Source organism: Nansenia antarctica (assembly GCF_963989245.1).
Source record: "Nansenia antarctica genome assembly, chromosome: 7".
NCBI lineage: Eukaryota > Metazoa > Chordata > Actinopteri > Argentiniformes > Microstomatidae > Nansenia > Nansenia antarctica.
Window position 1 is genome coordinate 22,002,255 of NC_137677.1, and position 72,089 is coordinate 22,074,343.

General features: G+C 43.9%; 1 protein-coding gene across 1 annotated transcript; it reads right to left on the reverse strand.

Annotated features, from left to right (window-relative positions):
• Positions 1-40,754: 40,754 nt before the first annotated feature.
• LOC308162485 (tripartite motif-containing protein 29-like) lies at positions 40,755-43,732 on the reverse strand (the record flags this gene model as incomplete). The annotated part of the gene is made up of 4 exons (XM_080536635.1): positions 40,755-40,868; positions 41,375-41,596; positions 41,724-41,819; positions 43,157-43,732. The coding sequence occupies 4 exons, from the start codon at positions 43,730-43,732 to the stop codon at positions 40,755-40,757; spliced, it is 1,008 nt and encodes a 335-aa protein (XP_080392761.1).
• Between the last annotated feature and the right edge of the window lie 28,357 nt (positions 43,733-72,089).

The window sequence follows — 72,089 nt, forward strand, 5'->3', positions numbered from 1 at the left end:
GATGTCCTGTTCAAATCCGCTCTGAGAGACGACAGTGAAACCTCGTTCCCACAGTACGTTGAGGAGCTGAAGTCAGATCTTCGTGAAGCTATGGTGTTGGCAGAAAGACACACCAGTGACGAACAAAGGCGTCAGGCCAAGATCTACAACCGGAGAGTCAAGGGAGTGGATATCGAACCCGGTGACAGAGTTCTCCTGGCGAACAAGGGAGAGAGAGGACGCAGGAAGCTGGCTGACCGATGGGGAGATGTGGTCTATGCAGTGATCAGCAAGAACCCCCTGACTCACACCTATGAGGTGCGGAATCCGGTCTCAGGCCAGTCAAAAGTTGTCCACCGTAACCTGTTACTCTGTGTGAATTTCCTGCCAGTCCTGGCCGAGGATGATGATAGTGCCTCAGTGATCTCTGATAGTGCTTCTGAAGATAATGGAGCCCTGGATATCTCATCTGAGCAACTCACACAGCTTGACTGTGCTTCTGAAGAGAATGGAGCCGTGGATATCTCTGAGCAACTCACGGGGCTTGACTGTGCAGTGGGACACACCTCCCGTACTCGGCACTGGGTGTCCCAGATTCCGGTACACGAGGAGAGTCTTCGTGCAGTGGATAGTAAACCCCCCACCCCTCCCCATGAGAACAGACCCGATCAGGACCAGGATGGGGGCGTAGTGGCCGAAGAGGTTTCTGGGAGGACAGTTCTGGAGTCGATCAGCGGGTCCACCTGTCCGCGGATGGAGGGAAGCTCTGAGCATACTGCATCCATGGTTGGTCCACATAGCCACGCTCATGCTGATACCAGTGCTTTGCTAGCAGAATCTAGCCATGTTCACGATGCTGACACAGTGGTATCCAGAGTAGGCCGCGTCATCAAACCGGTGAACAGGCTGATTCGAACCATGAGCAATCAGAGGGTGTTGAACGTGCAGACGCAGAAACTTAAGATGTGGGCTAGCTCCTTATTTGGCATAGACACACTGGGATAGGCTTTCTTGCCTTTGAGATGTTGTTTTGTTTGTGTTTTCATACCTCTTAGCAGTGCCATTGTAGTTGGCTGGTCTTGAGTTTGAATTGAATGCGAGAGGTGTATAAAGGCACCTTTTACGTCGTCTGTGAAGGGTTTGTGATATGCACAGCACTGCCCTCAGGAGTTCTTTATTGAACAGTCTTGTGGCTTGACAGGGCACATTGTTGTATATGTGTGTTATTCATTCAAAGTGTTGCTTATGGGGTATGGTGGGATTCTTTGACACTTTCATGGTGCTAGTTAGTCCCTCGTGTTTTGGATGTCTTTAGTTTTTATGTTACTCCCCCGTTAGTCTCGATTTCGTTGAATTCAGGCGGGGAGAGTGTAACAGGGTTATAAATTATATTTAAGTTATAGGTTGAAGTTCATCAAAATCGTTTGCTTTTTATCATTTGGTTAAGTGTTTTGAATTGATTTACCCATGGCTGCATACCTGTTGGTTTCCTGGTGTGTAGCGCCCCTAGTGGCGCATTTGATGTTATTACATATATATATGACGAAGGCAGCAAAGATCACCCCTTTCGTCTGTGAGCAGTTGAGATGGTAGGTTGTGCTCCGGTCCCCGTTTTATTTTTCCTTTGATAAAGAGTTGCCACTAATATAAACCGAATGTATTATTTGAGATTAATGTTTACCATTGGTTTTTATGCCATTACTTTTGAGTTATGTTTTGTTTATTTGTATTTTATGGATGGATAAAGTTGTGAGCTAACTAGCTAACAGCTAGCTAACAGCCATCTTAGCGTGAGCTAAGATGGCGGCAATGTAGCGTGTTCTGAATGTATTGTTTTGCTGACATGCAGGGGCGAGAGCTGTTTTGTGCTGGAGCCTACCATTAAATAACCACCATTTTGTTTGCACATTCAGGTATGTTGTATGTATGTTGTATCCATGGGTATGGTTTAGTCTTGTGTGTTATAATGATATGAATGGTATGATAACTAATAATTATTTGATGTTATGACAAAGATCACCCCTTTCGTCTGTGAGCGGTTGAGATGGGGCGAGAGCTGTTTTGTGCTGGAGCCTACCATTAAATAAACACCATTTTGTTTGCACATTCAGATAAATAAACAGCTTGAAAGTGAACCTGTGTGCCTGCCTGGTCTGTCCGGATTGTGAGGGGTTACATGTACATAAGGTTCAGATATAGGAACAGTTAGGATATTTATAGCATAGAGTACAGCACAGTGTTTTATTGTATAGTATAGTAGATAGTGTAGTGTACATAGCCTTTATTTATGTAAACCAGCTCTTTTCCCTTTTTTATTTTACCCTTGGCCCTCTTGTCTTTAGTCTTTTTCCAAGCACCAGGGGAGCCCCCCCTACTAAATTTCGTTGTATGGTACCTGTACTGTATTAATGACAATAAAGACCATTCATTCATTCATTCATTGCCATCCGCTTGTTAAGTCTGACGTCAAAAGTGACGTTTAGCCATTTCCGAGTCCAAACCAGAAATTCCCCGCACCAGAGTACCTGTGAACTACAGCGGTAGAATGACAGTTTAATCATTTTTTAGACTCGGATCTATTCATACAACAAGGGACACAGCACTTTCCCGTTGTCTCCATATTGTCAGGGTATTTGAGCCTCGGAAAAGCGCTATGTAAATATAATTTATTATTATTATTATTATTTCGGCATTTCGAAGACAGCGCCTCAGCCAACGTTGGACCCGGAAACACGTCACGACTTAACAAGCGGTATTCCCGCGAGACCAGGAAACGGGATGTGAAACGGCGGGACGTGAAACAAAGATGGTGGATCAGGAAGCGCACACAGTGCAGAGACTGAAGACAACACGAGTCATTTATTAAGTTTATAACTGTGCTAGAGGGCAAACATTACAATATGTTCACTTATTACACAAAGACTGGGAAAGCGACACTAGCTTGAACAACAACGGAGGCGCCGACCTGACGGTAGGTGTTGGAGTGATTGATGAATGAAGCAGAGAGCTGCTAGATACAATGGTCAGTACAGAGCTGCGTTAGTGATACAAGATCATTATTACATACTTATTCATTACAATCAAATACAATCATGTTAATAGATGTGGCTTTGTTTGGCTAGTTAACCAGCCAACTCTGTAACATGACCCTAGTGAATTACTCATGACATGACGTAGGCCTACTAGTTCCCTCTCGTCCGCATTTCAGACAGCAAATGTTACCAGCCCTTTATAAACAAGCACAAACACTTTCCACGACTTATCCATGGCACTTTGTTAAGAAAGGAAGAGGCACTTTTTGTTCAGTAAAAGATTGCATGTCATGTTCGAAAGGCACGATGTAAATAAAGCTTTACTTACTTACCTACTTACTTTTACACTGCTGTACTGAAAAGGTACCGAACCGTGACTTCAAAACCACAAACTGAAATGTGTCTAACGTTACACCCCTATATATTTTAAATGTAACAATACAAACTTGATCTATTCAAATCTGTAATCTCTTAGCTTTTCATTCGCTATTTTCATTTCGTCTGCACTCTTATCCTGTGGCCTGTAAATGGTATTTGAAAATCATGGCATGATCAGCCTATTTGCTGTGTTGTCATGTCAACACAGAAAAAGCTAAACCGTTGGTTTTCCCTTGAAAAAGAGGGGGCCACATTAAAGAGCTGTAATTCCTAGACCCTTCCTCCAAACTGGATAGGAATACCCTCAAATTAAAGAGGGTATTTAGTCTGCACTTTAAGGCCATATTCATTCTATAACTGTAACTTGAATATGTTTTGGTAAACAGCTAAAATAATAACAATTCTGTCAGTGTCCAAAATGCATATATGGACATAGCTTGGCTACTGTTTTCCACTTCTGGTAAAAAAAAAAAAAAACTAAAATATGTTTTGATTAAATTTCTTCACTCTTGTTTTAATATTTTGATCATCTTTATTCGTAGGATTCCCTGCACTGTGAACTCCCCATCTGGGCAATGATGGATGCTTCTGCTTGTTCTGGTCATGACGACATGCGCCAGTGCTACGTCCAGTGTGGGAAGAAACTAAACACGGAGGATATTGTGAAAATACAGCAGCGAATTAGAAAAGGAGGACAACACCATTGTGGTACAACTGATCAGTAAGTCATACACATGCTGTGAATCCTGTCCACAAGTAGCCTATTGTGTTCACAGGGTTCGACACTAACGCTTGTCTGGAGCAAGTAAAACATTTGCCGGGTTTGTTTGCGCGAGCCCGATGACGCTGCTAGATCCTGGATATTTTTAACTGTGTGCAGGAAGAACAACAGACGGCATAATAATAATATCTTCAATCCACGATCATCTGGTCTGGTCTGGCGCCTGCGCCGTCTGTTGTTCTTCCTGCACACAGGTAAAAATATCCAGGATCCAGCAGCGTTGTCGGGCTTGCACAAACAAATCCGGTGAATTTTTTATTTGCTCCGGGCAAGCATTACTGTCGAACCCTGGTTCAATAATTCACCATAGGGTGCCAGGTGTACAGTATGCTAATGGTGGTCATTGAATTGATATGATGAATTATATTGCCAGGTGCATAACTATAATCTTAGCCAGGTCATTGTATTAGCTCAGTACATTTCAGCAGCAGCTAAACAGTTGGTAATTAAAGGGCAGAACTATAAGCACATCTAATAGATGAATGTCATGTATGATAACGCAGCAAGCTTGCTTGAAAGGGAGCTGCCAGTCAAGCATGCAAAGTCCACGCCCACACAGCCCTCTGTCTGACCAGGAAGTTGAGCCTAACTAGAAGATTATTGTCATTTTTTCTTTGACACAAAATACAATTGGAACCGTTTGATGTCTATTTTCCAGACCCTTTAATTACAATGAAATGCAATCAGTAATCCATAGATTATTGCATTTGCAGGACATGTCCTGTCAGTCTAGATGGGCTTTCAGTGAACTGGTTGGCTGTCATTTATAATTGACTCTGCACTGTTTGTGCCTCCATTGTTTCTAGCTGCAGGTCCTCTTCAGCTCATGTAACCATGTATGAACCAGAGTCCACAGAGTCCCCCGGATCTGGCTGTGGTTCTCCAGCCCTGAAAATCACATGGTGGGGTCCAGAGATGGTGGCAGTGAAGATGAAGGAAGAAGATGTAGAGGAGAATGGTGTGATGGTGAAAGAAGAAGTGGAGGAGAAGAGAGTGATGGTGAAAGAAGAAGATGGAGGTGCAGCTGTAATGCAGAAGGGTGTGATGGTGAAAGAAGAAGATGGAGGAGAAGAAATGAGGGAGGAGGGAGGGATGGTGAAAGAAGAGGTCGAAGTAGAAGTGGAGATTGAAGACACGGATGGTAAGTCTTTGTTGTATAGTGGTGAGGGTCATTGCACTGCTGTAAAATCAATGCTGCCAGTGGCAAGGCAAGTTTATTTGTACGGCACATTTCATACAACAGGGGAAATTCAAAGTGCTTTACATACATTATTTAAAAATACAGCAAGAGGAGCATAGCAAGAAAATAAAAACGACTGAATAAAAGCAAATATAAGAGGTAAATAGATAAAACAATTTAATAAGACAATAGTTAATGGATAAAAGACATTGATAGAAGTGTTTAATCATAACTGCTGCAAAACATGAAGGTTTTTAGCTTAGATTTAAATATGTTTAGGGTTTGCGCCTGTTTGATTTCTTCAGGGAGTTTGTTCCAGGAGCATGCAGCAGCTGACCTTAGGGGCCTTAGGGAATACAGGGTGGGAGGAGATCTGATATGAATATAGGGAGGAGATCTTATATGAATATAGGGAGGGAGGAGATCTGATATGAATACAGGGTGGGAGGAGATCTGATATGAATATAGGGTGGGAGGAGATCTGATATGAATATAGGGAGGGAGGAGATCTGATATGAATATAGGGAGGGAGGAGATCTGGGGCCTCATTTATAAAGCGTTGCGTACCTACGCTTTGCGTACCTACGCACCTTTGCAAAGCAAGAACATTTCCGTCACCAACATTCGGATTTATAAAACGGTGCGCACGCCAGTGGAATTTGCAAGATCCACGCCTGCTTCCAATCAACTCTGTTGCACACGTGAACGAGCGTCTTGTCCCACCCTTTTTGACTCCCATAGTTGCCTATAATAATAATAACTTTTTATTTCTATAGCACTTTTCCTGCAAACGTTGCATATAAAATGGTCAGTCAAACGCCCGACAGAACACTGATACTTTTCACCCAATCAGTCAATTTCCGCGCAACGAACGTTCTCGCCAGACCATATGTAACATGTTCCAGACTGCATCGACAACGGAATCAGTTTAAACGTGATTCGTCCTACTGTTTACCTTATTATTTATGATAATGTCATAACATCCAAGTATTGGTATAATATGTATAATAATTACAGATCCAATTATATATGATTCCCGATTAAACATTTGAGAGGTTGTTTTGCAAAAACAGATACCTCGCTTTGTAGTTATTATACTAAATCATTTATCTTTTAGATTAGATTAGATTCAACCTTATTGTCATTGAGAAGTACTAAGACAAGGAAACGCAGATGCATTCCCAGACCGAGGGCGATTGATGGTTATTTTGTCTTTCTGTCATTTTCAAATAATCGCACAACAGTTGTCTCCTTCTCAACAAGCTGCTTGCTGATGGTCTTGTAGCCCATTCCAGCCTTGTGCAGGTCTACAATATTGTCCCTGACGTCCTTTCCAACTTTTTGGTCTTGCCCATGATGGAGAGGTTAGAATCTGATTGATTGATTCTGTGACTTGCGTACGTACATGCATATGTAAATTTCCCCCCAAATTTGGGATTTATAAAAAAGGAACTTGGCGTGAAACTGTGCGCACCTCTAAGCACACTGGGACCCATGCGTACGCATAGAAACTGGAGAAATGAGTAACTGCGACTCCGCTGGCAGAAGGATGAAAGAGGAGAAACGCTTTGAAATGGATACCATTTCCACCGACATAAGAAATATTGCCTCTCACGTATTATGAAGGAGTGCACACAAAGGATACGTGCTCACTGCACATATCTTATTCGTCCTTGTCCTGTACGCATCACACTATATACATATATCTTTACTGTACATATCATATTTAAAGAATTGGTGGACTTCAAAATGGCACAAGTAATGTATAAAGTAAAAAATAAGATGCTTCCAGACTGTATCCAGAGACTATTTCAAGTTAGACAGAGTAATTATGAACTCAGAGGAATATGTATGTTTATGAAAACAAAGATTAGAACAAATGCAAAACAAAGATGTATAACAGTTAATGGAGTTAATTTATGGAATACTTTTGAAAAGGAAATGAAAATGTGTAGTACATTAAAAGGATTTAAAAAATTATTTACAAATAAGATGATTAACAAGTATAAAACAGAGGTTTAAATATAGTTTTTGTTTGGTATTTTTTGAACTTTTTGTTGACATGCGTAAGTGACATTTTGTTTATAAAAGTTTCAATGTTTTGATTATGCATTCATGGGGGGACATGCATACATGTAACAAGGGTAGGCGCAATAAGCCACGGCTTCAGCCTACACCTTTTTGGTCCTGGTGTTATGAATTGTGACTATGTACATTTTTCTTATATCTGTATTGTGAATTGTATAGGGGACCAAAATAAACATTCTCAATCAATCAAATCAATATTGATATTCATGCAAATATATTTACTTTTTACATAAATATTCATTGCACGTAGCGCGAGGTTGACCACCATCCGCATTGACTTCACAGTAATGTACGTCTTCATAAGGGTAACGTTCCCGATAAGTCCAATGATTGCAATATCCATACAGTGAAGAACATGAACAGGCCCACTGTAGACAATTGACTATCATCCCCAAGTAGGCCTTACACCCCATCCCTATGTATACGGACTACGAAAACTTTAAGCGCACAGATTACTGAACTATCTATTATTACTAGTTGCATCACTAGTGTATCCTGTCTTAGCTGTAATATTGTCACCTTTATCTTGTATTATGCCTATTGCCTTATGTCTTGTGCTGCCATGTCAGGAACCGAAGCCTACGAATTTTACTCTCTTAATGTAACGTAACAATAAACTTGAAACATGCTTGGCTTTTCTACAATGCAGGTTAGATGACGAACTGCATTTCCTTGTGACAACCTTGGTACTTGACTCAATGACAATAAGTTGAATCTAATCTAAAAGAAAAAACATGATTTAACATAATAAATACAAAGGGAGATATGTTGTACAGTTTAATCGGGAATCATATTTAATTGAATCTGTAATTATTAAACAATACTTGAATGTTATGAAATGTATTATCATAAATAATAAGGTGAACACGTTGTCGATACAGTCTGGAACATAGATATTATACGAGAGTTTCATGTGTTCGTTAAGCGGAACTACTGCGCAGAAATTGAGTGGGTGAATTCTTTTTCGCCTTCTGACGGGCATTTCACTGACCAATAATAGGCAAAGCATGGGTGTTAAAAAGGGTGGGGCGAGACGCTTGTTCCTGTGCGCAACATTTAATTAGGGTTGATTGGGATAAAGGGAAGCAGGTGTGGGAAGAGTGGCCCGCAAATTCCACTTGCGTGCGTGTGCGTGCGGTGCGCCTTTTATAAATCAGAATCCAAATGTTCTTGCTCTGCGTACGACGAAACTCTCTTCTCTCGTCTACTGTATATAATATCTATGTTCCAGACTGCTTCAACAACGGAGTCAGTTTAAACGTGATTCGTCCTACTGTTCACCTTACTATTCATGATAATACATGTCATAACATCCAAGTATTGTTTAATAATTACAGATTAAGTAAGACAAGTAAGACAAGATACACTGCTGGTGCAATTAGTAATAATAGATAGCTCAGTAATAAAGTGTCTGTGCGCTTAAAATATTCGTAGTCCGTATAGATGGGGTGTGCTTGTGGATGATAGTCAATTGTCTAGTGGGCTTGTTCATGTTCTTCAATGTATGGATATTGCGATCATTGGACTTATCTGGACGTTACCCACTGAGCACTCGGGAACAGTGAATCAGGAACTGTGCTCGACTTGTCCAGCCTCGCGCTATGTGCAATGAATATGAATATAAAAAGTTAATATATTTGCATGAATATCTATATACGAACAAAGATATATGTAGGTTACATTGTGATGGGTACAGGACAAGGGAGAATAAGATATGTGCAGTGTGCACGTATATTCTTTGTGTGCACTCACATAATATGTGAGGTAATATTTCGATTTATGTTGGTGGAAATTGTATCCATTTCAAAGCGTTTCTCCTGTTTCATCCTTCTGCCAGCGGAGTCGCAGTTGACATTTCTCGAGTTTCTATGCGTACGCATGGATCACAGTGTGCGTAGCCTAGAGGTGCGCACAGTTTTTATAAATCCCAAAATTGCGGGAAAATTTGCTTACTCACCCTAGTGAGTAAAGCTTTATAAATGAGGCTATAAGAGGTAAATAGATAAAACAATTTAATAAGACAATAGTTAATGGATAAAAGACATTGATAGAAGTGTTTAATCATAACTGCTGCAAAACATGAAGGTTTTTAGCTTAGATTTAAATATGTTTAGGGTTTGCGCCTGTTTGATTTCTTCAGGGAGTTTGTTCCAGGAGCATGCAGCAGCTGACCTTAGGGGCCTTAGGGAATACAGGGTGGGAGGACATCTGATATGAATATAGGGAGGGAGGAGATCTGATATGAATATAGGGTGGGAGGACATCTGATATGTATTTTGGTCCCAGACCATTTTCTGTGAGAGACTGGTAGCCAGTGTAGGGATCTCAGGATTGGTGTAATGTGTTCAAACGTATTAATTTTTGTTAGGACCCTAGCAGTTGTGTTTTGGATGAGCTGCAGCTTACGAACAGCCCCTTTAGATAGGCCTGTTAGTAGACCATTACAATAATCAAGTCTACTCGAAACAAATGCATGGATGAGTTTTTTTTCAAGGTCTTATTTGGACATGAAACCTCTCATTCTTGTTATGTTTTTCAGGTGATAGTAGGCTGATTTAGTTATCGAGTTCATGTGGCTGTTGAAGTTTAGAGTCTAGAATTACACTAAGATTTCTGACCTGTTTTTTAGTTTAGAGAGAGAATCAAGTTTTGCACTGACTTTCAATCTTTTGTCAGGTTTACCGAATACAATTATCTCTGATTTGTCCGTTTAATGAAGAATGGACAGACTCTTACATGTTCATTCTTCCCACGGGCAGTTCAGTTCAAACCCTGTATGTCTGATATGTTTGGAGACCATGGCGATTATTAAAAGCGGCAATGTAAAGCGTTACGAGACTAAACCCATCTTTTGAGCAGAAACATACACACTCAAATCTGAACCGAGGACAGAGAAAATACACGATACAGAGTCCAATATGATCGATCCACCAGATTTCAAACACATTCATTCACTGCCCAACAACGTGCTAATGAATGTTCCCTTAAAGTTGCTTGCGTTTTGTGTCAACATAAAACACATTTACTGACGGTCAAGGAGTGCATGAGTGGTAGCTGAAACCTTCCTTGAGGGGAAACAAAAATAAGAGTTTTGTGAAAAGATCAAGCAGATACCGATGTACCTATATATATATATAATTTTTTTTACATTTTTAAATGTAACCTTTATTTATACAGGTAAAAAACACATTGAGCCCCAAGGGCTCATTTTCAAGTGTGACCTGTTTACAGGCATACAACATCCACCACAACCAAATACAATACAAAACCTGGCCTACATTGTCTAAAACTAAACTAAAACTACATAGTCTAAAACTAAACTAAAACTACATAGTCTAAAACTAGTCTAAAACAGTCTAAGATAATCTAAACTTTCCGTCAATATAGTCTAAAACTAAACTAAAACTACATAGTCTAAAACAGTCTAAGATAATCTAAACTTTCCGTCAATATAGTCTAAAACTAAACTAAAACTACATAGTCTAAAACTAAAACTAGTCTTAAACAGTCTAAGATAATCTAAAACTAAAGTAAAACTACAAAACCTAAAACTAGACAGCTAAAGAGCTAGGGACAGGGAGGGGTCGGTAATGGGCAAAAGGGAGGGTCAACTTAATTGCAGTGTGGGCACTGCGACACCATACTGGGGCGCAGTATTCACTAGTTGAATAAACGAGGGCTAGGGCTGCCGTGCGCAAGGTCCTTGGGTCCTTGGGATTTGTAAATGAAAATATACCAGTGAAGGGTTCGGCGGATAGAGAGAGATGACCAGTTAACCAGAGAGTATAGCACACAGTGATGCATAAGGGGTTTACAGCCTTTATCTGTACACCTATGTACCTACAGATACCTACGTCAGCATCATCAGCCACAAGGGAAACCGAAATATTAACCCAGGACATGCTAGCAAAACAGAAGAAAAAGTGAAACTGAAGCTACACTTTATATTTCGTTTTTTAATTTATTTTTCAAAAATTAAGCACTTTATTTTAAGATGCACATTTTTCAAAAGCTCTGTTATGTATCTTTACATTTAAATGCAGCCCTTATTTTACATGAGAAAATAACATGTATTAGTACTTATAATCTCTCCACTTCAAAGTGAAAATCTATAATATTGTTGAAATATTATTGAATTGTACTTTAATATGTATATGTACTATATGTATATATGTTACGGTACATGTGGGAATACGGTACATGTGGGAAAACTAGGGTTAGGGTTAGGTGCTACGTCGACTTGGTACATGCTGGCATGTCTAACCCTACCCCTAATCCTAACCCTAACCCTAATCCTAACCGTAGCACCCTAGCACCTAACCCTAGTTTTCCCACATGTACCGTATTCCCACATGTACCGTAACATATATAAACCCCTAAAAAAAAGTTCTGAAACGTTATTTTGGTTGATTAATCCTCCCCTTTAATAATACCAATTGGTATTGTATTTTATATCGTTGGAAAGCCTGATTAGTCACCTCTACAACGAGGTACAACTTGTAGGGATCATGCATTCATGGAATGAACAACACAGCTAAACATGTGGGTAGCGGCCCAAAAATATTTGCCAAAATCCCCTATATTCTTCTGTTGGTATTCACTCTCGTTTTGGGTTGCTTGGTGGATTGGATGATTGCACTCTCCCACAGTAATAAGGAAAAAACAACACATATTGGCCATTTTTACACTTTATTCATTTTACACTGTCAGGGACCTCAGTAGTGTGTGGAAGATCCATATACAGTACAGTAGGGCTGGGTATCGCCACTGATTTCCCAAAACGATTCGATTCCGATTCACAGCTCCCGATTCGATTCGATTCCAATTCGATTTAGTTACAATATCAATTTTCCTTGAATATGAAGAGATTCTCAGAACTAATGCTATAAATGGTTCAAGGAACCCTATAACATGTAGCATTGTTAAACATATCAATGTTTACATTAAGAATTGACTCCAAAGCAGTTACATGAATGTACTTCTTATTGGAACATAAATGAACATCATTGACCAACATTTTGCTAAATCAGACACTACAAAAAGTGCTTTTTAACGTGCTTTACTGCAGCCAGTGTAAATAAAGGGGCTACAAACATAGCCTATCGGTAAACAAGACATCACATATCCCTCAGGACTGTCTCAAATAGCTTATTTGCATAATATATATATATATATATACAAAATAAAAATGTGCAAAACTCAAACGAAAATAGTGCAATAGATGAGGGTATTTTGGGGAACAAAAAAACACATTGTAAACCATAATGTCCATGAAACTGCCCTTCATTACTGCTTTCTCACTTTTTGGAGATTGGAAGATTTTATTCAGGAATAAACATAATTGGAAAATCAATGATTATTAAAATACTGTAGTATACAGTAACAATAAGTTAGTGGAAACACCACAAATCTACGGAACCACTTATTGAGGCATCACCCTGACGTGAAACATGGAAAAGAGGATCCGAAACAAGCCTCGCTGATAAAGTGGCAAGTGATTGTCAGGTACGAGTCCATTGCTCTGGATGTCCAGCTGTCACACGTTATGGCAACTCTCTCTACTGGCTGGAGTGAAGTTGCGATGTCACGTTTCACCTGCGCGGACATGTCTGGGACTATCACTTCACTCAACTGTTTGCGTGTCGGTAACACGTAGCGTGGTTCTAGTACACTGACGACGCTGTAGTAATTTGTTGGGCACGCAGAGAATTTGATTGTAATTTGCAACCAAACGTCTTTATCAGCGAGGCTTGTTTCGGATCCGCTTTTCCATGTTTCACGTCAGGGTGATGCCTCAATAAGTGGTTCCGTAGATTTGTGGTGTTTCCACTAAATGTAACCTCCACTGCGCACAGCTTGCATATGGCTTTGCTTTTGTCCTGCTCATCTCTATCGTCATAATCTTTACATCCAAAATGCACCCAGACATCAGCCTTTAAGCCTGGTCGTTGCGTGAGATATGATAAATTCTTGTAGCGCGAGATCTGGCCACGAGATCTCGTTGCGGGTTGAAGCTGCAAGCAGAATAAAATAAAATAAAAAACATGAAAAATCGATCTCGGGATTTATGAATCGATAATCGCTCATTCAATGAAGATCGATTCAGAATCGGGAAATCGATTTTTTGAACCCAGCCCTAATATACAGTCACAACAGCTTGGCACCTCCTCCTCATGCTGGTCACCAGCCTGGTCACACACTGCTGTGGGACGGCATCCCATTCCTCAACCAGGATTTGCCGCAAGTCAGCCAACATGGTTGCGTTGGTCACTCTGGCACGTACAGCACACCCAAGCTGATCCCACAAGTGTTCGATTGGGTTGAGGTCTGGACTCACGGCAGGCCATTCCACCCTCTCCACTCCCAAATTCTGGAGGTGCTCTGTGATGATCCTGGCTCTGTGGGGGCGAGCGTTGTCATCCTGGAGTATGGAGTTAGGTCCCAGAATCTGGAGATATGGGATCGCCACTGGCCCCAGAATATAATTCCTGTCAATTAGGTGCCATACACCTGCCAGCACTTGAAGCTCAAAACGAGAGTGAATACCAACAGAAGAATATTGCAGGGGATTTTGGCAAATCTTTTTGGCCCGCTACCCACACGTTTAGCTGTGTTACTCATTCCACGAATGCATGATCCTTACAAGTTGTACCTCGTTGTAAAGGTGACTAATAAGGCTTTCCAACTATATAAAATACAATACCCATTGGTATTATTAAAGGGGAGGAAGAATCGACTGAAATAACGTTTCCAAACTTTTTTTGAGGAGTTTATATATATATATATATATGGCACTGAATCATAACGCAATCTAGACATTATAATGTTCCAGACCTTTGCTTGAGGACATTTTCTCTAACTGGACCTTGTTGAATTTTTGCTGAATACCCCTGCTATAGTCGTTCGGTGACAGGGCTATGTATGTCATCTGCATATTTGTGGTAGGCAATTTTGTTCTTTTTTATGATGTGTCCCAATGGAAGCATCTAGAGATTGAATAGGAGGGGGGATTGACCCTTGGGGAACCCCACATGTCATTTTAATTTGGTCGGACACAAAGTTGCCAATAGAGACATAACAGCTTCTGTCCTGTAGGTAAGATCTAAACCAGTCTAGTAGTACTAAAACAGATTTTTCTGGAGTCAGTGTTCACACGAATGTCATTAAGGACCTTCATTTGGGGTTGAGTGGTTTGTGGAGTTGGGGGCAGGGAGTGAGGGTGGGGGGAGAGAACGGGGGGCTGCACCGTCGCTTTAGTGGCTCAACAAGTTGGCTAACGATCTGTCTTGCCCTGGCGACTGAAGATCGCAGTTCAGCCAGCTGTGATGAGTTTGGAGGGCCCTTTACTGTAGGCTGTGATGAGTTTGGAGGGCCCTTTACTGTAGGCTGTCGAGGCTGACGAGACCCGGTTGAAATGCCTCCTAGGATTACGGTGCTAGTTGTCCGTCTTCCATTCCGTTTCAAAGCCTTCTAAATCATCCGAATCAGTTGTAACATTGTCATAATAACAATAGTAATAACTTTTATTTGTATAGCGCTTTTCCTGCAAACGTTGTAGCTCATCATCAATATCACTCCCTTCAGAACTAACTTCAGAAACTTCTCCGCTGTTGCCAAGATATCGTGAAACAAATTATAATCTGCACGTGTGTAGATACTCCCACGTGTATATGTTCATGCATTCCATTGGCCAAGAGACCAGAAGAATGTGGAAAAAATACACATACTACAAAATGACGTATCCGCTTTCCCGGCTTGAAAGGTAGAACAACGCAACAGCGCCCCCGGTTTAAATGGGTTAACCATTGTGTTACTCCCCCAATCCACTTGGTCATACAATTTGACCTTTTGACCCTTGTATTATGTTGGGACAAAGTCACACGTATATGACGTACAGGCATGTTTATATAATTTTATTTTATTACACCTTTTCTTTAACAATATATTTGAGAAACCAGAGAGACACCATCATGTTTTGCAGTATAAACTATAGTAATATATCTATTTAAAATAATATTCTTCTTTTTGACAACTTTGCTCAATGTTTTGCACAGAATGTGTTTGTAACCCTGTATTTGTTCATATTCTTACAGATGAGCAGAGCTCCAACCCAGGTTCAGACAGCGAGCCCAGCTCCACCACATCAGGAAACCATCAACAACACAGACACTCAGGAGAGAAAACACACCACTGCTCCCAGTGTGGCAAGAGTTTCAAGCAGGCAGGACACCTGAAGACACATCAGAGAATACACACTGGAGAGAAACCTTACCAGTGCTCCCAGTGTGAGAAATGTTTTACTCAAGCAGTACACCTAAAGACACACCAGAGAATACACACAGGAGAGAAACCATACCAGTGCACACAGTGTGGCAAGAGTTTTAATCATGCATGGTCCCTGATTGTACACCAGAGAATACACTCAGGAGAGAAACCATACCAGTGCACACAGTGTGGCAAGAATTTCACTCAGGCAGGATCCCTAGTTGAACACCAGAGAATACACACAGGAGAGAAACCATACCAGTGCTCCCAGTGTGGCAAGAATTTCACTCAGGCAGGATCCCTAGTTGAACACCAGAGAATACACACAGGAGAGAAACCATACCAGTGCTCCCAGTGTGAGAAATGTTTTACTCAAGCAGGACACCTAATTATGCACCAGAGAATACACACAGGAGAGAAACCATACCAGTGCTCCCAGTGTGGGAAGTGTTTCACTCGGGCAGATACCCTAAGGACGCATCAGAGAATACACTCAGTATTTCTTCAGGGAGTTTGTTCCAGGAGCATGCAGCAGCGTGACTGAAAGCTGCTGCACCGTGTTTTAAATATTTTTTTAATTTAAAAATAAATTAAAAGGCTGTAGCCAAAAATACAGATAAAAAGGGAGACAACTCTTGTAAACTGAAATCTAAAACATAATGAGATAAAACAAAAACAATTATTTCTTACTGTAACTTGTTTAGTGAAGGCAACCACTTCTTCAAAGGCCAGTGTAGGGGCTGATTGATTGGTTGATTGATTGGTGATGAGAGTCTGCTGGGCTCCAAAAAAGGCTGCTTGGATGGGTGTGGCAGTGGGGGTGGGATTGTGATGGCGAGTGGGGGTTGTGTGTGTGTGTGTGTGTGTGTGTGTGTGTGTGTGTGTGTGTGTGTGTGTGTGCGCGTGTATGAAGCAGAACCATGCCAGAATTTCCTTCCACCATCACAACTATACTTAGATTGGCATCCCTCTAAACCAATCAATGCATCCAATCTGGCCTTCAACCAATGGGCTTCACCAGCAAGGCCAATATAAAAAGACTGGGACATCCCCTAGCAAGCCTTTTGCTGAAAGCATGTGTTGTTTTTTTTAGCTCTAGCAATAGTTGTATTTGGGGTCTTTTTTGTGCCTAGTGAATCTAGTAAGTGCTTTTAGTTCTGTAGTTTACTTTTTAGCCATATTCTTCATTGTACCACACTTTGTAGTCTTCTAAGCCTTTGAGCACATTTCTTCTCAGACCTCTTTATCCTCTAACACCCTACATTAGAAAAGAAAAAACGTTTCTTCCTTTCTCTAGCACTGTGACTGCCAATGGCACGTGTTCATATCAAAGGTTTTACTTACAAAGACTGTTGTATAGTTGGTTCACTTACTTAGACAAATGTACTTATTACAAACAGGGAAGACCCATTATGCTCAGTTTGGGCAGAAGTTTTAGTTTGGTCAGCTGTTTAGCCATTTGGCTGCTTTTACTGTTCTTTCACTTTGTATTAGGAACACATAAGAAAACTTCAAACCCAATAAAGTCTGTAAATCAAGGTGCTGCAGTTAATTTCTGTCTTTTGGGATTTGTGAGAAATGTATACAAAAGGCCTCATATGTTTTATTTAAAATATTATTATTCCCTCAGGTAGGCCTACATCTTATGTTAGTCTCAAATGGGCCTTATTTTGTTTGTAAATGTTTACTTGCTGTTGCACTACTACTACGACTGTTTTATATCTTAAAGTTATTTTGTTTGTAAATGTTCACTTGCTGTTGCACTACTACTACGACTGTTTTATATCTTAAAGTTATTTTGTTTGTAATTGTTTACTTGCTGTTGCACTACTACTACGACTGTTTTATATCTTAAAATTATTTTGTTTGTAAATTTTCACTTGCTGTTGCACTACTACTACGACTGTTTTATATCTTAAATGGATATTGCACTGATTGGCATCTGTGAGAGCCACATTTCAGGTTTTATAAGGGGTTGATTTTCTTGTCACCATACCAGGTAGACAATAAAAAAAAGTTCTATAGCATTCACTCTCTGTTGGTATTTTTTCCTGTTTTACAAAGGTTTTGAGCAGTGCCAGACTAAGTGTTAGCAATAATTTTACATCGAGGTGAGTATGCGGCTCAAAAAACATGTTTTTTTGTTTTGTTTTTTCAAACGCCGTGGTATCGGATCGGTACTCGGTATCGGCAAGTACTGCACGGTCAGGTATCGGTATCGGGATCAAAAAATGGTATCGGAACTAATTTAGATGTTCACAAATCATCTTTATTATGACATAGCCTATGTCACGCATGAACATATAAATCATGAAAAATCAAAACACATTAGGACACATATTCTGACCCCTCCCTCAAAATGCTCCCTGTTCCAACTAAAGACATGAAAGGCAGGCTGCCATATTCTGACCCCCTCCCTCAAAATGCTCCCTGTTCCAACTAAAGACATGAAAGGCAGGCTGCCATATTCTGACCCCTCCCTCAAAATGCTCCCTGTTCCAACTAAAGACATGAAAGACAGGCTGCCATATTCTGACCCCCTCCCTCAAAATGCTCCCTGTTCCAACTACAAACATGTGCTTTCTAGCAGTGGTGTAGGTGACTGAAGTGGGTAGTCTATAATATTATTATAAAAGCAAACATTCTGAAATTGTTCGGTTTTTACATCAGTGGTGGATAAGAAGTGCAGTGAGCAAAACATGTAGGTTAACCACAATACATGTGAGGGGGGATACATAATATAATACATAAACGTATTACTTGTAAACTATTATGTAGTGATGGCGAGATGAAGCCGACGCTTCGGAGCGTGTGTCGAGTAACAGAGGCAGATTTTTGTGAAGCGCGTACCGAGGCGTGTGTTGATGACGTATATGGTAAGAGTGACGCTTCGTCTTCCGGCCGTACCACGTGACCGATTCGGGAAGTGGCTCGGATTTGGCGCGAGACTCGAAACATAAAAGGGACAGATGAACGCAATGGATTCCCCCTCACAGTTTGTTGACTTGCAACTTTATAGTTTGTTTGTTTGCAATCTTTTGGAGCTTCTTTTTTTTGCGATGGAACCAGCGAGAAAGAGGAGATATTCCCCTGTCTGGGAACATTTTGATCTGATCTCTCCTAATAAGGTATGCACTATGAATGAATGAATGAATGGACTTTATTGTCATTGCTACAGTACAGGTACCAAACAACGAAATTTAGGAGGGGTGGCACATAGTAATAGGAGGGGTATGCACATAGTAATAAATAATAACTAGTGTACTATACTGTAAATAAATGTGACAACAATGTGTATCGTCCCTTGTTCTAATGTCTTTCTTCTAATTTCTGCTATTGTAAAAGGTGAAGTGTCTGGTGTGTTCAAAAGAACTTGGATACAGCAATAACACTTCATCTATGCTGAGGCATTATAGAGCCCTGCATGAGAACAAGGAGACCAACCAAGGTGGACCAAGCTCAGGTAAGCCTTTTTAGGATGCAATGATAAGACAGCATACAAACATACAATTACATGGTACGTTTTTATTAGACAACATTAATTTATATTTTAAATATGACTAATGAATGACATCTGCAATTGAATACTGGTTTTTTTTTCATCAGCACTGAAGACTGATGTGGATGAGGCCTTGGTCAATATGGTGATTGAGGATTGCCAGCCCTTCACCATTGTGGAGGACAAAGGGTTCAGAAAGCTTGTTAAAGCTTTCAACCCTACCTATGTTCTCCCCACAAGGCAGGTGTGTATGTGAGCACATGAAGCATTTTTCCCCATTTCCCCATTTCCCCATATATGCCATTCCAAGAGTGTTCCCTTCTTTCCTTTAGGCTTTGAAAGCTATGGTGGAGGCCAGATATCAGGAGTCCAAGGAGAAAGCCAAAGCCATTGTGTTGAAGGCATCTGCAGTTAGCTTGACAACAGACATGTGGACCTCCATCAACACTGATGCATATCTGGCTGTGACCTGCCATTTTATAGATGAAAGCACCTCTTTGCACACTGTTGTTTTAGGGGTGCTATATTTCCCTGATGCACATACTGCTGTGAATTTGGCCACCGTCAAAGCAGCACTTATGGCCCAGTGGGGTATTACCACCAAAGTGTCTTGCATGGTGACGGATGGCGCAGCAAATATGGCTGCTTGTGCCAAGGAGTTGCGCTTGCGTCACTCAATTTGTGTGGTGCACACTTTAAATTTACTTGTAAAAAAGGCTATTAAAGAAAACGACGTGTTGGCTGACATCCGGGTACATTCTCGGAAGATTGTGGGCTATTTTAAGAGCAGCACCAATGCAAAGGTGAATTCCTTTCTTTCATTGCAATATTCTAAATGACGCTGTTTGGTTTAAGTTGCTGCTGCAGTGACTCTTGAATTAATCACTTTTTGTTGGCAAATTTTATAGGAGAGGCTGACACTGGTGCAGGAGCAAATGGGCCGGCCGGCACTGAAGCTGATCCAAGAGGTGGATACACGCTGGAACAGTACATACCATATGCTGCAGCGTGTGTATGACCTCAAGGAGCCTATAGCAGCAGCTTTGGCCGGCCTACGTACTGACATTGTCCCACTCACATTGGAACAATATGACATCATCGCAGAATGTCTAAAAGTGCTAGCCCCATTCAATGATGCCACAGTTGAGCTGTCAGAGGAGAAGAGAGTGTCCAGTTCAAAAGTTATTCCTCTTTTATCCATGCTATACCACACACTGGAGGAGGAGGAAATGGGACGTGTCCAAACACAAGAGAGCATGGCAATGGTTGAGAGTCTAAGAAAACAATTAAAGGATAAGCTGTACTCATTGCAATCGATGAGCGTAATGTCACTGGCGACACTGCTTGATCCACGTTTTTAAAAGATAGGATTCTTTAGCCACAATAAAGCAGCAGAGGCCGAAAATAGGCTCATTTTGGAATGTGCTACCGTTATACGAAACAGCGCCGCCTCCTCCTCTTCCTCCTCCTCCTCCTCCTCGTCATCACAACCCCCCATATCAGAAGCTTCGCAGCCTGTGACTCAAGGTAAAGTATACTGGATACATTCTAATTGTCTTATTGTATATATTCACTGACACTGACAGCCTGTTTGTCTGTTTTAGGTAACAAACTGTGGCGTCGTTTAGACACCACAGTCATGCAGGCGAGGACCCAAAATGTAACTGCAGACGCAACAGTGGAGGTCCATACCTACCTGGCTGAACCAAACAACGAAAGGATGCAGAACCCCCTACAGTATTGGGAAGAACACAAACATGTGTATCCTAATTTGTATAAACTTGCCGTTAATTATCTATGTATCCCAGCTTCATCTGTGCCCTGTGAAAGGATCTTTTCTAAAGCAGGTGAAATTGTCTAAAAAAAAAGAAACCGCCTGAAGCCCAGCACTGTGGAGAAATTGTTATTTTTAAATAAAAATGAATAAATGAATAAAATGTTGTTGTTCCTAGTAACACAAGCACATTTATTCAATTCAAAGCTTCACACACCAAAGCCACGGTGTCATCATCACTCTGCCTGCTAGACATTTATTGTCCACTTGATGGCGCAGTAGAGCAAATGAAGCAACATGAAGCTTCGGTCCATGTGTGACGCAATTTGATGGAAAGCTTCAACAGTTCAAGAAGCTTCATCTCGCCATCACTAATTGACAGTATTGATCACATGCTGCTAAATTCTGTCTTTCTCCTCCATGGTCCATGTGTCTCACAGGGAGTCGTCCGCCACCTCCTCTGGGCTCTAGGCAAGGCGAGCGGCCATTTTGGACCCTGCTAAATACAGAGGGTGGGGGTGGTGGACTGTGCCATCTCCCGGGAGACTACAGGGGGAGGGATTGGTTTAGTTTAACTGTTTATATTATTTGTTTAACATTGGCATTATGTATGCAAGTCATTCAAATGGCATAAATGTGTGTTGCATAACTTTATTGCTTGTGTTGAATTGTTTGAGTATAGTTGTTCATTTATGTATTAGTTTAATTAATTGATTCCCTGTATGATTTAAATGTACCTGACCAGGTCTATATATACCTTGAGGTCATCAGTGTCAGTAGGCTCGTGTTCTGTTCTTGTTCTGTTCAGTTATCCGTTAATTTGGGCCCGTCCATTATGTAATTTATTTTCCTTTGTAACCCACTGTTGGTTTTTGTTAACCCTGTATTATTTTTGGGTAAATAAAAACCCTTAATTTTCACATTTTCCCTGTGTCCTCGTGCCTATACTTGCTCGGTCCATCACAAGTGGTGTCAGAAGTGGGATATTGCAAGTAGAGGACACAGGTACGTTTTTTTTCTTAATTTTTTCCCCCTGCCTCCTACTATGGAAATGTCAAGGCGTGGGAGAAGCAATAGAGGGGGCGCTGGCCAAGAGCAAATGGCCGAAGCGGAAGAAATTGGAGGTGACATGGAGCCTGAATACGAGGACGACGGCAAACCATCCAGAGAACCAACCATTGCAGACCTGACTAGCATACTTCGGGCCCACATGGCGCAGCAACACAGCCGGGAGAATCAATGGGAAGCTGAGGCAGCACGGCAAGAGCAGAGGTTTAAAGCACTACAGCAACACTTTAGTCTCCTACAACTAGAGGTTCAAGCACAGACTTCTCCAGTTCCTTTACCACCTAGTGGGGAGCAAAGTCCGCTAAGAGGGAGATCCACAGACCAGGTATGTGACCCTGCACAGGACGGTTGGGGCCCTGGAGCCAGCCAGCAAGATGACAGCCCGTCTGGTCAGTATCGGTTTACTAGAGAACCCAAACTGGAAAAATTGACTGATTCAGATGACATTGAACATTTTTTAATAACTTTTGAGCGCCTTGCTGTGGCATTTCGGTGGCAGAAATCAGATTGGGCCTTCCGACTCATCCCTTTACTCACTGGCAAAGCCAGAAGTGCATATGTACACATGAATATTGATGACTCACTTAATTATGATAGTGTCAAAATGGCAATTCTTCAGAAGTACGATATTAATCCTGAGACATACAGACAAAGGTTTCGATCGTTGGAGGTACAGGCCAATGAAACCCCTAAGGAGCTGTATGTAAGGCTTAAAGAACTATATGGGAAATGGGTCCAGCCTAAAGGCAAAACTATGAGTGACATTGGGGAAATCATTATATGTGAACAATTCTTGAGAATGTTGTCCCCTGAGCTACAGGTGTGGATTAAAGAGCATGATCCTGCTACTGCTGCCGAGGCTGCTGGCCTTGCCAATGTCTTCGTAGCTGCCCGGCAGAAGGGCCAGCTGTGGGGCCATGTTGCCTGGGAGAGGACCGGAGACACTCGGAGACCAACCTCTCAATATCCAAACTTCAGAACATTCACTGATGTGGATAAGCCTCCTCAAAGGGAGAACCAACCTATGACATTTAATAGACCAAAGGAAAAAGTCCCTATTTGCTACCTATGTGGACAGGAGGGTCATACCAAACCAATGTGCCCTATAAATAGTGCCAAGTTAAGCCACCTGTGTTATGTCCCACGGTGCAGGACTCAGCCGGAGTCTAAGCCTGAACAGCCAGTAAGGGAGACTACAGTGGAGATCAATGGACAGGAGCTCATGGCCCTGATTGACACTGGGAGCTCTCAAACCCTTGTCCATCAGCAATATGTACCACCTCGGTTTGTGCGCACCACAGAAACTGTTTCCATATGCTGTGTGCATGGTGATGAGAAGCCTTACCCCACTGCTGATTTGTATATTAAAGTACAGGGACAAACATACCTGCTCAGTGTTGGCGTTGCTCATAACCTGCCCTTTCCTGTTGTACTAGGACATGACCTTCCTGTTTTGCTTGATCTACTGCAGCCATCTGCACCGGTTGGCCTTGATCTGCTACAGCCACTTCAGACCTGCAATGTTGCTGTTACCAGAGCTCAGGCTAAGCAGGCCAATGAACCGGACCAGACCCTTGCTGCCTTGCCTTTCTATGATTCAGAGGTAGAGGCCAAGCCAGGTAAAACACGCAAGTCTCACAGGCAAAAGAGAAGAGATAAGTTTCACTGTACGGTTGTTAATTCACAAGCCGAGCAGGCACCAGAGCTTCCCCTAGGCTTCCAATTTCCCACTAACGTTATTGAAATGCAGCAAGCAGACTTCAGCCTAGCTGACTGTTTGAAGAAAGCCAGAGGGAGAGGAGAAGATGAGGCTAAGTTTGAGAGTGGCCCTGATCATTTCTTTCTACAGCAAGGTATCCTGTATCGCCAGTATAAATCTGCTAAGCAGATGGTGGTTCCAGAAGCGACCCGAGAAGTACTACTCACCTTGGGACATTCCATCCCCTGGGCTGGCCACCTAGGGAAGCACAGAACCACCGCTCGCATACAGCGACACTTTTTCTGGCCTAGAATGCGTAAAGATATAGCCATATATTGTAGAAGATGTTCTCAATGCCAGTTGACCTCAGGTAGAGGCTCTGCCAGAGCTCCCCTTCAGCCATTACTTATTATAGGAACTCCATTTGAACGGCTTGGAATGGATGTTGTTGGGCCCCTGGAGAAGAGTAAATCCGGTAACCGGTTCATGTTGGTAATAACAGATTACGCCACAAAATATCCTGAAGATAGATAATTAGACTTAGGAACAAGGGTTATTTGAGACACTAGCACTGCCTCTAAGGAGAGGTTATTTGCATGTAGAGCATTTTCACAAAATGTGATACCATTCCTTAATCCTTTTCATGCAAAACAATATCATATCAAATGTCTACCTCCACCAACTTACCCTGGTTTAGGGGAATGTGTTACCTGAAAAATGTCATCCTGTTTCAAGAAATGGGTTTAAGCAATCAAGAAAATAATAAAGTTTGCTCCAGCATGGCTTAAACTGAAAGTGTGTAATATTTTCAGTAATTTCAAATAGTTATATATAATGTACCCCCTGAGGTTTGTCAAAGCGAAGAATGTTGCATGCTGTCTTTTGCAGTTTTTCTCCAGGGTGGGCTTCCCCCGTGAGATCCTCACCGACCAGGGCACACACTTCATGTCCCAGCTCCTGAAGGATGACCAGGGCACACACTTCATGTCCCAGCTCCTGAAGGATGACCAGGGCACACACTTCATGTCCCAGCTCCTGAAGGATGACCAGGGCACACACTTCATGTCCCAGCTCCTGAAGGATGTGTACCGGCTGCTGGGCATCAGGGGCCTCAGAACAACACCTTACCATCCCCAAACTGACGGTCTAACCGAACGGTTTAATCAAACCCTGAAACAGATGCTCCGTAAGTTTGTTAGTGACACTGGTGCTGATTGGGACCAGTGGCTCCCATACTTGCTGTTTGCTTACCGGGAGGTATCACAGGCCTCCACAGGCTACTCCCCATTTGAGTTGCTGTATGGACATGAGGTGAGGGGGCCTCTAACACTCCTTAAGGAGATCTGGGAGGGAGACCAGAAGGTAAAGGAACCCAATAATGTTGTCTCTTATGTTATCCAGATGAGAGAGAGACTGGAAAAAATGTCTGCTCTGGCACAGGAGAACATGGCCGTCGCCCAGCAAAACCAGAAGAAGTGGTATGATCGGTCCGCCCGGGAGAAGAGTTTCAAACCAGGCCAACAAGTCTTGGTGATGCTGCCTACAGAGGAGAGCAAGCTACTGGCAAAATGGCAAGGTCCCTTTGAGGTAAAGAAAAAGCTCGGTCCCACCACTTACCAAATCTCCACTCCAGGTCGCTCTCGCTCTACCAGGAACCTACACATCAACCTGTTAAAGGAGTGGGTGCCCAGACCGGTGCAGCCCTTGGCGGTGTTGATGATCAGAAGAGTTCAAGATGAGGAGGTTAGTGAAAAGTATCTCCCTGAGCCTACCTCTTCTGACCTTGACTTACACCATCTGGCACCAGACCAACAGGCTCAAGTGAGAGCTCTTTGTGAACCTGAAGTGGTCCAGGAGACTCCTGGCCGCACACATATAGTGGAACATGAGGTTGTGTTGAATAAAGATGCCTCCATCAGACGCATGAGTTACAGGATCCCTGAACGCCTCTTGGTGTCCCTGAAGAAGGAGATTGATCTCATGCTGTCCCTGGGCATCATTGAAGCTTCAAAAAGTGAATGGTGCAATCCCATCGTCCTGGTGCCAAAGAAGGATGGGACAATCAGGTTCTGTATCGATTTCCGTTATTTAAATTCAATATCAAAGTTTGACTCATATCCAACACCACGTATTGATGATCTGATTGAACGTCTGGGCCGAGCTAAATATCTGACCACCCTTGACCTTTGTAAAGGTTACTGGCAGGTCCCCCTTGCCCAGCAGTCCCGTGAGCTGACAGCATTCCGGACTCAGTGGGGGCTGTTCCATTTGACAGTTATGCCGTTTGGGTTGCATGGAGCACCAGCTACTTTCCAGCGGCTCATGGACCAGGTACTGTGGGGGCTGTCAGAGTTTGCCTCTGCTTATCTTGATGACATTGTAGTTTATAGCACCACCTGGGAAGAACATCTAGAACACCTGGGGAGGATCTTCCAGTGTCTTAAGAAAGCTGGCCTCACCATCAACCCCTCAAAGTGTGCTTTTGCCAGAGTTGAGGCAGAGTACCTCGGCTACATCATTGGGCATGGTGTCATCAAGCCTCGAATCCAGAAAGTCCAGGCCATTCAACAGTGTCCACTGCCTCAAACTAGAAAGCAGCTGAAGTCATTTCTAGGAATGTCTGGTTGGTACCACAGGTTTGTACCCAACTTCTCTGGCAGAGCTGCCCTCCTAACTGACATGACCAGTCTAAAACATCCCAGTCGGCTGAGGTGGACAGAGGAGGCACTTTTGGCCTTCAAAGACATTCAGCAGGCTCTTAGTAAGGATCCTGTATTGCACTGCCCAGATTTTACTAAACACTTTATTCTACAGACTGATGCCTCAGACCGGGGTTTAGGTGCTGTCCTTCTGCAGGGTCCACCTGAGGACCGACACCCCGTGGCCTTCATCAGCAGAAAGCTGTTCCCCAGAGAGACCCGGTACTCAACCGTTGAGAAAGAATGTCTGGCGGTGAAGTGGGCCATCGAGTCTTTGAAATATTACCTCCTTGGACGGGAATTCACCATCGAAACGGACCATAAGGCGCTAAAGTGGATGGACCGAATGAGGAACTCCAATGGCCGGATCACTCGCTGGTACCTCGACCTACAGCCCTTCAGATTCAAAGTCCACTACATCCCGGGCAAGGAGAATGTGATTGCTGATTATCTGTCCCGCTGTTCCAGCGAGATGCCAGAGGAGGGGGAGTGTGTGACGGCTGCACCAAATCGCCGCACATGGTGTCAGTAGCAAACACACTTACAACACACCTTTCCTTTGTTCATTCAGTTAGTTTAACATTTACGTTTCAGTACACATCACCACCACCCCATAACAAACAGACCTTGGTTTTGTTTCACACATGTTCAGTCCTTTATTGACAGTATTGATCACATGCTGCTAAATTCTGTCTTTCTCCTCCATGGTCCATGTGTCTCACAGGGAGTCGTCCGCCACCTCCTCTGGGCTCTAGGCAAGGCTTGAGCAGCCATTTTGGACCCTGCTAAATACAGAGGGTGGGGGTGGTGGACTGTACCATCTCCCGGGAGACTACAGGGGGAGGGATTGGTTTAGTTTAACTGTTTATATTATTTGTTTAACATTGGCATTATGTATGCAAGTCATTCAAATGGCATAAATGTGTGTTGCATAACTTTATTGCTTGTGTTGAATTGTTTGAGTATAGTTGTTCATTTATGTATTAGTTTAATTAATTGATTCCCTGTATGATTTAAATGTACCTGACCAGGTCTATATATACCTTGAGGTCATCAGTGTCAGGAGGCTCGTGTTCTGTTCTTGTTCTGTTCAGTTATCCGTTAATTTGGGCCCGTCCATTATGTTATTTATTTTCCTTTGTAACCCACTGTTGGTTTTTGTTAACCCTGTATTATTTTTGGGTAAATAAAAACCCTTAATTTTCACATTTTCCCTGTGTCCTCATGCCTATACTTGCTCGGTCCATCACAGAGTCCATCGAGGAAGGCCTGAGAGGAAGCCAGGGTACTTAGTACCTTCTCTTCCAGTTGTTTGTAGTGTTGCTGTCTTCTCTTGGCACATCAGTCTACTGAGTGCACTTAGCTACCCCTACTTCTGTTGGTTCATTAGCCCTCTTCCCCTCTACGGACCTATATCCCAATGTGCTTTCTCCCTATTCCCACACTCTCCCTATGAACAGACAGGTATCAGTAGTCCAATTTTAACTAGATAGCCTTAAAACAGACAGCTATTTACTCTATTACTAATAACAAGACAGATTCAGTCATAGGTACGAGGCCGCAGGCCGCCATTGGTGTGTGAATGTGTGTGTGAATGGGTGAATGAGAGGCCGTTGTAAAGCGCTTTGGATAAAGGCGCTATATAAGTCCAAATAGATCACAAGTAAAAAGTTCCATACAGGTTACAGCAGTCCTCTCTGATGTCATAGAGAGGGCTCTGATGTCATAGAGAGGGCTCTGCTCACATATGTTATACTCCTAGTGGATATGCTAATACAAGTCTATGACACTAAGACTCGTGACAACAAGACACGGGAGTCTATCTGTGGGAGTCCATCGAGGAAGGCCTGAGAGGAAGCCAGGGTACTTAGTACCTTCTCTTCCAGTTGTTTGTAGTGTTGCTGTCTTCTCTTGGCACATCAGTCTACTGAGTGCACTTAGCTACCCCTACTTCTGTTGGTTCATTAGCCCTCTTCCCCTCTACGGACCTACAGTATATCCCAATGTGCTTTCTCCCTATTCCCACACTCTCCCTATGAACAGACAGGTATCAGTAGTCCAATTTTAACTAGATAGCCTTAAAACAGACAGCTATTTACTCTATTACTAATAACAAGACAGATTCAGTCATAGGTACGAGGCCGCAGGCCGCCATTGGTGTGTGAATGTGTGTGTGAATGTGTGAATGAGAGGCCGTTGTAAAGCGCTTTGGATAAAGGCGCTATATAAGTCCAAATAGATCACAAGTAAAAAGTTCCATACAGGTTACAGCAGTCCTCTCTGATGTCATAGAGAGGGCTCTGATGTCATAGAGAGGGCTCTGCTCACATGTGTTATACTCCCAGTGGATATGCTAATACAAGTCTATGACACTAAGACTCGTGACAACAAGACAAGGGAGTCTATCTGTGGGAGTCCATCGAGGAAGGCCTGAGAGGAAGCCAGGGTACTTAGTAGGGGTGCAACGGTTCTCGGTTTTTTTACGGACGGTACGGTTTGCGTTCCACGGCTCAATTCACTAGTGAACCGTGACGGTTTTCGGTTTTCGTTTTTTTTTTTTTTTTTTTTCTACCTTTATTTTACCAGGAAGTCACATTGAGATTAAAACCTCTTTTACAAGAGAGACCTGGCCAAGACAGGGTCAAAATAGTACCGTATTTTCCGGACTATAAGTCGCACCCGAGTATAAGTCGCAGCAGGCCAAAAATGGGCCATGAAGAGGAAAAAACCACATATAAGTCGCACTGGACTATAAGTCGCATGGTTCAAGGGAACGGGCTTGGCGGAATCAGCGGGGAAAGAAGAACCTGTTGAGCTTGACTCTAGTCTGGCACTGTGAAGAGACATGAGAGGATTTGTAAGCCCAGGAAGGACATAATTCACGTTGAAACTTCTTCTGAAAGGTTAAGGAATACTTGTATTATCGAGTGTAAAGTCCGCTAGCTAGCGCGGGGCTAACAACATGGCGTCGCGGAGGAAAAATGAAACTTTGAACAGCCTCTAAAAGGTAATAAATGACTTTAATATCGTTTCTAACGTCCATAACATTGTGTATAAGGTCCATAACATCATGTTTAATGTCCACATTGTCGTGTTTAATGTCCACATTGTCGAGTATAATGGCTATTCTATCGCGTATGAAGCGCTACCGGAAGTAGCAAAATGCTACTCGCGGGTACAACATTGCAACGTTAAACAGCCTCTGGAAGGAATAAATGACTTTAATATCGTTTCTAACGTCCATAACATTGTGTATAAGGTCCATAACATCATGTTTAATGTCCACATTGTCGTGTTTAATGTCCACATTGTCGAGTATAATGGCTATTCTATCGCGTATGAAGCGCTACCGGAAGTAGCAAAATGCTACTCGCGGGTACAACATTGCAACGTTAAACAGCCTCTGGAAGGAATAAATGACTTTAATATCGTTTCTAACGTCCATAACATTGTGTATAAGGTCCATAACATCATGTTTAATGTCCACATTGTCGTGTTTAATGTCCACATTGTCAAGTATAATGGCTATTCTATCGTGTATGAGGCGCTAGCGGAAGTTACTCCTTGGTTCATGTCAGTCAGAGATTACCGTATGTCAGTTCATGTCAGTCAGAGATTATGAATTATTGATATATAAGTCGCACCTGACTATAAGTCGCAGGACCAGCCAAAGTATGAAAAAAACCGCGACTTATAGTCCGGAAAATACGGTAGCTTAAAAAAACAGTTCAGATAACAAGACAGGACATAAGACAGTGGCAACAATACAATAGACAAACAATGGTAGGGGTATTTACAAGGTGATTAAAACATTGAGAAGTCTAACCAAAGCAGGTACAGCGAGCGGTGACCACATCCTTTAATCTACGCTTGAAGATACTTATGGAAATAAGGGCCTCTAATTTAAAAGTAGTCTGTAGGTCATTCCAAGACCAAGGGCCATAATAAGACAAGCTTGCCCTTCCAACATTGTTCATGATAAGTGGCACCTTGTATTGTAGCCATCTACGAGACCTGAGACCCGAGCCACTCGGTATAGGGATGAACTTCAGGCCCAGATAATTCGGTAAGAAGCCAGAGATGATTTTAAACACAAGAGTGTACCAGTGTTGGAGCCTTCTGACAGAAAGAGATGGCCATCCAACCAGACTATACAGTGTACAGTGATGGGTCCTGAAGGCACTATTGGTGATGTATCTTAGAACCGAATGATACAGGGGGTCTAGCTTGGATAAAGTGGACAGAGAAGCAAACCTATATACTGTATCACCATAATCCAATTGTGAAAGGAAAAGGGCGGAGACAAGACGTTTTCTGGAAGCCAAGGAAAAGCAAGATTTAAATCTATACAGGAAGCCCACTGTACGCTTAAGCTTTATGGAGAGAAGATCAATTTGGCCGTGTTCGTAAATTAGCTCTGAGAGCGCCGGAGCGTCCACGTGAATGCCTCGAACGCGGCCTTTGGTCAGAGGTCGAGTTGGTCTGGAACGTTTGTTTCTGAACCGAACCGTACCGAAAACCGTGACCCAAAATACCGAACCGTACCGAACCGTGGGCCAACTGAACCGTTGCACCCCTAGTACTTAGTACCTTCTCTTCCAGTTGTTTGTAGTGTTGCTGTCTTCTCTTGGCACATCAGTCTACTGAGTGCACTTAGCTACCCCTACTTCTGTTGGTTCATTAGCCCTCTTCCCCTCTACAGACCTATATCCCAATGTGCTTTCTCCCTATTCCCACACTCTCCCTATGAACAGACAGGTATCAGTAGTCCAATTTTAACTAGATAGCCTTAAAACAGACAGCTATTTACTCTATTACTAATAACAAGACAGATTCAGTCATAGGTACGAGGCCGCAGGCCGCCATTGGTGTGTGAATGTGTGTGTGAATGGGTGAATGAGAGGCCGTTGTAAAGCGCTTTGGATAAAGGAGCTATATAAGTCCAAATAGATCACAAGTAAAAAGTTCCATACAGGTTACAGCAGTCCTCTCTGATGTCATAGAGAGGGCTCTGATGTCATAGAGAGGGCTCTGCTCACATGTGTTATACTCCCAGTGGATATGCTAATACAAGTCTACGACACTAAGACTCGTGACAACAAGACAAGGGAGTCTATCTGTGGGAGTCCATCGAGGAAGGCCTGAGAGGAAGCCAGGGTACTTAGTACCTTCTCTTCCAGTTGTTTGTGGTGTTGCTGTCTTCTCTTGGCACATCAGTCTACTGAGTGCACTTAGCTACCCCTACTTCTGTTGGTTCATTAGCCCTCTTCCCCTCTACGGACCTATATCCCAATGTACTTTCTCCCTATTCCCACACTCTCCCTATGAACAGACAGGTATCAGTAGTCCAATTTTAACTAGATAGCCTTAAAACAGACAGCTATTTACTCTATTACTAATAACAAGACAGATTCAGTCATAGGTACGAGGCCGCAGGCCGCCATTGGTGTGTGAATGTGTGTGTGAATGGGTGAATGAGAGGCCGTTGTAAAGCGCTTTGGATAAAGGCGCTATATAAGTCCAAATAGATCACAAGTAAAAAGTTCCATACAGGTTACAGCAGTCCTCTCTGATGTCATAGAGAGGACTCTGATGTCATAGAGAGGGCTCTGCTCACATATGTTATACTCCCAGTGGATATGCTAATACAAGTCTATGACACTAAGACTCGTGACAACAAGACAAAGGAGTCTATCTGTGGGAGTCCATCGAGGAAGGCCTGAGAAGAAGCCAGGGTACTTAGTACCTTCTCTTCCAGTTGTTTGTATTGCTGTCTTCTCTTGGCACATCAGTCTACTGAGTGCACTTAGCTACCCCTACTTCTGTTGGTTCATTAGCCCTCTTCCCCTCTACGGACCTATATCCCAATGTGCTTTCTCCCTATTCCCACACTCTCCCTATGAACAGACAGGTATCAGTAGTCCAATTTTAACTAGATAGCCTTAAAACAGACAGCTATTTACTCTATTACTAATAACAAGACAGATTCAGTCATAGGCACCAGGCCGCAGGCCGCCATTGGTGTGTGAATGTGTGTGTGAATGTGTGAATGAGAGGCCGTTGTAAAGCGCTTTGGATAAAGGCGCTATATAAGTCCAAATAGATCACAAGTAAAAAGTTCCATACAGGTTACAGCAGTCCTCTCTGATGTCATAGAGAGGGCTCTGATGTCATAGAGAGGGCTCTGCTCACATATGTTATACTCCCAGTGGATATGCTAATACAATTCTACGACACTAAGACTCGTGACAACAAGACAAGGGAGTCTATCTGTGGGAGTCCATCGAGGAAGGCCTGAGAGGAAGCCAGGGTACTTAGTACCTTCTCTTCCAGTTGTTTGTAGTGTTGCTGCTGTCTTCTCAAGTCACTCCGGTCTACTGAGTGCGCTTAGCTAGTCCTAGTTCTGTTGGTTCCTTAGCCCTCTTCCCCTCTACAGACTTTTGCCACAATGTGCTTTCTCCCTATCCCTGTTCTTCTGACACTCAGGAGGACACCTAGATGCTACATCCCCCCTCGCAAACCTTCCAATCTCATCTACCCACCTCTTTCTACTGACCATGACTTTATCGCCGCAGGCGGTCTCTGGAATTGCCAGTCGGCGGTCCGGAAAGTTGACGCTATCTCAGCTCTTATCTTATCTCTTATGGCCCTCAATTTCCTTGCTCTCACTGAGACCTGGATCACACCAGAAAACACAGCTACACCGGCAGCCCTCTCTGCCGCCTACTCCTTTTCTCATTCCCCTAGACCCTCTGGTCGAGGGGGAGGCACAGGACTCCTCATCTCGCCCAAGTGGTCACACACTGTCCTTCCCCTGGCACACTTGTCTACATCCTCCTTTGAATTTCATGCTGCTTTCGTCTCTTCCCCGGTCAAACTCCACATTGTTGTCATCTATCGCCCCCCAGGCCAACTCGGTGACTTCCTAGGCGGGATGGATGGCCTTCTCAGCTCTTTCCCTGATGATGGCACTCCGCTCGTACTACTAGGTGACTTCAATTTCCAATCTGAGAAGCTTCTCTCATCTGGAGTACTTGACCTTCTCCTCTCCTTCGGCCTTACCCTGTCCCCCTCTCCTCCGACTCATAAGGCAGGCAATCAGCTCGACCTTGTCTTCAGCAGATCTTCCCACACTTCCAACCTTACCGTTACCCCTCTTCCAGTTTCTGATCACCACTTTATATCCTTCTCCCTTCCCCTCAAAACTTCCTCTTCCCTCTCAGCCTCTAACCACTTAAGACCCTCTCGTCGTAACCTACGTACCCTGTCCCCCAGCGCCCTCTCTTCTTCTGTCCTATCCTCCCTACCCTCTGCCGAATCCTTCTCCCTTCTATCCACTGATGCGGCATCCTCAACCCTTCTGTCCGCTCTCACCTCATCCTTCGACACCCTCTGTCCACTAACCTTGAAGCCAGCTCGATCCTCTCCTCGAGCTCCCTGGCTCTCTGAAACGCTACATGCTTGTAGACTAGAGCTCAGAGCAGCTGAGAGGAAATGGAGAAAAACTGGCCTTTCTGATGACCTTAACCTCTATCACTCTCTCCTTGCCAACTACGCCTCCTCGGCATCAGCTGCTAAAACATCCTACTATCATTCAAAAATACATTCTTCTGCCTCTAATCCTAGAAAACTGTTCTCCACTTTCTCTTCACTCCTTAATCCACCTCCTCCCCCTCCTCCTTCCTCCCTGTCCGCCGATGACTTTGTCACCTACTTTGAAAAAAAGGTGGACGACATCAGCAGCACCTTTCTCCCCCCACCGCTCCCTCCTCCCACTAACAATGCTAACACTGTTCCCACTAACAATGCTAACACCCCTTCCAAACTCCCCCCTCGACACTCGATCTCTGGATTGTCATCTTTTCCCCCCTCTCCCCCGATGAGATTCTCACACTTATCACATCAAAGCGGGCAACCACATGCGCTCTTGACCCCATCCCCTCCCCCCTTCTCCAATCCATTTCCGCCGACATCCTTCCTTACCTTACCACCCTAATCAACTCCTCCCTATCCACTGGATCTGTCCCAGCGGCCTTCAAAATAGCCAGAGTCAAGCCTCTCCTCAAGAAACCTACCCTTGACCCATCATCTGTCCACAATTACAGACCGGTATCCCTTCTCTCCTTCCCTTCCAAAACCCTTGAACGCGCGGCATCTAAACAACTGATTGACTATCTCCGGAAGATGGATCACTTAGACCCCCACCAATCCGGCTTCAAGGCTGGGCATTCCACTGAGACTGCGCTCCTTGCTGTCACGGAAGCCCTCCACTCTGCCCAAGCTTCCTCCCTCTCCTCTGTTCTCATTCTCCTTGACCTGTCTGCTGCCTTCGACACAGTCAATCACCAGATCCTTCTCTCCATCCTCTCAGACCTAGGCATCTCTGGCACCGCACACTCCTGGTTTTCTTCCTACCTGGCGGGCCGCTCCTACCAGGTAACCTGGAGAGAATCGCTATCTTCTCCAAGAACCCTCTCCACTGGAGTTCCCCAGGGTTCCGTCCTAGGGCCCCTACTCTTCTCCCTCTACACCAAGTCTCTTGGCTCGGTAATCTCTTCACATGGGCTCTCCTACCACAGCTACGCAGACGACACTCAACTCTTCCTGTCCTTCCCCCCGTCTGATGTACACGTGGCAACCCGTATCTCAGCATGTCTCGCTGACATTTCAACTTGGATGGCTGACCACCATCTCAAGCTCAATCTTAACAAGACCGAGCTCCTCTTCATCCCCGGGAAAGCCTGCCCTCTCCAAGACTTCTCCATCACAGTGGAGAACTCTACTGTAACCCCCTCCCTGACAGCCAAGAACCTTGGAGTGATCCTGGATAACCGACTATCCTGTGCAGAGAACATTGCAGCAACGGCTCGCTCCTGCAGATTCCTCCTCTACAACATCAGAAGGATACGACCATTCCTTACCAGAGAGGCAGCGCAACTCTTGATCCAGGCACTGGTCATCTCCCGCCTGGATTACTGCAATGCACTCCTGGCTGGGCTCCCCGCTTCAGCCATTAGACCTCTGCAGCTCATCCAGAATGCTGCTGCCCGGCTGGTATTCAACCTCCCCAAATACTCGCATGTCACCCCTCTCCTTCGCACCCTGCACTGGCTCCCGATAGCAGCTCGCATCAGATTCAAGACCCTGGTGCTTGCATACCAGGCAGCTAAAGGGACAGCCCCTGCCTACCTGAAGGAAATGGTAACCCCCCAAACCCCTGCCCGCTCACTCCGCTCCTCCACCTCGGCTGGCCGACTGGCCCCACCACCTCTGCACAGCAGTCGTGCTGCCCGATCACATCACCCCCCCGGGTCATCCTCTCCCCCCCCCACCATCCACAAACCATACCCCTTACATTTAGACTGTACACACAGTCAATCCTAACATCACCACTAGACAACCATAGGATACCCCTTACATTTAGACTGTACACACAGTCAATCCTAACATCACCACTAGACAACCATAGGATATCCCTTACATTTAGACTGTACACACAGTCAATCCTAACGTCACCACTAGACAACCATAGGATACCCCTTACATTTAGACAAAGCTATACACTGTCAATCAACCACCTGCTTCAGTGCAACAAGAATTAAGTAGTTCCTACATTAAGTAAGTGACTAGGTGGTCAGAATCAGATACCTGGTTGAAAGTAAAATACTTTGAACATCCCTGCATGAAAACACAAAAGGGCATCTAAATTCAGCACATTTATTTATACATTACTTGACACCATGATGTCAATGGGAAAAGAGTGGCGCAAAGCTACCAGCGATCATTTCAAAACAGCGATAATCGAGGCTGTGTTCGTAAAAAACGATCTGGAAATCTAATCACACTCATGGAATGCCTCTTATCCAATCAAATTACTTGGTCCCTTTATGACGTTTAGGGCTGCAACGATTAGTCGACATAATCGACGACGTCGAGCATAAAAACTCGTCGACGTGGAATTTTAGTGTCGACTAATCGTATATATTTTTTTAAAAAATACGTTTTTTTTTTTTTTTTAAACGGGAGCCATGCAAGAATCAGCTGGGTAAGTTTTAGCTAACGTTGTTAGCCAACTGGCTAACGTTATATTGTTAGGGTCGTAATGTTTATGTTAGCTTTACTGTTACATGTTGGAAAACAACGTCTCATGGACAGGGCTGTACATGCTATGAGCGTTTGTGCTATTAATTTATTTGCCCTGTGGCACGCGTGTGACAGACAGAGGCGCTTTATGTAACGTTACGTAGCAGGGGTTTTCCATGTTGAAGCCAGGAGAACGCGAGATGAAATGAAGTGAGGGGTGGTCGCTATTAAAATACCAGGTAGTCATGGTGGATGATCATGAATGATGCTTGATAAGTGAATGCTATTTCAATTATGTTGAGTCCACCAGCGAGCTGTCTGTAAGATAAACAGCGCCAAGCGTAGCCTACTAACGTGAGCTGTCTGTAGTCTAGCCAGCAATGCTAGCTAGCCAATCAACTAGCTCTGTGAGCAGCTGTAGCTTGGCGTAACGTTAGGTTAGATAGCTAGTTAAGCCGGATTTATGCTTCTGCGTCGCCATTTACGCGCAGCGAAAAGCCACACGACTAATCGCGACTAATCGAAAAAATAATCGACAGATTAGTCGACTACCAAAAGAATCGTTAGTTGCAGCCCTAATGACGTTGCACCTAGTGTGCGTTCCGGTGCTCTCAGAGCAAAATTACGAACGCAGCCCAAGAAACGAGAGGAAACAAGTCAACTCTGACATTGATATAGCGATTGTGCGCATGCGTCTAACGTCTAACAATTAAAGGTTACATTATATTGTATTATAGGTAAAAAATACGGGAGATTTACGGGAAAATATTTAAACGGGAGCACAGCGGGAAAGAAAGGTAAAATACGGGAGAATCCCGGGAAAAACGGGAGGGTTGACAGGTATGAGTCCGGCTAATTATGTGAAAACATCGTTTCTTTTTCATAAAAGCACCAAACGTGCTACTCTTGTACAGTTTGGGGTCCTGAACATTTTCAGACGTGGAGCCCTCGCAAAAACTCCTTCTAGTGGCCGTGGCGGCCATTTTCCTTTCCGCCATAGCCGAATTGTGTATTTTGCTTCATATCTCCTGAACAAACATGATAACACAGAACAAGTGATGTCTACCCCTATGTTTTGAAGGTCAAGGATTACAATGATACCATATACAACATCAAAAGGTTTCAGGTGAATAGTTAAGTGGTGACCTCAGACCTCATAATGTGCCAGGGATCACAGAAGCAGACACACTGGGACAAGGGAACAAGTTTAAGGAAGTTTAATAAAGAAATAAAGGTGCCACCACACACTACCCTGACACCTATTCTTCACTGTCTCCACAGTCTCCTCCACACTGACACAGAGCAGTGCACTTTAAGGAGGCTTTTCTGCACTTGCAATGCCCCCGGCAGCCTTTCTCATATACTATAATAACTCTCTCTACTCTGTCGCTCCCTCCCTCCCTCTCTCCCTCTCTCCTTCCCTCTCTCACCCTCTTCTCCCTCCCTCTCTCTCTCCTCACTCCCTCCCTCTCTCTCTCTCCATCTCCCCCCTCTCTCTCTCCATCTCCTCCCTCCCTCTCTCTCTCTCCATCTCCCCCCTCTCTCTCTCCATCTCCTCCCTCCCTCTCTACATCTCCCCCTCTCTCTCCATCTCCTCCCTCCCTCTCTACATCTCCCCCTCTCTCTCTCCATCTCCCCCCTCTCTCTCTCCATCTCCTCCCTCCCTCTCTCCATCTCCCCCTCCCTCTCTCCATCTCCCCCTCCCTCTCTCCATCTCCTCCCTCCCTCTCTCCATCTCCTCCCTCCCTCTATCTCCCCCCTCTCATTCTCCATCTCCCCCCTCTCTCTCTCCATCTCCTCCCTCTCTCTCTCCATCTCCTCCCTCCGTCTCTCCATCTCCTCCCTCCCTCTCCTCCCTCTCTCTCTCCATCTCCTCCCTCCGTCTCTCCATCTCCTCCCTCCGTCTCTCCATCTCCTCCCTCTCTCTCTCCATCTCCTCCCTCTCTCCATCTCCTCCCTCCGTCTCTCCATCTCCTCCCTCCCTCTCTCCATTTCCTCCCTCCCTCTCTCCATCTCCCCCCTCCCTCTCTCCATCTCCTCCCTCCCTCTCTCTCTCCATCTCCTCCCTCCCTCTCTCCATCTCCTCCCTCCCTCTCTCTCTCCATCTCCCCCCTCTCTCTCTCCATCTCCTCCCTCTCTCTCTCCATCTCCCCCCTCTCTCTCTCCATCTCCTCCCTCCCTCTCTCTCTCTCCATCTCCCCCCTCTCTCTCTCCATCTCCATCTCCTCCCTCCCTCTCTCTCTCCATCTCCCCCCTCTCTCTCTCCATCTCCTCCCTCTCTCTCTCCATCTCTCCCCTCTCTCTCCATCTCCTCCCTCCCTCTCTCTCTCCATCTCCCCCCTCTCTCTCTCCATCTCCTCCCTCTCTCCATCTCCTCCCTCCGTCTCTCCATCTCCTCCCTCCCTCTCTCCATCTCCTCCCTCCCTCTCTCCATCTCCCCCCTCCCTCTCTCTCTCCATCTCCTCCCTCCCTCTCTCTCTCCATCTCCTCCCTCCCTCTCTCCATCTCCTCCCTCCCTCTCTCTCTCCATCTCCCCCCACTCTCCATCTCCTCCCTCTCTCTCTCCATCTCCCCCCTCTCTCTCCATCTCCTCCCTCCCTCTCTCTCTCTCCATCTCCCCCCTCTCTCTCTCCATCTCCTCCCTCTCTCCATCTCCCCCCTCTCTCTCTCCATCTCCTCCCTCTCTCTCTCTCCATCTCCTCCCTCCCTCTCTCCATCTCCTCCCTCCCTCCATCTCTCATATTCCAAGTTTCATGCATTTATGAAATTTACCCTCATTTTACCCTAAAATGTTGCACATTACCCGCACTATAGTTCTGTGTCAGGGTTTGTGGAGAGAGACTGTCAGCTAGGGGTGGGCATCAATGATCGACGATCGATAATTGATCGATAAGGATCTTGGTCGATCACAAAATATTTTGCTCGATAATCGTTAATATATTGTTTATTTTTTATTATTACTATTTATTTATTTTATAATAATAATAATGGAAATTAGTTTGTCCACGTGTCACCAGATTGCGTTCGTCTCTCACCCCTGAACATGTTAACATGATCATCTTTCTGAACAAGAACCAGTAGGCCTGCCGCCTACAGTCTCTCGCTGGAGTTTAAATTTAAGTTAAGCTGGACGCTCTTAAGGACACTAACGTTTTCAGTCATCCTCCTATTTGTGAGTAACTGTTTTTTTACTGCTCCTATGGTGAGTTACTTATTTTCTATATTTTTATTTATAACGTAAAATGTGTTTTTAAGTTAAACAATTTAGGCTACTCACTGCCTTGTTTACGAGGATTGTTATCTGACTGTAGTGTCTAGTTTGAATGTGAATGAATGAATGTGTGCAATAGCAACACAAATAAAGTTTTTTCCCCAAGGAAAAAAAAAAAAAGCTTATCGATTAATCGATAATTGATAGTTAACACTCACATCGGATGAACTGGGCTCTGGTCCTGGGCTCTGCTGGCAGGAAAACATCCACTGTATTCACTACAGAGAGAGGTGGGGGGGGGAGGGAGGGAGAGAAGAGAGAGGGGAAGGAGAGAGGTAGAGAGACAGGGAGAGAGATAGGGATGTAGGAGAGGGAGGGAGTGAGAGAGAAAGAGAGGGAGAAAGAGGAGTGGGAGGGAAGGAGAAATAGGGAGGGATGGGGGAGAGAGGAGGGAGGGAGAGAGGGAGGGTGGAGAGGGAGAGAGAGGGAGGGAGGAGATGGAGAGAGGGAGGGAGGGAGGAGATGGAGAGAGGGAGGGAGGAGATGGAGAGAGAGAGGGAGGAGATGGAGAGAGGGAGGGAGGGAGAGAGAGGGAGGAGATGGAGAGAGAGAGAGAGGGAGGAGATGGAGAGAGGGAGGGAGGGAGAGAGGGAGGGTGGAGAGGGAGAGAGAGGGAGGAGATGGAGAGAGAGAGAGGGAGGAGATGGAGAGAGAGAGGCAGGGAGAAGAGGGAGAGAGAGGGACAGAGCAGAGGGAGAGAGAGGGAGGAGATGGAGAGAGAGAGGGAGGAGATGGAGAGAGAGAGGCAGGGAGAAGAGGGAGAAAGAGGGACAGAGCAGAGGGAGAGAGAACAGAAGGAGGGAGAGTGTTGTGGGAGGAAGAGAAAGAGAGAGAGGAAAGGAGAGAGGGAGGGAGGGAGGGACAGAGGAGAGAGAGTTATTATAGTATATGACACTGTGTATAAAGTGATGATTAGGACTAAGGTTAGACTAGGTCTAAAGTTGATTGTGTGAAGGAACTACAGGTAGAGTTTTGACCCACCTGTAGTTGAGATCTTGGGCCACTCCCCCTTAAAGACATCCTCTAGTTTCTCTCTCAGCTCAGACACAGCCTCAGTCACATCTCCAAAGTACTGAAGAGGGCCCTCAATGATGCTGGGGAAGTCTGAACACACACTGGGACTGGAGAGAGACTGACAACTCTGGAGAGAGAGAGAGAGAGAGAGAGAGAGAGAGAGAGAGAGAGAGAGAGAGAGAGAGAGAGAGAGAGAGAGAGAGAGAGAGAGAGAGAGAGACACACACATTGAGAGACAGTGTGAGAGGAGAGAGAAGAAGAGAGGAGAGAGAGAGAGGGAGAGAGAGAAAGAGAGAAAGAGAGAGAGAGAAGGAGAGAGGAGAGAGAGAGAAAGAGAGAGGGAGAGAGAGAGAGAGAGGGAGAGAGAGAGAAAGAGAGAGAGAGAAAGAGAGAGAGAGAGACAGGGAGAGAGAGAAAGAGAGAGAGAGAGACAGGGAATGAGAGAAAGAGTGAGAGAGAGGGAGAAAGAGAGAGAGAGAGAGAATACATGAACAGTAATGTAAAACAGAATAACTGAACAGTAATCTCCCTTCAGTATTGCAGATGGAGGGTCAGTGTCGTTACCTGGAGGAAATGGATGTGATCCTCTGTGTGTGAAAGCTGCTCCAGCTCAGCGTCTCTCCTCCTCAGCTCAGCGATCTCCTGCTCCAGTCGCTCCAGGACTCCTTCAGCCTGACTCACTGCTGCCTCCTGCTGGGCTCTGATCAGCTGCTTAACCTCAGAGAGCCTTCTCTCAATGGAGCGGATCAGCTCAGTAAAGATCCTCTCACTGTCCTCCACTGCTGCCTGTGCAGAGCGCTGTTAGGAAACACACACACACACACACACACACACACACACACAGAGTGGGATTGGAGAGTGGCTGATTGGAGGAGAGCAGTGAAATGGTGCGTCTCCTCTGGTCAATACTCACTGTGAGAGACTCCACAGCCTGTTGGATCTCCTTCAGTTCCTTCTCTCTCTCCTGGACTCTCTGCTGGACTTTCTGCTGACTCATCCCCAGCTGCTTCTGTGGACAAACACACTTTAATAAATACTGTGCATATTTACATTGCTTGAATTATGATAAACAATAACTTCACACACTATCATCTTTACTTTATAAAAGAGCGTTGTGATTATAAAGTAATCACTCATATTGAAAGAACACTTCTGGTTTCATGAAATACATTTAGAATAGGGATGCTCCGATTTATCGGCCACCGATTTAAATCGGCCGATTTCACTCCAAATGACTCGATCGGTGATCGGCAAAAATGGCCGATCGCAAAAACCGATTATTTTTTTTATTTTTATTTTTTTCCTGGGGAAGACAGATAACTGAACAGAAAACATAGGAGGACGTAACAGTATGTAAACCATGAAGGCCACGTTTATGATGTCTTTTATACAGCCATATCACTGACTTGGGCTTCAGGCCCTAACTGGGTGATAGGCCAGACTTTTACTATGCCATAAAAATGGGTCTGCGTTTGCTTGGTGCCTAATGGATCAAAACTTTTGTCTAAAAAGCAAAAAATATGTAGGCTATCCAGTCAGTAGGCCTACAGTTATGTATTAAAAAAAAAATCGGTATCGGTATCGGTTGATCTTGAGGAAAAAAATCGGTGATCGGTATCGGCCCCAAAAATCCAGATCGGAGCATCCCTAATTTAGAATCTGCTGATAAACAAAAGGCTGGATGCTGGACTATGAAAAGTCATGGAGGCAGATCTCCTGATGGTTACTGGAGACAGAGAGAATAGAAAGCTAGACAGGAAGTGACACGAGTACAATCAGTGTTGGGGGGGGGTCTCTCTCTTTTAAATCACAATATTAGAAATCCTAAAAGACAATTTCCCAAATATAAAATTCATAACCAGCATTATTAGCCATTGAAACAGAGCTACAGTCATGTAATACAGCTCTGTCTGTCTGTAACACGTTGTGGCTTTGGAAAGGAGGAGGTTTCTCTCTCTTGAGAAGGAATATTTCACAATATTAGAAATCCTGACAATTTCATAACCAAATATTTAATTCATAACCATTTTAGCTTTTTTATTAGCCATTGAAACAGAGCTACAGTCACACAGTTACACAGTTATGATTAACTCATAACTGATTGTTATGAGTTAATCATTCTCCCTGTGAAAACCTGTCTGACAAGAACCAGCTTGTAAAACAATGACACCAACATCCTTTACCCTCTCCAATACACAAACACAGTAGTGTGGAAGAGACTTTGGATCTCTGGAAGTCCAATGATGTGATATTGTCCTCAATCATAATCAAAATCAGTTATTGTCCTTTTCTGTTCAATGTGTTCTACATGTATCAGAGTCATTAATGAGTAGTTCTGGTTCTTACCTGTTTCTCAGTCCTTTCTGCTGCAGCTGAGACTGTATCATGGCCTTTATGTTCATCCATGGAACACAGATAACAGATACACTGCTGATCAGTACGGCAGAACACCTCCAGCAGTTTGTCATGACGAGAGCAGATCTTCTCCTGCAGCTGTGTGGAGGCTTTGACCAGCTTGTGCTTCTTTAATGGAGCTACATCATAGTGAGGCTGGAGGTGAGGCTCACAGTAAGAGGCCATGCACACCAGACAGGACTTCAGGGCTTTCTGCTTTCTCCCAGTGCAGAAATCACACACCACATCTCCAGGTCCAGCATCACAGTGAGCAGTAGGAGCAGCTTGGAGTCCTGTGTTCTTCAGTTTCTCCACTAATTCAGCCAACAGAGTGTTTTTCTTCAGAACAGGCCTGGGGATGAAGCTTTCCAGACACATGGGGCAGCTGTAGACCCCCTTCTGATCATCCTGGTCCCAGCAGCCCTTAATACAGCCCATACAGTAACTGTGTCCACAGGGAATAGCCACCGGAACCTTCAGTAGATCCAGACAGATCGGACAACTGATGGAGTCCAAACTCTCTGCCATGCTGCTGCTGCACACACTACCAGACTGAGCGGCAGAGAAGTTTCGTTTCTCTAGAAGTGATTGAGTTTATGGGCGGGACTACTTCCTGGTTCTGTGTGTGTGTGTGGATCTGCTTTCACCGCTTCAAAATAAAAGCGCAAGTTAAAACATGAATGGAAAGTGATTGGATCACAATGTATTCTCCTATTCATGCTGAAATTAGGACAAATGACTCAATAGAAAGTATATATACAATTTTGGAAAAGTAATTTTGATCTTTAAAATGGTAGGCTACATATTGGTGCAATTACATCTACTATTTAACACAAGCCTCTAAGTACGGACACGTGAACACACCATCACCATGCTGGAACTAATGGTCACACACACACACACACACACACACACACACACACACACACACACACACACGGAATATGAATTATGGTATTGTGTGACGCCCTCTCCTGGCGATCTTGTGTATTCAATGTAGTCACAATTCACAATTCACACAGTTACACAATTTAGTCCGTTCGTTATTCACAATCTAGATTCACACTTCCATAATCCATGTTCAAGTGGGAAGGTTAGTTTCCGTCCTACCACACAAAAGTTCCTTTACGGAAGTTCCATTATTAGTTCCATTCCATTGGGTTCAGGGTTAGCTGGCCATCCAATAAATCCAACAATCCATCCTGGTCCACAGGTATGAGGTAGAGAGGTAGAAGAGAGGTAGAAAAACCTGACCTATAAGAGGCCATATGAGGAATAATGCAATTACTATTCATTCATTCATTACAATCAAATTCTAAAGGTGCAGTTGTACAATATTTCATTTCATTCAAAAGATACATTTCAGTCAGCATAGAATAACCAATGTGTCATGTTATTATTTAAATAAAGGCTTCATAATTATATAGCACTTTAAGACGGATCACCTTTGGTTAAGGCACACAGTCACAGTATCAAATAGCATCTATACAAAAATAGCTTTAGTAAACAAACAATTGTTACATTGAGACACAGGGCCATAATTGAATCATTAAACACCCTCAAAAAGACAACAATACATATAATCAAAGCTTTACATTACCCTGTTACTTGTTTTAAATGGGCAAGTAATTTAGCTGCAATTTGACAGGTCTGCATAGACGAATGTTGTTGTCAATGCTAACCGCGGCTATTGAGTGAGTAGTGTAGTAGTTGCTAATCGCTAAGCTAGCGTTAGCTAAGTTTCTGTTACTGATCTACATTGCGGATTTATCACGATATGACGGTTGCTAGATCATAACACATTAACCAAAGTCCACACATGACTCACCGTTGAATCTCTGTTCTATTAGTCAAACACCGCCGTAGTCACCACGCCAAACACACCAGCCAGCTCACAGGTAGAGAGGGAGTGACCCAGTAAACAATTCACGACCCGGATGTTATAGGCGTGCTGTGGAATTAGGTAACCAGTTGCTGCTGGGTATTGTAGTTTTAACAGAAGACGAAAAAACCGTCAGATCAGATATATAAACAGGTTATTTTGATAAACTGGACACATTTTGGGAATATATATGGTTACTTTCTCGCCTGAAAACACATTAAAACTTCATAAAATGACATGTTAACACTTGTATCGCCAAAATTACAGCTTTTAGCCAATGGAGGTTAAAATGGACGATTTAAATTGCCCGCTGCTAGCCGGTGCGAAATGCATTCTGGGAAAAAGGCGGTGAAGGCTGCGCTTTTTTCTAAAAAAAGACGTCAAGTGTGAACGCCCGCTAATAGATGAATGTCATGTATGATAACGCAGCAAGCTTGCTTGAAAGGGAGCTGCCAGTCAAGCGTGCAAAGTCCACGCCCATACAGCCCTCTGTCTGACCAGGAAGTTGAGCCTAACTAGAAGATTATTGTCATTTTTTCTTGTGTAAAGTATTTAAAATATCAGATATCAAAATACAATTGGAACCGTTTAATGTCTATTTTCCAGACCCTTTAATTACAAAGAAATGCAATCAGTAATCCATAGATTATTGCATTTGCAGGACATGTCCTGTCAGTCTAGATGGGCTTTCAGTGAACTGGTTGGCTGTCATTTATAATTGACTCTGCACTGTTTGTGCCTCCATTGTTTCTAGCTGCAGGTCCTCTTCAGCTCATGTAACCATGTATGAACCAGAGTCCACAGAGTCCCCCGGATCTGGCTGTGGTTCTCCAGCCCTGAAAATCACATGGTGGGGTCCAGAGATGGTGGCAGTGAAGCTGGAGGAAGAAGATGTAGAGGAGAATGGTGTGATGGTGAAAGAAGAAGTGGAGGAGAAGAGAGTGATGGTGAAAGAAGAAGATGGAGGAGAAGAAATGAGGGAGGAGGGAGTGATGGTGAAAGAAGAGGTCAAAGTAGAAGTGGAGATTGAAGACACGGATGGTAAGTCTTTGTTGTATAGTGGTGAGGGTCATTGCACTGCTGTAAAATCAATGCTGCCAGTGGCAAGGCAAGTTTATTTGTATGGCACATTTCATACAACAGGGGCAATTCAAAGTGCTTTACATACATTATTTAAAAATACAGCAAGAGGAGCATAGCAAGAAAATAAAAACGACTGAATAAAAGCAAATATAATAGGTAAATTGATAAAACAATTTAATAAGACAATAGTTAATGGATAAAATACATTGATAGAAGTGTTAAATCATAACTGCTGCAACATGAAGGTTTTTAGCTTAGATTTAAATATTTTTAGGGTTTGCGTCTGTTTGATTTCTTCAGGGAGTTTGTTCCAGGAGCATGCAGCAGCTGACCTAAGGGGCCTTAGGGAATATAGGGTGAGGAGATCTGATATGAATATAGGGAGGGAGGACATCTGATATGAATATAGGGAGGGAGGAGATCTGATATGAATATAGGGAGGGAGGAGATCTGATATGTATTTTGGTCCCAGACCATTTTCTGTGAGAGACTGGTAGCCAGTGTAGGGATCTCAGGATTGGTGTAATGTGTTCAAACGTATTCATTTTTGTTAGGACCCTAGCAGTTGTGTTTTGGATGAGCTGCAGCTTACGAACAGCCCCTTTAGATAGGCTTGTTAGTAGACCATTACAATAATCAAGTCTACTCGAAACAAATGCATGGATGAGTTTTGTTTTTTTTCAAGGTCTTATTTGGACATGAAACCTCTCATTCTTGTTATGTTTTTCAGGTGATAGTAGGCTGATTTAGTTATCGAGTTCATGTGGCTGTTGAAGTTTAGAGTCTAGAATTACACTAAGATTTCTGACCTGTTTTTTAGTTCAGAGAGAGAATCAAGTTTTGCACTGACTTTCGATCATTTGTCAGGTGCACCGAATACAATTATCTCTGTTTGGTCCTAATGAAGCGATGTAAACACTGCTATTTGAGACAAACAAAACACGCATATTCCTACACTAGTAGCAATAGCAGTGTTTCCATCTCATGGCTCTATGGTAGATACCATGTTTACATCTCATTGCTCTATGCGGCCGTGGGTGCATCCCTAATTTAAATGACAGTTCTATCAAGGATGGAATATTACAGTTTTCCATTACAGGTATCCTAACACTCTGAACACTTCATGTTCCCACAGCGTGTGCAGACTCCAGAGATGTGGTGTTACTTCTGGCACTGCTGAGTCTATGGAAGCAGCACTTGTTCTCATGTTGTTTCTAATCCTGTATATGTTCCTATTCCTACAGGAGAGAGCTCCAACCCAGACTCAGACATGGAGCCCAGCTCCACCGCATCAGGAAGCCATAAACAACACAGACGGAGGAGGAGGAGCTCAAGACAGAAGAATCACCACTGTTTAGATTGCAGTGAGAGTTTCATTTGTCCAACTCACCTTAAATCACAACCACAGACTCAAGGAGGACAGAAGACTCACTCTTGTCTTCAGTGTGGAAAGAGATTTGGTTGTATGAGCAAACTAAAGAGCCATCAGAGAATACACACAGGAGAGAAGCCGTTCTGCTGCTCCCAGTGTGGGCAGAGTTTCAGTGAGGCAGGATCCCTAAAGAAACACCAGAGAATACACACAGGAGAGAAGCCATTCTGCTGCTCCCAGTGTGGGAAGAGTTTCAGTGAGGCAGGATCCCTAAAGAAACACCAGAGAATACACACAGGAGAGAAGCCATTCTGCTGCTCCCAGTGTGGGCAGAGTTTCAGTGAGGCAGGATCCCTAAAGAAACACCAGAGAATACACACAGGAGAGAAGCCATTCTGCTGCTCCCAGTGTGGGCAGAGTTTCAGTGAGGCAGGATCCCTAAAGAAACACCAGAGAATACACACAGGAGAGAAGCCATATAACTGCTCCCAGTGTGGGCAGAGTTTCAGTCAGGCAGGAGACCTAAAGACACACCAGAGAATACACACAGGAGAGAAGCCATTCTGCTGCTCCCAGTGTGGGAAGAGTTTCAGTCGCGCAGAAAACCTAAAGAGACACCAGAGAATACACACAGGAGAGAAGCCATTCTGCTGCTCCCAGTGTGGGCAGAGTTTCAGTCAGGCAGGTGACCTAAAGAAACACCAGAGAATACACACAGGAGAGAAGCCATTCTGCTGCTCCCAGTGTGGGAAGAGTTTCAGTGAGGCAGGAAACCTAAAGAGCCATCAGAGAATACACACAGGAGAGAAGCCATTCTGCTGCTCCCAGTGTGGGAAGGGTTTCAGTCAGGCAGGAGACCTAAAGACACACCAGATAATACACACAGGAGAGAAGCCATTCTACTGCTCCCAGTGTGGGCAGAGTTTCAGTCTGGCAGGAACCCTAAAGAGCCACCAGAGAATACACACAGGAGAGAGGCCATATCCCTGCTCCCAGTGTGGGCAGAGTTTCAGTCAGGCAGGATCCCTAAAGAAACACCAGAGAATACACACAGGAGAGAAGCCATTCTACTGCTCCCAGTGTGGGAAGAGTTTCAGTCAGGCAGGACACCTAAAGAGTCACCAGAGAACACACACACTAGTTAATACGACTGCTCCCAGTGTGGGAGGTGTTTAAAGGAGGCAGGAGCCCTAAAGAAGAAGGGGGGGGGGGTCTGCTGGCTGCACCATCATATACTGTATGTACATGTGCTTGTTGATCGGATCAGGGAGAAGGTTGTGTCATGACATGAGCCTTTTCTAGATTATTTTCTCTCAATTTCTCCCGTCCTCTCCTCCTACCCTCCCTTCCTCTCCCTCCTTCCTCCTCCCACCCTCTCCCCCCTTCCTCTCCTCCCTTCCTCTCATCTCCTCCTCTCCTCCCTTCCTCTCCCCCCTATCTCTCCTCTCTTCCTCTCCCCCCTACCTCTCCTCCCTTCCTCTCATCTCCTCCCCTCCTCTCCCTCCTGGAGAGTGAAGGAGGAATCGAGGTCGTAGGAGTTGAGATGTCCCTGTCCCCTCCTGCGTCATGTCACCGCCCCTTCCACCCAGATGTGGCCTTGGTGTTTAGAAGCCGAGTGTGACTGAATACTGGTATTTTGTTAAGTTTGCAATAAATCCTCCTAACGTTTCAGCTGGAAGACTGAGATGTTGTACATCATATCACATTAAGATATACATCCTACCACTTCTCAGTTTTCTATTAGATCAGCTTTTTTTCTGGACATACGCCTGGATGTACTCCAACACTATTCCTCCCCCCACATTTGTTAGATTGGCCTCTAGCCTGTGTGTACGAATTGACATCGACAACAATGCAGATTATTATTATTATTATTATTTTTTATGTGTTTTTATTTTTTTATTATTCTGAAAGTTTAAATGTTTTAGAGCCCCCTCAATATAACAATCAACAGTTTTAGGATCCTTAAATACTTTTTGTCAGCGAACTAAGCTTGTTTTCATGACGTGATTCACAACACTCGTCTGCTCTAACACGTTCTGAGCTTTGTACTCAGGTGAGTGTTGTCATGGTGATACATGTCTTGTTCATGTTTTGGGACTGTGTGATCTAGTGTTGTGTAGTTATATGTTTTTAGCATGTTCATGTTCTGTCAGCATGTTGTGATGTGCTAAACATGCAGAGCAGCTGTTGTTGTGAGCTAGCTAGCTAGCGCGATTGAGCACTGTCTGAAACCAACGTGTTTGTTTGTTTTGGTTCAGGGAGATTTTCTCCGCTAGTTGAATCGAGGTGTACCAACATTCATATAAACAATAAATTCATCTAATTTCAACTGGTTTCAGTGTATGACATCATCATTTGAGAGCTGACAATCTACACTTTCATAATCTGTATTAAAAAAAAAGGAAAGATGACCGTATCGACTTGGTCCACCTTTCACCAGCTGCTGTCACTCACTTTGGTATTAAATGGTGCCAGTGATGTCATTGATGCATTATTTCATAAGGGAACATTTCAACCTCATGACTCACAATAATAGAGCAATCTGCCCACAGTGTGGGAATAATATTAGATAGTGATTGAGTCAATTATTTATCACAATTTACCCTTTCAACAGAATACAAAACAAAACACAACTTTCATAAATAAATACATAGAGCATGGAGAAATTAACATTTTATATTCATCACACTTCTGAAATGATCCTTCAAAATACAGACCTCTCTCTCTTTCTAGGCTGATTGTGTAAAAAGAAATGATATATGAACTGGGTGTTGGAAGTTTACGATGAATAATTGTGTTGTGTGTGTCACCTTTAGAGCTGTTGCATATAACGTGTCTGTCACCGATAATGACGGCCTACCCACGGCTGTCAGACGGAGACGGAGACGCTCGCGGGGTGAGTCACAGAGACCGCGGGGAATTCATAAAGGAACAGCAGAACTTCAAATGGAATGAAATGGATGATTAGTCATTCTACCAGAGCTGTTCTCTGATCTTTATTGTCATTGTACGGGTACAACGAAATTGAATGCAAACCCTAGGTGCTAACAATCAACACTGTCCTAAGATAATAAAACACAGTCCACAGATAATAAAAAACAAGAATGAGACATAAATAGACATACATAGGGGGGATATATATAAGGGGATAAGTAATCAGTAGGAATCTGAGAATGTATCTATTATGTAAACGTATATTGTGGTGGGTTAACATAATTCACCCCCGGAACTAATAGTTGGGAGTATTGTTCCGTACGGAGGGTTAAGGGGGTGGTACTCAGTTTTAGTTCCTGTTTTAAGTGTGTGGTAGCAACTTGTTCATGTCTGTTAATAAATGTCTAGCTGTGACATTTGATACGCCGCCTCCGACTCCCGTCTCTCGGCACTACATTGGTGACCCCGACGTCAGTCCCGTTGAAGTCTCCGAGACTGAACCGAACATGGCAAATAACGCCGTTATTCTCAAATTGCCGGAGTTTTGGGAGACGTCCGCGGCAGCATGGTTCGCACAGACGGAGGCGCAGTTCGCCCTCCGTGGGATTGCAGACGACGCTGCACGCTACTACCATGTCGTCTCGGCTCTGGGGAGCTCCACTGCAGCCAGAACGGTGGGCTTCATTACAGCTCCCCCTGCCCTGAATAAATATACAGCGTTTAAGACTCTCCTCCTCAGGACCTTCGGACTATCACGGTCGGAACGAGCCCGACGTCTGTTCGCAATTCAGGGGCTGGGAGACAGCAAGCCTTCCCAGCACATGGACATGATGCTGAACCTACTAGGTACGGAAGAACCAAATTTTCTTTTTATTGAACTGTTTCTTCGGCACATGCCTGCACATGTACAGACGGCGCTCGCTAATACGACTATTACAGAACCCCGTGAGTTAGCAGAGGAGGCTGACCGCTTCTTCCTAGCTACCCAGCGTTTTACCCCTGAAGTGCTAGCCCCGACACACAATTACACTCCCCCTGGCAGAGACAGGCTGGCTAACATGGGCCCACCTACCACCGATAGCCGTACTAGCCCAGGCATGTGCTATTTCCACTCACGCTTTGGCGCGAAGGCGAAGAGGTGCCGCTCCCCTTGCAACTACGGCTCGGCGGGAAACGGCAAAGCCTGCGTTCTGTAGTGGCTATGAGCGTGGGCACAGCAAACCAGCTACTGTTCATCAGAGACACTCTCTCCGGGTGCAAATTCCTCTGTGACACCGGTGCTCAGAGGAGCGTCCTGCCTGCGACAGTGGATGACACCGCCAGGGGAGGTCATGGCCCACATTTAAAGTCCGCTAACGACGCCCCCATCCGCACCTATGGCACGAAAGCTGTAGACCTATGTTTCGGGGGTCAGCGGTTTACATGGGAATTCGTCACGGCCGACATCTCTTTCCCCCTCCTCGGTGCAGATTTCCTATGTGCTCACGGACTGCTCGTGGACGTCAAGAACAACCGCCTGGTGGACGCACTGACATTCTCCTCACTTGCATGTGTCCGCGGTGAGGCGACATACGGTGGGCTCTCCAGCTCACTCTCAGAGGGTGACAACTATCAGCACCTGCTCAGCGAGTTCCCCAGCTTGACACAGCCCACATTTTCCGCCACCACTACCAAGCATGGGGTGGAGCACCACATAGAGACCAAGGGCGCCCCCATCTACGCTAGGGCCCGGCGGCTCAACCCCGACAGGCTAGCAGTCGCTAAGTCTGAGTTCGCCAACATGGAGCGCCTTGGTATCATCCGCCGCTCAGACAGCCCATGGGCCTCACCGCTACACATCGTGCCGAAACCAGACGGCGGATGGCGACCGTGTGGCGACTACCGCCGCCTCAACGACGCTACGACACCCGACCGCTACCCAGTCCCCCACATTCAGGACTTCTCTGCGCATCTGGCGGGTAAGCTGGTTTTCTCAAAGGTGGACCTAGTGCGTGGCTACCACCAAGTCTCCGTGCACCCTTCAGACATTCCCAAAACGGCGGTGATCACGCCGTTCGGGCTATTCGAATTCCTACGCATGCCGTTTGGACTTAAGAATGCGGCCCAGTCCTTTCAGCGGCTAATGGATTCGACGCTTAGGGAAATGCCAATCCTATTCGTCTATTTGGACGACATCCTCGTTGCCAGCTCCTCGGTGGAAGAGCATCTGGCACATCTCCGAGACCTCTTCACGAGGCTCAGCCAACATGGCCTGATCATTAACCCGGCGAAGTGTCTGTTCGGGTTACCCTCCATCCGATTCCTTGGGCATCTCATCAACAAAGATGGGGCCGCCCCCCTCCCATCGAAGGTGGAGGCCGTTTCCGCCTTCCCCCGCCCACTCACAGCTCGAGCACTCCGAGAGTTTCTCGGAATGGTGACTTTTTATCACCGGTTCATCCACCGTGCAGCCCACACCATGCACCCGCTGTACGAGGCTATGAAGGACAAATCCCCCAACCAGGCCATCGACTGGACGGCCGTGAGGGAAGCCGCCTTCATTGCCACCAAGACCGCCCTAAGCCAGGCCGCCATGTTGGCCCACCCGTCACCCAAGGCCCCTATTGCCATCACCACCGATGCGTCCGACTACGCCGTCGGCGCGGTGCACGAACAATGGGTCGCAGGCGCCTGGCAGCCGCTCGCCTTTTTCAGCCGTCAGTTGACGCCCAGAGAGCGCAAATACAGCGCGTTCGACAGGGAGCTCCTTGGCCTCTTTTTGGCAGTCCGCCACTTCCGGTTCCTGCTGGAAGGCCGTGAGTTCACGGCGTTCGTGGATCACAAACCCCTCACGTTCTCCATGTCCAAGGTGGCCGAGCCTTGGTCTGCCCGCCAGCAGCGCCAGCTCTCGTACATATCTGAGTACACCACAGACATCCAACACATCGCTGGCAAGTCCAACGTGGTCGCGGACTGTCTCTCCAGAGCGGTCGTCGGGGCCGTTCAACTGGGTCTCGACTACCTCCGCATGAGTGCGGACCAGGCCTCCGATCACGGGGTCCAGACCCTCAAGAACGCGGACACAGGCCTACGCTTGGAGGATGTCGCAGTCGGTGACTCAGGCGCAAAACTGCTGTGCGACTTCTCTACGGGCCAGCCGCGGCCGCTAGTCCCTGTGAACTGGCGCCGGCCCGTTTTTGAGGCTGTACACAACCTCTCCCACCCCGGCAGGAAACCATCCGTAAAATTCGTTTCTGAGAAGTTCGTATGGCAGGGACTCAAGAAGGAGGTAAGGGGCTGGGTCGACACGTGCGTGGCCTGTCAACGCGCCAAAGTACACCGCCATACCAGAGCCCCTTTTGAGCCCTTCACTGTTCCTGAGAGGAGGTTCGACCACGTCAACGTCGACCTTGTGGGACCACTGCCCGCCTCTCACGGCTTCACCTACCTTTTCACCATGGTGGACAGGACGACCCGCTGGCCCGAAGCCGTTCCCCTCTCCTCGACGGCGTCTTCCGACGTGGCCCGTGCGTTCATCGGCACGTGGGTCGCGCGCTTTGGGACCCCGTCTGACCTGTCCTCTGACCGTGGCTCGCAGTTTACCTCGGAGCTGTGGAACGCTGTAGCTAGTGGTTTGGGGGTAAAGCTGCACCGCACTACTGCCTATCACCCCCAGGCTAACGGTTTGTGCGAGCGGTTCCACCGCTCAATGAAGGCGGCCCTACCCGCGAGTTTGACGGACGGCAACTGGGTGGACAAACTTCCGTGGGTCATGCTTGGCCTCAGATGTGCCCCCAAAGAGGACTTGCAGTCCTCGTCTGCCGAACTCGTGTACGGCCAAACCCTACGAGTCCCCGGGGATTTCATCCCGGATGCCACTGTCCCCTGGTCTGCAGCCAGGCAGCGCTCCTCCCTACTGGAAGCCGCTGAGGTGTTCGCACCCGTCCCCACTTCACAGCACGGTACCCCTGCTTTCCGGGTCCCCACCGAGCTGCGCTCGTCAGACTTTGTCTTCATTCGCCACGACGCCCACCGCGGCCCCCTACGCCCCCCTTACGATGGCCCGTTCAAGGTCCTACAACACGGGGACAAGACCCTGGTGGTGGACGTTGGTGGTAGACACGAGACGGTCTCCATTGATAGGATCAAGTCCGCTCACGTGGACGTTTCCCGGCCATTGGAACTGGCTCAGCCCCCACGCCGTGGCCGCCCCCCCATGCCCCACCCCCCGCCCCCGGTCGCGGTGCCTTCAGCTGCCCCTGCCCCTGCCCCTGTCCCGGTTCCCCCTGCCCCGGCCCCGGCTGGCCCTGCCCCTGCCCCTGCCCCGGATGCCCCTGCGTCCCGCACCCGCCGGGGTCGGCTCGTCGTCCCTCCCCGACACAGGGATTTTGACTATGGGTGAATTCTGGGGGGGCTTGTGTGGTGGGTTAACATAATTCACCCCCGGAACTAATAGTTGGGAGTATTGTTCCGTACGGAGGGTTAAGTGGGTGGTACTCAGTTTTAGTTCCTGTTTTAAGTGTGTGGTAACAACTTGTTCATGTCTATTAATAAACGTCTAGCTGTGACATTTGATACGCCGCCTCCGACTCCCGTCTCTCGGCACTACAACACCGTGTTTATAACATGTTTCATTCTACTCCTGATGTGAGTCCGTCGAGGTCGCCAGCTTGTAGGAAATATATGTTATATCTGGAGTCATAATTTAATATATAATATATGTTATTTCTGGATGATTAGACGTCCGACAGGGCCGTTTGGAGCAGCGCCGGTATCTCCACATTGGTGAAAACGCAGAAATGTAAGTAAAACGTGTTCTTAGCCAAGTCCTGCATTGCATTGTTTCATTGTTCGTAATGGTGGTTGTTTCTTGAGGAAAGTTTAAATGAGGTGAACATACTAATCAGAAGAGATGTTGTATCTGTTTGATCGTTTCTACCGGAATACACCACGGATCAAACATATGTTCTGATGAGTATTTAGATTTCATATCAACATTCCGCAAGAAAGCCCAACAACAAACACGTGTTCGTCTGTCCTTTGTGCAACTCGTGTGAGGCCGTGGTTTGCAGCTGCAAAGTCACAATGTCTGCTCTGAATGAGGTCGAAATGGGATGGACTGGATATCAGAGTAAAGAACAGTGATATTCTAGACTTAATAGGGTGAATTTACAAAGGCTGAATAGATGAGTCGCTTTGAAAGTTGTTGACTTCTGTTACAGTGTGTCCTCGTTTCCAATCTAGACCTTATTTATCTATGAAATATTGCAGAATGGCATTTCTAGTTAGTCTGCTTAGTTGAAAGGTTAGATAGATATGATGTTGGAAAGATAGATGGTTAGACAGTCAGAGTTTGATAGATAGATAGATGGATTGTATGTTACAGAGAGATAGATATGAGGTTGGAAAGATAGAAGGTTAGACAGAGTCAGATAGTTACATAGGTAGATAGATAGTATGATAGGTAGATAGATAGTATGATAGATAGGTAGATAGATAGATAGATAGATAGGTAGATAGATAGTATGATAGGTAGATAGATAGTATGATAGATAGATAGTATGATAGATAGATAGTATGATAGATAGGTAGATATATAGTATGATAGATAGATAGATAGGTAGATAGATAGTATGATAGATAGGTAGATAGGTAGATAGATAGTATGATAGATAGATAGTATGATAGATAGGTAGATAGATAGTATGATAGATAGATAGATAGATAGATAGATAGATAGATAGATAGATTGGAGTCTGGGGTAGTTCAGTGGACCGGGTGGAGGGTTGGTTGACTGGTTGAGAGTGGAAGTGTCGGTTGTTGAAGAGTTGAGTGTTGTTGTGTAATCTAAGAATGTTCTGCATGTCTCTTGAGTTTACTTTGACCTCCGTGTTAAAAGGTGCTCTTTCAAGTCAGTAATGCTAAAGTAAAGTTCAATAGGTATCAAAACCAAAAGTCATAGAAGACGTTAGACGTCTCTTTTAAAGTTGGATTTGTGTGAAGAGTCTGTTGTATGGTAGATTTTCTCTCTTTTAATTGGCTTAAAATGTGGATGTTTAGATTGTGTTAATTGTAACCCTAACCCTCATGATTTCAGAGAAGGAATTTAGCAATAGATGGTACTATTTAATTCTACTACTCTATCTTTTCAGTTTGTAAAGCGTCTTTGAGTGTCCTAAAGCGCTTTAAGTCTTATCTATTATTAGGTGTTATTAATAATGCCCAGAGTAATCATGAGAAGGGCTTGGAATAGGCCTATATGGGGGAAAAGAGTTAGCCTAATCACTGATCAAAGGGTTTCACCGCAACAGGCCCAGGATATTGAGCTGGGAGTTGGGGGCACGGTATGTAAATGAGTATTTGGGGAGGGGTCCCCAGGAGAATTCTATAAGAGATGATATTTCTGAGTGCCTAGAGAGTTGCATCGTGAACTAGCTCAGGCCCCGGTCTGTAATAAAGGGCCTCTTGTGATCAGCAGCTCCGGTTTCTTAGAGAGTTTTTATTGTTATTATTTGAAGGTGTTAGAGTAAAGTCTTCCCCAACAGTTATCTGAGTAGCAGCAGGTGGAAGAATTTAAACAAGTAAAGTAACTTATACACTAATGTTAGGCCTGTATGCACAACTCCAACTCTGTCAACCTAACTTTTCAATTTGTAGTGTTTAAATGATCTATTATAACTGTCAAGATATCCTATACTGACCACCTCAATACCCACCATAATTGTATCTTAACCTTGGCTAGAGTGTTTGTCAAGGCTTCTTCTTCATTTCTTTATAATACTACTTTGCATATGCTGTCTACTGCCAGTCGCCCCCTGCTGGATCTATAACGGCATTGCATGGAAATGCTTCTTGAAGGGAGATTCTCAATGCAGCAAAGCAATCCTGTATACTATCCTGTACTGTGGCAGAATCCTGCATGCATTCAAAAATATTTTGACAGACCACATGTCAAACTGTTCTTGGAATGAATGAATGAATGAATGAATGAATGAATGGACTTTATTGTCATTGCTACAGTACAGGTACCAAACAACGAAATTTAGGAGGGGTGGCTCCCCTGGTGTTAGGAAAGGGGAAAAAAAACACTTTAAAAAAAAAATCACAAGAAGGGAAGGAGCTGGTTTACATAAATAAAGGCTATGTACACAATCCACTGTACTATACTGTACAGATAGACGACTAGGGTTGTCATATTGCACAATAGTATTGTTTCACGTTATTTAAAGTCACTGTCACTGTACCCCAAATTGCTCCCAATGAGCAGGCTCGCGCCTTTCATGGTAGCTTGCTGCCAGTGGTGTGTGAATGGGTGAATTAGAGGCCATTGTAAAGCGCTTTGGAATAGGTCAGTCCATTTACTATTACCATTTGAGACATCACCATATTGCTTAGACCAGTGTATTCCTTTCAAACCCACCAGAGCCAGCGGGTGTAGAGAATTGGGTCTCGGCCCAGCCACTGCTAAAGACCCTTTACAATAACAATTAATAGTGCATATCCTTTGTTAGGTGTTTGGTAATCTGAGAGCATGGGGGTGGGGGATGCCATCATTTACATGCTGCTCAGGGCCTACACACACCTGGAGAGGCCACAGAGCATGGTGAGGACCATGTTCTTCGACTTCTCCAGTGCATTTAACACTATCAAGCCATCACTGCTGGCTGACAAACTAGCAGTGATGTGTGTGGAGGACTCCCTGACGGCTTGGATCCACAACTACCTCACAGACAGGCGTCAGTATGTGAGACTGCAGGGCTGTCAGTCTGAGGTGGTGGTGTGCAACACCGGTGCCCCCCAGGGAACTGTTCTGTCACCCTTTCTCTTCACCCTCTATACCTCCGACTTCCAGTTTAGCTCCGACCAGTGCCACCTGCAGAAGTTTTCGGATGACTCCTCTATCGTCGGTTACATCACAGACGACAGGGATGAGGAGTACAGGGCCCTGGTGGAGAGCTTTGTGCAGTGGTGCGACACCAACTACCTTTTGCTTAACACCAGCAAAACAAAGGAGTTGGTGGTGGATTTTAGGAGGAAGAGAAGGACCCCAGCCCCCATCACCATCAAGGGGGTGGAAGTCGAGAGGGTGGACTCCTACAGGTACCTGGGAGTACAAATTAATAACAAACTGGACTGGACTGACAACACCGAGGCTCTTCTCAGGAAAGGGCAGAGCAGACTGTTTTTCCTGAGAAGGCTGAGGTCTTTCGGTGTCTGCAACAAGCTGCTGCAAATGTTTTATCAGTCGGTGGTTGCCAGCGTTCTGTTCTTCGCCGTGGCCTGCTGGGGTGGAAACATCTGTGCCAGGGATGCTGCGAAGCTAAACAAACTGGTGAAGAAGGCCAGCTCTGTGGTGGGGACCGGGCTGGACAGCCTAGAGGTGGTGGCAGAACAGAGGATGGGGAAAAAACTGGCGGCCATGATGGTCAATCCCTCCCACCCGATGTACTGCGAGCTGGCGGGGATGAGGAGCAAGTTCAGCCACAGATTTGTTCTCCCCCGCCAAAGTACAAAAAGATTTGGACAGTCCTTTGTTCCAGCTGCACTCCGACTCTACAACCAGGCCCTGCAGGGTGGGGGAGACCTGGAGCTGGAACTTTTGGAACTTTTTACTTATTGAGCCTTCACTGTTTTATGTATTTTATTGAATGTTTTCTGTTTTTCTGTATTGAATGTTTTCTGCCCTAACTGAGCTGTTTGACAACAAAATTTCCCCATTGGGGACAATAAAGGTTTTCAATCAATTCAATCAATCTGAATGTTTGTGAAATTAACTCTCCACTATGTGTGGCTCTTCCTTTGTTTACATTACACAGATCCATCTCACAGCCCAGCTACCATGTCTGAAACCAAGTCCACAGAGTCCCTGGGTTCACAGCAGGGTCCAGAGATGGTGGCAGTGAAGTTGGAGGACTGCAGTCAACCACTGGAACATAATGTTGTACTGAAAGAGGAAGAAGAAGAAATGATGGTGGCTGGAAGAGAGGAAGAGGAGGAAAAAGCTATGATGGTGAAAGAAGAAATAGAAGTGGAAGTGGAGGAGAAAGATGTGATAATGAAAGAAGAGGAGGAAGTGGAGGAGAAAGATGTGATTGTGAAAGAAGCAAATGGAGGAGAGGAAGGAAAGGATGGTAAGTTCATGAACTTGGCTAATATTATAATTGTATGTAATGTACATTATTGCTCTATGGTGTTAATTGTGTATTAGGGATGTGTCCTTATTTATTATGACCATTACCTACTTGTTCAGAGGTGATCAGGTTCATGTAGCTGTATTGAATATTATTTAACAGACAGAACGCAGTGTGTCTTAACTGGTGGGGTTAAATCAGGTTTTTTAGACATAACAAAGGATGGATCAAGGATGGATTCTTGGTCATGTTTTTTTTTACTATTTACATTAAGAATATTGGATTCTGTAAATAATTAATTAATAATAAAGTATCCTGCAGTTGAAGTTGGAGGTTTACATATACCTTAACCAAAAACATTTAAACGTTTTTACAATTCCTGACATTTAATCCTAACATTCCCCGTCTTAGGTCAGATAGGATCACTACTCTATTTTAAGAATGTGAAATGTACGCATGAGACACCATGTTTCTTAGACCAGTGTATTCCTTTTAAACCCATGAGGGGGATGTATGTGAGTGCACCACTCACCCAGAGGGGTAGAGAATCAGGTCACAGCCCAGCCAACATGAAAGACACTTTACTATAATAATTCATAGTAGTGCATATTCTTTGTTAGGTGTTTGTTAATCTGAATATTTGAGAAATTAACTCTCCACTATGTGTGGCTCTTCCTTTGTTTACATTACACAGATCCATCTCACAGCCCAGCTACCATGTCTGAAGCCAAGTCCACAGAGTCCCTGGGTTCACAGCAGGGTCCAGACATGGTGGCAGTGAAGCTGGAGGACTGCAGTCAACCACTGGAACATAATGTGGTAGTGAAAGAGGAAGAAGAAGAAATTATGGTGGCTGGAAGAGAGGAAGAGGAGGAAAAAGCTATGATGGTGAAAGAAGAAATAGAAGAGGAAGTGGAGGAGAAAGATGTGATAATGAAAGAAGAGGAGGGAGGAGATAATTTACTGGAGACAGATAGTTACTGAGTTGGATGGTAAGTTCATGAACTTGACTACTATTATAATGTATTTATTGTACATTGCTCTATGGTGTTAATTGTGTATAGGGGATGGGTCCTTATATATTATTACCATTACGCAGGGGTTAAAGTGGGATTTATTAAGTGGGGGGGCTCTGTGTTAGAGGTGGGTAAAGGTGTGGGAGTGATGGTGGGGCTCAATACTGCCTCACAAATCAAACCTTAAATGATCTTGAAATTAAAATGTCCATGATTGATAAGATGAATGTCAGATGAAGGCGGAGACCGAGATGTGTTGCTTCCTTATGATAATTAATTAATGCTCGAGGTAGACAATTAAGATAGATTTATTCCATTACAGCGCTGGGTCAACCCCTCAACACACGGCAAGCAACGGTGAGAGGCACACACCTAATGACACTTTGCAGCGGCTTGATATAGGCAAAAGTTGCTGATCAAGCAGCCAGCTGTTTGTCATGCAAATCATTCCCAAAGACAGGGCTCCGTTGAGTCTAGGTAGGGTTGTTGACGAGAAGTCCCCATCTCCCAAAAGTGGCTGATTATCCTGACAACCCAGCTACCTGACCCTGGTCAGCTGACTGGCTGGTCCTAAATATACTGACCTATTGACCCAGGTTCTATGCTGGTCCCCACTAGCTGTGGTCTCTATATTTGGCTCAGGTCCAGTTACAGACAGAGAGTTTGCAGCCTGTTTGCAGTTTGTGATGATACAGCAAGAGAGGTTGGACAACTTGCTGATAATCACTAATGATTAAAGTATTCAGGGTTTACCTAAGCACAATGATAAAATGCATCCTATCAGCCCACTCTTTTTTTTCTTCTCTAATGGACAGTAACTTTAATTATTTCTCTTTCCTTCCCCATGGTTGAGATCTTGCATTCCCCCCCCCGGAACTGCCTTTAAATGACTTTTCCCATGGACCAATGCAAGTCCCCAGTCATGTGGCCTGACAAAGTGAACAAACATCTCACTCCACAATTGACTTGGCGTGAGTAAAAGGTCACTTTGTGGTTAACTACTCTGATTAATAATCACCTTCTTTGGATAAAAACCTTTGTTGTTTAAAGGAGAAAATATCCAAATAGGTTTCTCATTACTATGTCTAACTACTCATTACAAATGAAGTAGGTATCATTTCCATCATTAATTCAAATCACATGTTTTTCCATAGTTTGTTACATAATTATACATTTTTAACAAATAGGGATATCGTCAATCAGTGTCTTGGTTCTTCGATATCCTAGGTCGATCTTCAACAGAGGGACCATCATGCTTTTCCGGTCGCAATGAGGCACTATCTGAGATGCGGATGGCCCATTGTTGTCTTTCCGCCTTATCGTCCTCTTGTATTGTTGCTGTATTATGGAGAGACTCACAGTAGAAATTATTTCATTCACCATCATGATGCTTGCTCAAATGTTTTAACAGTGTTATTGAAACTCTAAATCCTTACCCCCTACTTTTCTCTCCCCTATTGTTCTATGTCCCCATTGTCTGATCTTAAAGGTTTAATCCTGTTGTGGTGAATACGTACAACAATTGTCAACAAACTGGCAAACTCCTGCAACTGAGTCTAGTGCGCTATTCGGTTTAACTCCCTGGATGTCACGACGCATGCGAACAAGATTAGTGTCAGAGTCTTCAGTTAAAGTAAAGTCTGTTTCGTTAGTTAACACCCAGATCGTATACAGAACCGATACAATTGTGGCCATCCATCTTATCCACAATGAGGCCAGGATCGCACGGTGACTCTCGGCACGCATCGTCTGTCCGGTATCTCTTGTCCTAGTTTCAATCTTAATTCACAACAACATCAAGAATAATTGTTAATAGCAGAGATAATCATCATTATGATACTGGAATCAGTAATCGTTTGTTATAATACGTGTTTTCCCCTTTGCTTGGGTCTCATCGTCAGAGTTGAGAGTGGGTTGGGCCCCCTGTGGTCCCCCCCCTCTAGTGAGTTCTGCACTTGCCTGCTGAGACATTTTTAGATACAGGGATTGCACAATCGTTAAGTACAGGTAGACAGACATTGAGTTTCTCTCAAAATGGTTAACTCGTCCTTCATCAATGCTCCTAGAGGAAACAAAAAGATTTGTCATTTGACGTTCATGCCATGGGTATTCAAACTAGGACTTGTGTTGTGAAAAACCGTGAACCGTCCCTTTAATATCCAAATCAGTTCTTCAATACTTAGTTTATTTACTGTCAATGTGCAATCTGAGTCAATTCCCATAAGCATACTTTTAATGAGGTAGATAGGTTCTATTCTACCCGTATGTTAAAAAATTCTGATCATAATCATAACTGATGGCTTGAATACTTCCCCGTTGGTCTATGTACACTATAAGCTTATTTTGCATTAAGGTTTAAATTTGCTGTGAACATTTAAATGTTCTATCCCTCTCTTATAATCAAATATTTCTCAGTCAATCACCCGTTGGTTTTAGTAGATTTATCAGAGACATTCTTGAGTCAGTGTGAATGGTTCTTTATCATAAATGTTGCATCAATGTGTAATGCTCGTGCATTCAGCTGTTGGCCGATTAACACTGATGATCGTGTGAAGTACTGTCATTATTCGTATGTGTAATTGCTTTATCAAAGTCTGTAGTCTGTCATGTCATTATCATGTTTCCGCTTCCAAACAGAAAAACAACATTTTCATTTACAGTTACACAGAGAATTATCATTTGTGGTTTCCCCTTTCTCTCATCCGTCAATCGTTCACTGTCATTTCAGCCCCCACTTCTGTTAGATTGGCCCTCAGCAACGCCCCCGTTTTTTAGTCCGTCGCTCAGTGTTTCTGCATTTTCTTGGGTCTGTCAGGAGATAGAATTGGCAAGAGTTGTGTTGTCCGTTCGGGATTATTCATCAATCAAAATGTCACATATTCCTCTTTGCTTGTGTGAACATCAACAGTCATCAATGCATGTCTCTGTTTACTAAGTAAATTCAAATGTTACGTTTACTGAGTCAATGCAGAATTGTATGATAATTACAATAAGAGACAACTACATTTTCATGTCTAACACTTCTATGTGTTCTCTGCGTGTCTGTGTCACCGAGCTGCGTCTTGTTTGCAAGGGCAGTTCTATTAATAGTGTTGGTTCAGAGCGTCGTCCCTGGTGCAGCGTTGTGGAGCAGTGTTTTCCCCTCGTCTCTTTACCACTTTTCTGCTGTTGGTGCTAAGCTATTTAGCTTGTCCTGAAAATACAATAGTTATTCATTTCACTCTTTATCATTTGTTTACAATATGTTACTCAATACAAAGATTATTATTACTTAACTCAATGATTTCCCTATAACTCTATCACTCGACATGCTTCACGTAAGACTTCATTACCCATAATGCTTAGTATTCATTCCATCCCTCTAGGTCTGCGTATTGCGCAAGCTCCAAGACTTGTGGTTGGTGTTGCTTATTAAACAATCCCAAAGCTTCTAATTCCCTTATTCGTTTTTCAATCAATGCTGGTGTCATTGAGAAAATGTCTGGTGTTGATAATTTAAAGTTCTTTGCATCTTCTCCAATACCATCTAGAATCATATTTGTAAAGAATGCGTTAGGTTTGTCATCTAATTCCAAATTCGCCTTTTCTCTCCAGGTATTTTGGAATCTGATTACAAAGTCAGACATTGTTTCATTAGGCTTGCGTTTACAGTTCAGAATTTGTGAGATATCAAATATTCGTCAATAATCTTTAGTTTATTCTTTTCAAAACTCCCGATACTTGGGAAATTATCGTCACTCCATTCCGCAATCTTTGTTAGAAATGGTTCTGCATAGAATGGTCCTAATTTAAGTAAAATCCATCCTTTTGGTGTCACTGTATCAGTGTATTTTATCGGAATATCAATTATGTGTGGATCAATTTCCAATAGTTTATTAATAGCTTTCTTTTCCCCTCGTGGCAAGTCCCTAACCGACTTGTACTTAATAATCCGTTTCTCACAATTTGTCGTCCTAGACATTTGATTCCCCATGTTTGATTAATTACACTGCACACAATGTTAGTAAAAAGGAATTCTTTTATCTAAATTGTCTCGTTAGAGCTTTATAGTTACACCATTCGTGTCATATACTTTAATTCAGTCTGTTGCATTGCGTCTCATCAAGGTCATTTAAATCCACGTCTCATCTGTTCTCTCCTGTCTCAATAAATCAATCTTGTCACTCAAATCTGTTGCGCTCTAACATTAACACAAATACCGTATCCGTTCAACTTCTTATCGTCCTACAACTGTCTTTTTACCGCTGACCTATATCTTTCATTATAATAAACCCACATTACTAGACCACTTAAACACTTTCTTTGAATCACACTTCAAATTACATACCATAACCACTTTCGTGTCAATACCTTATTCATTTAACCATCTTAATCAACATTCTACTTCATAGTTTCAATTGACTCAAGCGTGCTTCTGCAGTTCACCTTATTTCCTGTCAAATACCTCAATATGTCTGTACCTTACAGATAAACAAATAAAAACCCCCGGAATGCCCAATTCCGTTTAATCAATTCTTCTATGAATTAATCAATATCCAGTGTCAGTATTAATCTCCTCCAGAGTGACACCTAGCAGCTCTGTCCTTTTTATACCGTATTATCCTATATGTGGATTAATGACCTTCATGTTCACACCAATACTCAACCTTTAATATTTAGTCAAATTTAATCATTGGCCCCCCCATCATCAAATTCATCCCCTTTCCTTCATTCAAGGAAAAAAATTACAGGTTTTTCCCTCTAGAACAGTGATTCAGGTTAAAGCACACAATTTATCTGCCTTACCTGTCTCGCTGAATCTAGGATCCTGTTCGTTAAACGCCAATTGATAAGATGAATGTCAGATGAAGGCGGAGACCGAGATGTGTTGCTTCCTTATGATAATTAATTAATGCTCGAGGTAGACAATTAAGATAGATTTATTCCATTACAGCGCTGGGTCAACCCCTCAACACACGGCAAGCAACGGTGAGAGGCACACACCTAATGACACTTTGCAGCGGCTTGATATAGGCAAAAGTTGCTGATCAAGCAGCCAGCTGTTTGTCATGCAAATCATTCCCAAAGACAGGGCTCCGTTGAGTCTAGGTAGGGTTGTTGACGAGAAGTCCCCATCTCCCAAAAGTGGCTGATTATCCTGACAACCCAGCTACCTGACCCTGGTCAGCTGACTGGCTGGTCCTAAATATACTGACCTATTGACCCAGGTTCTATGCTGGTCCCCACTAGCTGTGGTCTCTATATTTGGCTCAGGTCCAGTTACAGACAGAGAGTTTGCAGCCTGTTTGCAGTTTGTGATGATACAGCAAGAGAGGTTGGACAACTTGCTGATAATCACTAATGATTAAAGTATTCAGGGTTTACCTAAGCACAATGATAAAATGCATCCTATCAATGATGCAATTTTAAATTTCAATCCATTTTATTTCTTTTTCATTGAGTTCCCGTAATACAGCAGGCCAATAACGTACACTGACAGTCTCTAATCTTGGTTATCTCGTATCTCTTACACAGTAAGTTAGCTAGTTATTTATATACAATCTTAGTTCAGAAGATCCCAGATGGGCTGGTATGTTGAAGCCGGTCCTCTCTGCATGCATGCCAAGTGACTAGCAGATCTTTTTTTTTATTTTATTCCAGTATAGAAGATTGATACATTGAAAAAGGCATGAATATTTTCTGTTTTTCTCCCTCCCCTCCACCCACCCCTCCCTCTCAAACATGTCTGCATGCATATATATATATAATAGATTTGCCCATCTACACACACAAATATAAACAAGTTTACGACTAGCAGATCTTCTAGTAGGCACCCACTTCTTTACATATTTCATGGGGTTCCAACACTCAAGAGGAGGTCCAACTAGTTAAATAAAGAGCTGAGGTGTTTTCAATTCTCAGTTGTGTGCGCAAAGGTGTGACAACATTATTCATTTCTGAAAAACCTCTTTCCCAATCTGCACTACTCACAGGAATGGTATCAATTGCATGTCAGAGTTTAAGAAGGGCTTTCTGCATGGTGATCTGTGTATGGTCTATTATGTTTGGCAATATAATATGCTATATTGAAGACATTCTTAGTGGAGGCTAGACACTCCTCTTGTGTTTTCAGAAAGTTTGACTCCAAAGTGTTTTCACCCTGTTTTTTGTTTTGTTTGTTTTTCTACTATTTCTTCTGCTAGCTTGTGGCTCTGTGAGACACTGTGTTCTTGTATCTTCTTTCTCAAAGATTTCATTTGTTTCTCCCTGGTTCTGCCATATTGGCCAATGGAGTCCACCTGGAGTCCTTATCAAACTCTACCTAGCTATGACAGATTCAGTTAATCCATTAATCAGATACCCAAAGCTAAATATATAAGCTGCAATAAATTATTTTAGAAACACTCCAGAGATGTGGTGTTACTTCTGGCACTGCTGAGTCTATGGAAGCAGCACTTGTTCTCATGTTGTTTCTAATCCTGTATATGTTCCTATTCTTACAGGAGAGAGCTCCAACCCAGACTCAGACATGGAGCCCAGCTCCACCGCATCAGGAAGCCATAAACAACACAGACGGAGGAGGAGGAGCTCAAGACAGAAGAATCACCACTGTTTAGATTGCAGTGAGAGTTTCATTTGTCCAACTCACCTTAAATCACAACCACAGACTCAAGGAGGACAGAAGACTCAGTCTTGTCTTCAGTGTGGAAAGAGATTTGGTTGTATTAGCAAACTAAAGAGACACCAGAGAATACACACAGGAGAGAAGACATTCTGCTGCTTCCAGTGTGGGAAGAGTTTCAGTGTGGCAGGAAACCTAAAGAAACACCAGAGAATACACACAGGAGAGAAGCCATTCTGCTGCTCCCAGTGTGGGCAGAGTTTCGGTCAGGCAGCAAACCTAAAGAGACACCAGAGAATACACACAGGAGAGAAGCCATTCTGCTGCTCCCAGTGTGGGAAGGGTTTCAGTGAGGCAGGAAACCTGAAGAAACACCAGAGAATTCACACAGGAGAGAAGCCATATCACTGCTCCCAGTGTGGGCAGAGTTTCAGTCGGGCAGATGAACTAAAGAGCCATCAGAGAATACACACAGGAGAGAAGCCATTCTGCTGCTCCCAGTGTGGGAAGGGTTTCAATCACGCAGGAGACCTAAAGAGACACCAGAGAATACACACAGGAGAGAAGCCATTCTGCTGCTCCCAGTGTGGGAAGAGTTTCAGTCTGGCAGGAGACCTGAAGAAACACCAGAGAATTCACACAGGAGAGAAGCCATATCACTGCTCCCAGTGTGGGCAGAGTTTCAGTCGGGCAGATGAACTAAAGAGACACCAGAGAATACACACAGGAAAGAAGCCATTCTGCTGCTCCCAGTGTGGGAAGAGTTTCAGTGTGGCAGGATCCCTAAAGCAACACCAGAGAACACACACAGGAGAGAGGCCATATCCCTGCTCAAAAATCTAACATACAGCTTCTTAATATTTCCTCATTTTTATTAATTCAAACATGAATTTGTCATTTTTATTTTACAATATTCATACATTATAATATTATAACAGTTCTATCTTTTAGTACTCTTTTTCTTAATTATTATTCATTTAATTTCACTGAATTACTTTTTAATACTTCAATATTTCTTTCTTTTTGCTTTGAAAACTGTGATATCCTGTGTTAGACTACATGTAGTACCACCCCACGCCAGTAGGGTACCACCATAAGTGTTGGGCTTGAGTTACCTGTTGAATAGCTTGGGTACCAGATTAGGCTAGCAAGTGACCAGAGTATCACGTTGTTACATTACCGTCCTTGAATAAATGGTTAACTTGAATCCTGGATCCCATTATTCCTAAATTAAGCTACCACAAAAACCCCAGCTCTAATACTATCATTCTAAAAGATTCAAAAGATCATGAAAAACGTGATCTGCCGACAGAAAAATCATCAAACATGTTGAAATCAGTGTGATTATCATGAGAAGTTTCAGGCGAAGCTTCAGTTTTTCTTTCTAGAAATTAGTTTGTCTTGGTAACAGTGGAGTCTGGTAATTTGTACAATAAAATGCTGAGAATTATACAGTTAACTGTGTCTGCTTGTTATTTCATGTCCCTCTCTGACATCGATTGAAGTTCGTTGCTGTAGAGCGCCATCTACTGGTGACAGTGTTGAACGTGTCTGCATGTGGCTGCTGTGATTAAATAAATGTTTAACATGTTTATTGGAGGAGAGAGGATGTGATGTCACCACGCACTGAGCACTTCCTGTGCCCCCCTGAGACCACGCCCACCACTTCCTGATCATCTGTTGATGTTACCTCGATGGCGTTACCATGGAGATGTAATCTGTCAGAATATATGGACATTTATCCACAAAAATGTTATTTGAAATCGACTCTAATCAAAGTATGGCTGCTTGCCTCTACCGTGGAGAGACTTCTATCATGCATGTCTGTGTTTTGATGTTTTCTGTTTCTAAACAAGAAAGATTATTTTAAACAAAAAGATATGGACAGATGTTTCTGCACATGACTTATTACCCTGATAACCTGATGTATCAATAACCTGATGTATTGATAATCTGATGTATCAATAACCTGATGTACTGATAACCTGATGTATCAATAACCTGATGTATCAATAACCTGATGTATTGATAATCTGATGTATCAATAACCTGATGTACTGATAACCTGATGTATCAATAACCTGATGTATTGATAATCTGATGGATTGAATGTCTGCTTGTTATTTCATGTCCCTCTCTGACACTGATTGAAGTTCGTTGGCAACTTGCTGTAGAGCGCTATCTACTGGTGACAGTGTTGAACGTGTCTGCATGTGGCTGCTGGAATATGTTCATCAGACGTCATTAAATGAATGTGACACCAGCTGGTCAAAGGATAAACCCAAGCCCAAGTCATGTTTCTGTTGTTAACAGATTGTAAGCTTTCAAATGATGTGTCATACATTGAAATCGGAAAAGAGGGTCGAGGGGGGGGGGGGTTTATGATTAACCATAACCAGGTAATAATAACACACTTTGCCAGTAACGTGCAGTGAGGTCATTGGCTGGGTAGGCAGTGAGCTATTAAAAAAAAAATCATGCGAGTAACGCAGCAGTCAGACTTCAAATGGCATAGCGCATACTATAAATCAATAGCCCTTATATCTTTTAACGCAGGCTCAAAACTCACTTCTTCAAGAAGTAGGCCTACTACCAGGATCCTCCCTGTTAAGCACCTATTGTATTTTTAGTTTGCTATTCTTCATTTTGACTTAAAAAAGCAGTACACTCCTACGTTAAATGCAATTATTGTAAGTCGCTTTGAATAAAAGCGTCGGCTAAATGACTGTAATGTAGGCTAATATACTATACTATAAAGTCAATCACATAGCCCATATATACTATACTATCAAATAGCTGGTCAAAAATGTGAAATGTATTGTTATCTCATAACTACACATAGCGTAGCGCAATAGCCTGTATGGCATTGCCTACATTCACCTGCATCTCAACAGGATTTACAGCAGCACGCAAAACACATATATACTGTAGGAGTATACTCTCTCTATATGACATGAACACATATATACTGTAGGAGTATACTCTCTCTATATGACATGAACACATATATACTGTAGGAGTATACTCTCTCTATATGACATGAACACATATATACTGTAGGAGTATACTCTCTCTATATGACATTAACACATATATACTGTAGGAGTATACACTCTCTATATGACATGAACACATCTATACTGTAGGAGTAATCACTCTCTATATGACATGAACACATATATACTGTAGGAGTATACTCTCTCTATATGACATGAACACATATATACTGTAGGAGTATACACTCTCTATATGACATGAACACATCTATACTGTAGGAGTATACTCTCTCTATATGACATGAACACATATATACTGTAGGAGTATACTCTCTCTATATGACATGTGAACACATATATACTGTAGGAGTATACTCTCTCTATATGACATGTGAACACATATATACTGTAGGAGTATACTCTCTCTATATGACATGTGAACACATATATACTGCAGGAGTATACTCTCTCTATATGACATGAACACATATATACTGTAGGAGTATACTCTCTCTATATGACATGTGAACACATATATACTGTAGGAGTATACTCTCTCTATATGACATGTGAACACATGTATACTGTAGGAGTATACTCTCTCTATATGACATGAACACATATATACTGTAGGAGTATACTCTCTCTATATGACATGAACACATATATACTGTAGGAGTATACTCTCTCTATATGACATGAACACATATATACTGTAGGAGTATACTCTCTCTATATGACATGAACACATATATACTGTAGGAGTATACTCTCTCTATATGACATGAACACATATATACTGTAGGACAGGGGTCGGCAATAGGCGGCCCGTGGGCCATTGCTGGCCCGTCACCAATAATATTTGGCCCAGCAGATTATTTTGAGAATCCACATTTTTATTTTTATTTATTTTTTAATAATAATATCGGACCGACAGTCCCACATATAGCGCCTATAATATCCGAATAGAGAATCGAACTCCACCTCAATAATGCTTATTGTACTTTTATCCATGTTGAGAGTGAATGACACAGGGACAGACAATCAGGCAGCGGGGTGCACCGAAGCGCACTGACGCTGAACCCCTCAGAGTGAATCATAAGCAGGTGGACAACGCGTCACGGTGCTGAAATAACCGACATACCGTGTGTGGTTTGAACAAAATAACACGAGCTCAGTAAGCCATTCAAACGTAATGTTTACGTATATGTGACTGCAACACACATATGAACAGTAACAACGCAAATTCTGTTTAATTTTCTGAAAAACGTTGAAAACAAAATCAGCGCAAACAAAAAGCATCTCCCATCGGTCAGTATTTGCTTGATATCTGGTGATATTGACGTCACTTTAATCCACAGGCAGTTCTCAAGGTTTTTATGCATCCATCGATTCCTCTCGTGCGTCTTTATCGCATTCATTGACGAAAAGGACGACTCGCATGTATAGAAAGGGAACATTGTGAGCACGGAAAATGTCTCTCACAACGGCTTTGCATTGATGAAACCAGGTAGGATGAACGTATAGTTCGCTGTCCATTCCTCTTTAAATGCCCTGTTTCCACCGTCAACTTTCCTCTTTAGACCTTTGGAGAGTGACATTATGTTTCTCTTGCTAGCAGGTTAAATGTTTGGCTAACTTCACCCGGCACGCAAACAACCAATCCAATAATAATAATGTGACCTTGTCTGGGAGGAGGGGGGAATAATTATCAGAATGAAACTATGTTACATAATTATTAGAATAAGTTAGGCTACGCTACATCGTCAGTCCACACATTTATTATTCAAAAATATGGAAAAGTGTGAAACTACGTTTCAACGTTGTTGAGCATCACAACACAAACTCGCTAGTCAAGCCAAAATACTGCAACATAATGGATTGGACA